At 42.9% G+C, this 71,721-nt stretch overlaps 2 protein-coding genes across 4 annotated transcripts in view; one reads left to right on the forward strand and one right to left on the reverse strand.

Moving 5' to 3' along the window:
- Positions 1-12,780, forward strand: part of LOC111148400 (Rho related BTB domain containing 3) — a 52,704-nt gene extending 39,924 nt beyond the window's left edge. Inside the window, exons 10-12 of the mRNA XM_022504917.1 lie at positions 1,262-1,428; positions 7,052-7,148; positions 12,501-12,780. Coding sequence (XP_022360625.1) covers positions 1,262-1,428; positions 7,052-7,148; positions 12,501-12,616 — 380 coding nt within the window. The 3' untranslated portion in view covers positions 12,617-12,780. The remainder of the gene's footprint in view (positions 1-1,261; positions 1,429-7,051; positions 7,149-12,500) is intronic.
- Positions 12,781-36,021: 23,241 nt separating this feature from the next.
- On the reverse strand, positions 36,022-45,328 carry LOC111148339 (glutaredoxin). 3 transcript variants are annotated; one of them, XM_022504847.1, is made up of 3 exons: positions 44,670-45,328; positions 39,012-39,131; positions 36,022-37,432 (listed from the first exon to the last, which is right to left on the reverse strand). In XM_022504847.1, exons 1-2 carry the CDS (start codon positions 44,874-44,876, stop codon positions 39,018-39,020), a joined length of 321 nt encoding a protein of 106 aa, XP_022360555.1. In that variant the 5' UTR covers positions 44,877-45,328; the 3' UTR covers positions 36,022-37,432; positions 39,012-39,017. The 3 variants fall into 3 exon arrangements, with proteins under 3 accessions (XP_022360555.1, XP_022360554.1, XP_022360556.1); XM_022504846.1 differs by having other exon boundaries at positions 36,022-37,437; XM_022504848.1 differs by having other exon boundaries at positions 36,022-37,435; positions 39,008-39,131.
- Between the last annotated feature and the right edge of the window lie 26,393 nt (positions 45,329-71,721).

A 71,721-nucleotide genomic window follows, 5' to 3' on the forward strand; every position in this document is an offset into this window, starting at 1 on the left:
GATTCTCATCAAAATGTGTGTTACTGTTTATTTTATATTTAATACTGGTGAATCTGTATGGTATGTTAAATAAAAATTTTGAGCCAGACATAAAATAATAAAGTTTAGTTGCTCAGTTGTCCTCCCACTAGTGTAACTGAAGCTTCAAATTTTAGGTTTTCTCTTGCTAATTAGAAAAAAATGCTCAGAGAAGCACTAATAACTAGGACAGAGCCCTTTAAAATTTGGTAAAAGGTGTGGGGAGAAAATGAGTCAAAGGGAATAATCAGAAAGAAGATCAGTATTAGAATGTTTGCACTCAGAAATCGCAGAAAGGTGTTCTATTCAGTGTGTTAAGGATTGATCATACACAGTGTTCATGGTTCCTGGCTACAAAAAAACAATGCAAGGAATTTTAGGAGGGCTTAGAAAAAGAATTACCTTAGAAAAAGATTACAAATCACTTCTAGGCATGTTTACACACACACACACACACACACATACACACACACACACACACAAACACACAACCTGAGCGATTACCAGGGGTTAAGAGAAGGTGGAAATGGGGAGTTATTGCTTAACAGATATAGAGTTTCAGTTTGGGAAGAAGAAAAAAGTTCTGGAGATGGAAGATGGCGATGGTTGCACCACAATGTGAGTGTGCCTTAATGTCACCGAACCGTATACTTGAAAGTGGTTAGTGACAAATTTTATGTCATGTTTGTTTTACCACAACAACAACAAAAAAACAAACCTGGGGACTAAAGAGAAGGAAGATTTGCAGGGATTTGGTTTAGCTGGCACAGAGTTATGTAACAGCCTCAGGACTGATTATTTAAGGGCAATCATAGAATTGCCTTCTCTGAAGACTTAAAAGCAACAACAACAAAAAGAGTCACTTTAGAGTGTGAAGGCCTGAATTAATTCTTTCTAAAATGGCACGACAGGGGCTCCTGGGTGGCTCAGTGGGTTAAAGCCTCTGCCTTCGGCTCAGGTCATGATCCCAGGGTCCTGGGATCGAGCCCCACATCGGGCTCTCTGCTCAGCGGGGAGCCTGCTTCCTCCTCTCTCTCTGCCTGCCTCTCGGCCTGCTTGTGATCTCTGTCAAATAAATAAATAAAATCTTTAAAAAAAAATAAAATAAAATAAAATAAAATGGCACGACAGGGGCACTACTGATAGGGGCTCCCATGGCAAAGCGCGCCACTCTGGATTTCAGGGTTGTGAGTTCGTGGCCTGGCTTCACTGTCCACCTTCTTTTCTTTCCCTTCCTCGTCAGCTGGCATTTTCCAGGCTATGTGTCTTCTGATCTGTGCTGAGATGTACCAGGTGTCCAGGCTGCAGCACATCTGTGAGCTCTTCATCATCACACAGCTGCAGAGCATGCCTAGCAGGGAGCTGGCGTCTATGAACCTGGATATCGTCGACCTGCTCAAAAAAGCCAAGGTACTCACCCCTTTGTATCTGCTTGCTGGATTAAAACAAAAAAAAAGATTCTGTTTCTTGAGAGAGACATCCGTGTTTGTCTCAGTTTAGAAGTTTGGCCAAATGAGGTTAAAAGGCCCTCACAGTAGTTTCTGGGATTGGATCATTTTGAAGCATCGGATGTTTGAGCACTGTTTTCCAGGGTGGTAGAATTTGCTGATGGGAAATTTTTCACCTGCATGGCAGCCCGTTTTAGTCTCATCTGAGTGTGGTGCTTTATTGTGCCATATCGGCATTGTAGGAAATAGAACTTAGGTTGAATTTCCCCAGAGCTTTCCCATCTTAGGGTTCATGAAAGAAAAATGACAGAACTGGTCCATGCATATTGACAGAGATAGTTAGGCTAAACTCATTTATGTGTTCATTCATTCATCTTTCACTTCATGGACGTGTTTTAGAGTTCCCTGTTGTTTGTAGGATGTATCAGTGTACTTCATTTATCCTTTCAAAATGCCTTTTTTTTTTTTTTAAAGATTTTATTTATTTGACAGACAGAGATCACAAGGAGGCAGAGAGGCAGGGAGAGAGAGAGAGAGAGGAAGGGAAGCAGGCTCCCTGCTGAGCAGAGAGCCCAATGCGGGGCTCAATCCCAGGACCCGGAGACCATGACCTGAGCCAAAGGCAGAGGCTTAACCCACTGAGCCACCCAGGCGCCCCTCAAAATGCCTTTTGTTGATGGGTCTCATGTACCTTCAGTAAAAGCAGAGTTGAGAATCACTACAGTACACCACACTTTCTGACTTATTTTAAGCTTAGGGCATTTATATTTTTAAGAATTGGATTTCTCCACATTCTAGGGAATAGAGTTTGCATAGTTAAGCAAATTGTGAGGAACTGCAGTCACAAAGAGCCTAGAATCTGTATCTGACAAAGGACTGGGCTGATCTATAAGTAAAGTAGGTTTGCAGTCTTGAAGTCTTCTGGAGCCTGCAGATGTTGTGCCAGTCAAAAATCAGTTATTTCCTCATTCCCACTAAAGGGGGGCAGGAAGTTTATTCAAACGTGTCATCCTACCCCTGGTTATTCTACTGTTCCATCGTCTGCCCTGTGACGGTTTTAGGGCTTCCAGGTGTCATGGAATATAATGGTCTATATTGAACTTGCCGTAAGCTGAAACTTCTAGGTCTTTTTTACAGGAATATATTTGATCCATCATTGGTGACTATCAGGACTTCATAAAATGTTATCTGTCATACAGCATTTGGTGATCCCTATCAACTTGGAGAGAAATTAGAAAAATAGGACAACTCTGTCTTCAAGTTGCTGAAATGGAACCACATAAAGTGGCAAAGGACAGACCGCTAAAAGCTTGCCTCCACGTTGAGATGAATTCCTAAATCAATAATGTGTATTTCTGGGCAAAGAAGGGAATTCATTTAAAGCCTCTAGGTCTTCTCTTACTGTCTTCTTAACTATTTTGGAGTTTGTTTCTTTCATAATCAAGTCTTAAAACCTTATATATTTAATTTTAAGGATTAAAAACAAATTAAAAGAATTGAGTAACCTTCTGCACAGTGATGGAGCTTGGAGCTGGGGCCACTGACTGGCCATTGAGCTCACAAGTGTAGGCAGTGTGCACACGAGGGCTAAGCCCTTTGCCAACACCACAAGGGCCTCTGACCCAGCGAGTGCAGTGTGATAGTAATTCTTGCTACAAGAACAAAACAAAACCAGAAAAAAAACAAAACAAAACTGAGTAACTTTGATCTCTCTTTGTAATTTATTTACAGTGAGCCTGGGATAAATAGCTAACTTCTAGATTTAGTTTAAAATTTCTTTTTCATTCTCTCTGGTATTTTTTACAGCCTCTGTTCATTTTTGTTGTATCATTTCCATACTATTCTACCAAGTCTGTCATACTTTAAAAAAATGATCAGAAGCTTCTCTTTCCTTATCTCATCGTGTCCTTTTAGTAGCTGTACCCAAGAACTTCCTGTCCGGTTGCATTGATGTTTCAGGTCGCACGCGTGCACATGCGTACAGGTCTCCTCACTGGTGTCATTTATGATTGCGTTGTCAGTGGTTCTTCCTGACCTGTTTTCCCTGACTCTGTGCTTTCTGATTGTGTAATTATCCTTATTTATTTCTCTTTAATTTTAAAATTTTAAGATACCAGACCTTTTTGAATTTTACTTTTTTGTTTCTGAAGACTTTTTTAATTTATAGGATTAAGCCTCCAATTACCAGTTTTTCTTTATTCCCTTCCTGGTGGTCCCCAATTTGACAATTACAAATCCAAGATAACAGGATCATTTTCGTTGCCAGTTCTCTTGGAAGTTCCTATTTTGAGGCTTTAGTTCACCAGCCAGTTCATACTGTTGGTCAGAATTTAGGTAATTTTTCCTTCATTGTTTCTCTGACTTCTGGGAGGTGAAACTGTCTTTTAGCAGAATTAGACTTGGAGTAGTTTTTTTGAATAATCAAAATCTCCAGGGGCTCTACTGTCATCTCTGCTAGTTTTTCATTGTTTATCAGGAAAGCATCCTTCATACTTTTGATACAGTGGAGCGCTTTGGTATTCTCTCACTTCTGCTTCCTCCTTTCCCTTCCCCTAATGTTTCTCAATTCCTTATCATGATTCTACCTTCAAGTTCATCTATTTCCATCAAGTTGGACTTTTATTTGGCAGAGAAGGACACAGTGAGAGAGGGAACACAAATAGGGGGAGTGGGAGAGGGAGAAGCAGGCTTCCCGCTGAGCAGGAGGCGGATAAGGGGCTGGATCCCAGGACCCTGGGATCCTGTTCTGAGCTAATCCCAGACACTTAACTACTGAGCCACCCAGCCCCAAGTTGGACTTTGAACATGCAAGAGAAGCTTCTTTCCCTTAATCAGATTCAGTCCTTTGAACTCAGGTAGACATCTCCTTATCTCTCCTCCCTTTTCTGTCCTAACTGGCCAAACTTTGGTGATTCCTCTGAAGTCCTGCTAACCATATTAAAGTTTCAAACTCAATATCTTATTTATAAAAACTCAATGTTTTATAATCTGTACGTTAATACTTGGCTGCTACAGGCTACCAGTTTTCTGATCTTTTCCTTGTGAGTTTCTGGGTATTTTTTCCACCACTATTATTCTTTATAGAACTGTTAAATGCATTGTTTTTATGGTTTTTTTTTTTAAGATTTTATTTATTTATTTGACAGAGATCACAAGTAGGCAGAGAGGCAGGCAGAGAGAGGAGGAAGCAGGCTCCCCGCTGAGCAGAGAGCCCGATGCGGGGCTCGATCCCAAGACCCTGGGATCACGACCTGAACCGAAGACAGAGGCTTTAACCCACTGAGCCACCCAGGCGCCCCGTGTTTATGGTATTTTTAAAGCCTTTCTTTTTTGTTTTGTTGTTTATTTCATTTTTTGTTTCTTTTTTTTTGTATTTCATACAAAATACATTTTGTATTACATTTTTGTATTTCATATTTTTGTTGTTTAAACCTGCTTTGTCAGGGGCGCCTGGGTGCCACAGTCAGATAAGCATCCAATTCTTGGTTTCTGCTGAGGTTGTGATCTTGGAGTTGTGAGATTGAGCCCCCAAGTAGCTTCGGGCTCATGCTCAATGGGGAGTCTGCTTAAGATTCTCTCTAGCTCTTCCTCTGCTCCCCCACTCGTGCTTGTGTGTGATAGTTATGATACCTTGAATCTTGGTCAAAACTAAAATTCTGCATTTTAACCATGTTTCTGTAGCTAGCTATTCATTTCTGTGATCGACCTTTTCCTTAAAGTCACAGCCCTTAGGTGATGTCCTGAACTTTTCTTTGTAGGTTATCTGCTTTGGGTTAATCATCTGATCGTGCTGGTGGCTTCTGTTAAAATAGCTACACATTCTTGTTCTATCTCTTTGAGATCACTCACATTTATCTGCTTAAAGTTAAGGCGAATAAAAATTGGTAAAACGTGATGTGGGATCCAATGAACCATAAAGTATCTTACAATTCAAAAATTTTGATTTTGTATAATGAAAAGTAGAGGAACCTGTGGATTTAACATGTGAAAATATTCCCACATTATAACTTTTTAAAAGAGCAATACGTGAATTTCTTCTTTAAGATTTGAGATATAAATCTTTCTTCGATTTAGCATTATTTCTTATATAATACTTTAGAGTTTCCTTAAAAGAGGTATATTTAGCTTAAAGGTGCAGACAACCTAAATGTCCATCAACAGGTGAATGGATAAATAAAATGTGGTATATACATACAGTGGAATATTACTCAGTCTTAAAAAGGAATGATGTGGGGCGCCTGGGTGGCTCAGTGGGTTAAAGCCTCTGCCTTCAGCTCGGGTCATGATCCCGGGGTCGTGGGATCGAGCCCCATATCTGGCTCTCTGCTCAGCGGGGAGCTTGCTTCCCCCTCTCTCTCTGCCTGCCTCTCTGCCTACTTGTGATCTCTGTCAAATAAATAAATAAATAAAATCTTTAAAAAAAAAAAAGGAATGATGTAATATGTGCTGCAACATGGATGGTACTTGAGGACATTATTCTAAGTACGATAAACCAGGCAGAATAAGCATACCTATTATATAAGTCAGGGTCTGTGAGGTATCTAGAATAGTCAAATTCAGAGAGAGAAAACTAGAATAGTGGCTATCAGGGACTAGGGGAAGGGATAGAAGGGGAGTTATTATTTAGTGAGTGTAGAGTTTCAGTTTGGGATGATAAAAACATTCTGGAAATAGATAGTGGTGATGGTTGCATGATAATGTGAATGTACTTAACGCCACTGGTACCCTTAAAGAAGGTTAAAATGGTAAATTTTATATTTTGTGCATTTTAACCACAATAATAAAAAAAAGAACTGTACTCATGTATCAAAGTGGCCTGCCAGCACGTTATGTAGTCTGAGTTGAGAGGTTAGATGGATCGGTGAGCATCACTGGACAACTGGCACCAAGGTGAGGATGTCATGGCCACAGTGCTTTCAATTTCCCTTCCATTAGCTATTGAAATTCAGAATGAGAAATGTGCTGGAAATCCGGCTCACCATAAGAGCATATAACTACATCCTAGTTAAAAGCATCCCCTTAACTATATCCTAGATAAAACCAACTGCTCAGACATAACCTTCTCATAGAGGTATGTTTACATTGAAACCCATGCCCTTAGGTTGATGACATTTCCTTCACAAAATATATTTCAGTTTGCCCCTTGGGTGAACTTGTTTAGATATGGCCAAGGATGTACCTTCGCTAACCATAATCATATCTCTGTTACACAGCCATAAGTGCAATTAGTGACAGCCATGACCTTAGATTAAAAGCTTAAAGGAAATCCTTAAGAACCTCAAGGAGTCTCTTAACCACTGATGCAGTGTGCCTCTGTTCAAGACATTGAGATGCTCTAGCACCAGTGGCTTGTTATCCATTTGATCCTGTCTCTTCCCTGATGTAATTTTATTATTACATGCAAATAATCTCCCTTTTCCTTTCTGCTCTCAGAGTAGGCAGAAGGCTGCGTCACATGTGGACACAGTCAGTATGGAGTCCCGCTCTACACAAATCCTTCCAGACCGTTCTCTCCACCTATTCATTGTCTGGATGTCTGCATGGTTATTAATACAATATTGTTTCACTTTCCATTTTTCTTGCAGTTTCACCACTCGGATTGCCTTTCAACCTGGCTGCTTCATTTCATTGCTACTAACTACCTCATCTTCAGCCAAAAGCCTGAATTTCAGGATCTTTCAGGTAGGTTCCCAATTACTGTTTTGAAAAGAAAACTTCGTTCTTTGCTCTTAGGTTTAAGAAGTAGTTTGTAGGAATAGTAGTTGTTAAAAAACAAAAAGTAAAAAAAAAAAAAAAAGTCAGTGTAATACCTTCCTCTTCTTAACTACACAGTGGGGTAATTGAGGACACTTTAACTTACAGTCACCTGGTTATAAAAATAGCTTGACCTGTGTTACACAAGAAGCTTTCTAATGATTGTTTTATAGCTCCCATCCATTTTTAAGTGTACCTTGTTTTCTGAAGTAAAGTGATAAGGTAGCCTCAGGTGGAATTTGATTGTGACAAACAATATTTTGGTTTTCACTACCTAAATCAGAAGCAGAATTTTAATAGTACAGATTTAAAATTTTTTCTTGTGAAGGAAATTGTAACTGCCATTTATTATTTATAATATGTAGTTCAGTTGTTTTGATATGTACATTTATTTAAGCGTATCTGTATAGGAATCTATTATATTCCTCGGGAATAACAGTTTAATTGGTCAGAAAATGTTGCAAAACTTACTGAACAGAGAGTGTACATAATGTGATCTTTAAGGCGAATTGTGAAGATTAAAACCAATCATAAAGTGTGAGCTCCTGAATGCTGCATAAGAAGAAAGAAAATGAGAACCGAATAGTCATCAGAGGAGACGGTCAGTTTAGATACGATGGTTTGCTCATGTTACTTAGAATAGGCTCAGGAAATAATTTTTTAAAAAATCTCCTAGTTAAGTAGTTTTAAACTCTAAGCAGGGATGTCCATAGAGACACCTGAAGGTTTTCTGAGGTGGGGGGCTGAGAGCAGGGAGAGGCTGAGGGAAGAGGAGGGAAGGAAGAAGAGAAGGCTGAAGTCTAGTTCTTAGACCCCCTGGCCCTTTAGCCTGTAGTTTTTATCTTCTGTTTTATCTGCTGTTCTCCATAAAATTTTACTTGTAAAAGATAATCTGCTGCTAAAATATTTGAAAGTCTCTGGTTTCTTTCATCTTCTTAGACAGATAAGGAAACCAGGAAACAGTCTATTTTGGGCAGATATATTCAGTTGGTTGACAAAGATCGTATGCCTATTGAGAGCCTTCTTAAATAGAACTTATTTATTAGTGCAGTAGAGAAACTTAGTAAAGCAGAATAAAGATATTTACTAAACCATCTGCTCTGTGCAAGAAAGAAAGAAACTAATTCCGTTCATAAAGAGAAGGCATGCTTCTTGCCATTAGTAGGGACATTCTAATACAGTCATTTTTTAAGAAATCAATTCATAATGAAACAAGTGGACATTGTGATTTTAGAACCACCTTTGTTATGCTGCCTTAGGTTCCCTTCATTTGTAAAAGAAAAATAAGATTATTTTCCATTTACTGTCTTGTATAGATGAATGCTACACATGGAGTACTAGTACAAGCTTAGGAGAATGTACTCTGTAAATCCTTTGTGTTATAAATTTTTATTTTATTTTATTTTATTACTTACACAATTGACTGTAAAGTGTGTTATGACCACCTGGCATAGTGAGAAGCCGGACTCCAGGGTGTAATTTGAGAAGGCAGGGTAAGAAGATGAGACTGTGTTCTTGATTGTCATCTGTTCCTTTGATGAGAACTAGAAGCGTCTTCTGAATGTTGCAGTTTAATTGGTACCTGTTTATGTTCAGGACCTGCTGTGATATGTCCTTGGGGGCAGAGAATAAAAGCCCCTGGTGGATAGGGAAGAGTTAGATAGTCTAACTGAGTGGTCACAAACTAGGAATCTGGAGTTTGAAAGGAACTGAATACAGTCTGCCAACGGGTTTTATTTGGGCTACACGGTATTACCTATTTTTAGTGTCACCATTTAAAAATTGTAACATGGCATATCTTAAAAATCAAATTTCTGGCTTCTTTGGAAAAGTTGGAAGATCTGGCTGCCCTGGGCCCATCTTCCCACGTGGAAGCAACCTGGACCTAAGCAGTAACTCAGCCCATTTACGGGAGCACGTGTCCTGCCGAAGGTTCTAGTCAGCTCTCCTCCCTGTTGTTTCACACTTGAACTGCCTCACATGGTTGCTTGAAGTTGGAAGGGTTCTTGTCACTGTTTACAGCTCCCTTCAATGATTTTCCACCTTTGGTTTCAAAAATTACCAAGTTATCGTTGGAATTCTATGAACAGTTTTCTCTTGCCTGAGAATTCTTCTTCTTTAAAGGTGTTTGGGAAGTGAAAAGTGAGACTAGACAAGATGTTGTGTTAATGCTGGCATTGATAGAGCAGAACTCAGTTGAAGAGCTCATTCAGTGTTAGGTATGTTTTATATGTTGGACTCTTTGAACACAAACAGCAATGCATAGGAATATAAGTTACTCTTGGCATTTGTGGATTCAATATTCTCACAGTTTAATTTAGCTTGATATTATGTTACATATTATATATGTGGAGTTTTTTGTCTTGTTTTGGTTTTTGCTGGCCACCAGAGCTCATCTGTGATAACTTTTCTCTCTCTTTTTTTAAATCTTAACCAAGAGAGTAGTCTTATGTCACGTTTGCTTACTAATGAATCCTACAGCTAACTTCCCTGAGCTGGCAGGTCATTTCTTTTTATCCAAGTCCTGCAGCCTGGATCATGACCTCATTAGTCCAAATTATCATATATGTGGTCACACAATAGATGGGGAAGTGGGAACTGACTTAGCAGAAGGAAAGCTAAGTACCCACAGAAGGGAATGCTGATGAGAAGCAAGCTGACTCACTCAGCAGAGTACCAAGACGTCTTAGAAATGTGAGGGACCAGGTATTTCAGAAAGCAGAATAAAGCTTGCGGCTGAAAGCAGTAGAACTGGTTGAAAGATGTGAAGAAGGGAGTGCCTGGGTGGCTCAGTCAGTTGAGCATCAGACTCTGGGGCTTGGCCTAGGTCTTGGTCTTGGTGTTGAACCCTGCGTCGGGCTCTGCGCTCAGCATGGGGTCTGCTTGAGATTCTCTCCCTCTCCCCTGGCTCGTGTGTGCTCTTTCTCTACAATAAATAAATAAAAACTTTAAAGATTATTAAAATCTTTTTAAAAAAGAAGAAGAAAGTTATGAACTATGAACTTGCTGCACCCCATCCCACTCGGGCAGGCAACTCCTTCTCTTTCATCGTTGTTGGAGATGGGAGATTTATTCCTGGAGAAATTAAACCAAAAGAATTCTAGAATCACAAACTCCAGGTATAGCTAAGATTAGGTTAAGGAGCTGAGCTGAAGGAGCACCTGGGGGCCTCAGTCATTATGTGTCCGGCTCAGGTCATGATCCCAGAGTCCTGGGATCAAGTCCCACATCAAGCTCCCTGCTCAGCGGGGAATCTACTGCTCCCTCTCCAGCTCCCTGTGCTTGTGTTCCCTCTCTTGCTGTCTCTCTGTCAGACAAATAAATAAAGTCTTGAAAAAAAAAAAGCTGAACTGAAAACATGGGGATCATGCAAAAGTGTACACATTGTATAGTAAGCCGCCAACCTCCTTCCTGTGTCCAGGTTCTAGAATTCTGGCACCAGGTATTGCTGCCTTGACTCCCACACTCTGAGCATGAGATTGAAGCATCTTTCTCTGGCCCTGGAGAAAAAATATGTAGGTGCAGTCATTTGGAAATTTTGTCTGTGGACCCAACAGATATCTTCTCAATTATTCCTACAGTCAGTAAGTCCTACCCATGACCACAAGATACCCAAACAGCCATCTGGTATCTCACTCTCAAACGTAAGGATATAACTGAGGATCTTCAGATATTTTAGGCAATACCTAACATGAAAGATAGATACCAAAACCAAAATAAAATTGATAAAACAGAAGAGAAAGAATTTAGAGGAACAAAGAATAGAAAAAAATCCTTTAAAAATCTTGAAGTTAATATCGTCAGTGAATAAGAGATACAATTCATAAAGCAGGAGAGAATGTTATTTAAAAAAAAAACAATATTCACAAAGACAGTAGAATGATGGTTGCCAGGGATGGGGGGATGGGGAAGTGGGGAGTTGTTAATGGGTATAGAGTTTTAGTTTTGCAAGATGGAAAGAGTTCTGGAAATTGGTTGTACCATAATGTGAATGTACATGACAATACTGAACTATATACCTAAAAATTGCTAAGATAGTAAATTTTATGTTATGTATGCTTTATCATAGTGTAGAAAACAGGACAAAAAAAAAGTTGTTCTTGGAAATTACAAACATGATAGCAAAAAAACAAAAACAACAAAACAACAAAATAACAACAAAAAAAAAACCCTAAATAAATAGAAGAGTTTAAACAAGTACATAAAAGTTGAAAGATAAGGATGAGGACATCTTCCAAAAAGTGAGACAAAAAGATTAAGAGGAGAGAAAGTTTTTTTAATAAATTTGGGGCTCAATCCAGGAGATGAAGTATCTGAGTTAAAGAAGTTAATGCAGAATAAAACAGTGAAGAGGAAAATATCAAGGAAGTAATACAAGAAATTATCCTAGTCCTAAAGGACCCGAGTCTTAAGACTGAAAGGACCTGCTAGGCACTCAGCGGTATGAGTGAACAAAGTCCATCCCTGAGACGTGCAAGAACACCAACTATAAATAGAAAAATATGAAAGTTTTAAAAGAACAGAGATGACTTGCCAAGACCTATAAATCTGAATGGTAGAGGAGTGTTTAATAACCTTGAAAACTAGAATGCAGAGGAATTCTGTCTTCAACATTCTGAGGAAAGTTTTCCATCTAGAATTCTGTACCAAACCAAATTATCAATCGTGTGTGAGGAGGATAAAGATGTTTCATCACATGCAGGGTCTCAAAAATACTTCAGACCTACCCTCCTTTTTTCAGGGAGCTAATAAAGGTAGTGCTTCACCAGAAGGGAAAAACAAACTGAGTGAAGGGCTGGAGTCTGAGAGCAGAGCGATCCAACACGGAGGCAGGAATCAGGCCTTGAAAGCCGGAGAGTGCCGGGCTGTGAGGAGAAGGGGCCAGCAGCTGCCTCAGGAGTGGTTAGCTTGCCCGGTGACTGTGGCTGGGTGGAAGATAGACTTGAGAGGGCCTTAGAGTTTGGGAGGGCAAGGTGGCTACAAAGAAAACTAAATGAAAAACAAGTCTGTTATCATCTCCAAGACAAATGAGATTTGGAAAAAGCATTTGGAAAAAGCAAAAGAATATGCATAGTACTTGATGAAGCAGTGTATTGTTGCAAATCACGTAATAATTTAAATCCTGATGACTGATTTAACCAAAAGCATTGAGGGAAAGGTAGGGGATATATAGGTGAGCACAGATCTCCTCTATCAAATAGGAAATCAGTAATAGTTAATATCTAAACTTGATCCAAAATAAAATATATGCAATTAACATTCTTTTTCTAAAAATTTTAGTGGAAGAACGCAGTTTTGTTGAAAAGCACAGATGGCCTTCGAATATGTACTTGAAGCAGCTTGCGGAATACAGGAAGTATATTCACTCCCGGAAATGTCGTTGCTTAGTAATGTAACCCGGAGCTTTTATATGCATACGCTTTTTATTATTATTATTATTATTATTATTATTATTATTATTATTACTATCATTATGAAGCAGAAGAATGGGATACCTCTGTGTTCCAGTAAAATTCTGTGACTGAAACCAATACGGGCGTTAAAAAAAATTACCATACAGCTTAATGTGTTTGTTAGTTCTCTGAAAAAAAACTACTACTGTGATCTTAAAAGGGAACAAAATAGACCATAGGCTAAAACCAAGGCTTCACTATCCTAGTATGTAAAGCTGTCCTACAGCTTCTTTTTCCCTTTAAGATGCCCTGTTGCTTTAGTGATATTAATACCCCTCCCAGTTAAGTAATGTTGAAACTTAAAAACAAAATCATGTAGTATTAATTAAAAATGTTCACTATGTCTGATAAATTGCTCTATTAAAATAAGGGGCATTTTAAAGACCAAGTATGACTATTTCAATAACAAAAAATCTAGGGTAAAGCTGATCAATCTGAAATCTTAGGAATAGAAATTTGCATGGGATTTTGAAAGTGAAACGCCACATGGTTTCAAATCAGTGACAGTGTTCGAACCATCATGAAAAAAAAAATTTTTTTTTATAATGTGGACTACCGAACTGAGCCACCTTGTCTCTTCTGTGGGATTCTGATTGGGCAGGAAACCTAAACAGGGCTAGCTTTAAGGTTGTGTAACTTGTGTCGTCACACAGGGCGCCATGCTTGGTTCGAGGCTCTGCTCTTGCCATTTTGAAATTCTTAATAATGTTTAAAGAAAGGCCCTGCATTTTCACCTTATACTGGGCTCCCCAAATTATGTGTGTCTCCTAGCAGGATATGTACTATATTTTCTTGCTAACCACCATTCTCACTGAAAGCAAAAAAGAGGCACTGACATGGAGGGAACAGAAGGAGGCTTGCTGGAAGGAAGAGATCACGAGGGGTTTCCCAACCTTGAGGACCTCTTGCAGGAGTGGAGGGTTACAAGGGGGGGGGTTCTCTGCTGCCACCTCAGCAGGCAAGGGAGACATGCCTTGTGTTTACTCAGCTTTAAAACACTCACAGTTCTGGCTCTGTCACAGTGGAAGAAATGCTTTCTTGCTCATTCTAAAACCTGGATGTTGGTAAAAGCAACTGACCAGTGTGAATTTAAAACGCATTTATAAAGATGCTCCTAGGAAGAGTTGCCTTCTAGAGAAATTGTAATCAGTGGCTTAAGAGTTTTTTGTTTCGTGTACTTACTAAGCTTAGGAGACCAGCGGCTTGAATTGTTTGAATTCTTTCTGAGGACCGCAAAGTTATTTAATGAGGAGTAGCAGGAATCTTGTCGTTCAAGATAACCCAGTAAGTTAAGAGAAAGGTTATAAATCAAAGACTCAGTACATAGAGAGAAAATGGTACTAGGATAGAATTATAGTTTCTCTTGTATCACATGTCAACAAAAATAATTACATCAGAAGCTTGTAAGCTGAGAGATGGAAAACCAGATTACTGTTTATTGTTAACATCATTTTCATCTGTAATTCAGTACTGGGATATATTTTTCTTCTAATTTCTAATGACTTTCAAGAACACCGAATTTTTCCAGCTATTCAAAGGTTTGATTAGTTTTATATCACAGTATTAAACATACTGCTATACAGTTAGTCCTTGAATGTATGTCAACACTGTTAGAGTACAACAGTAAAAACACCCTATATATATCTTCCAAGAACCCTGACTTTAATTAGATTGTATTGCTGCAGGTTACCGGAATGCATTTTATGTTTTTTGTATTTTAACCACTTGAGTTAATCAACTCTTGGCAATTCCCATTTGATAAGGATAAACATTGTAAAGAATAAATACTGTAGTAGATTTCTAGAAATTCATCACATTTGAGATCTTTTAAAACACAGTGATAGCCTTATGTTCTTCTTAAGGTAGTCTTTCCCCTATGTGAATTACAGCACTTAAAATTCTAAATCAGTAACTTTTGATCTAGGAAATTGAAAAACATTAAGTTCTAAGGCAAAATAAAGTATTTGCTTGAAAATACTATTTCACATTTACGTAGACCATAGATACTTTTGAGGTTGTTTGATCGGAGTGGAAGTTGAATTTGAAAGCTGGGGCTCCATGGAGGTTGAGCATGTAGATTTTATTATGAAAAGTCCTTTACAACCTGTGTGAGTGACTCCACCACCCTGATGTCGTGGCTTTTCAGAGCTAGTCAGAAAGTAATCAAATTAGTTTTTAAACCTAGACTCTTCGGTACCTTTGAATTAACTCAATTTAAAATAACAAGAAATTTAGAAATACTTACAAACTCTCTCGGAGAAATGAGTGCTCTTTTTGAGTTTTTTTTTTTTAATTGAAAGATTATTTCTAGATGAATGTATGCTTTGTGTTCATCTCTGCTTCAATATATTTACCAAACATTTTAATTAGAGAAGATACTGTGTGATAGAATTAAGGCCTCTTCTTTCTGGGCCAGGTTTTCACCTTATATAACCCTTTGTATACTTCTGACTGCTCTCTGTTCCTATTATAAGAGAGTAGGCTTATAAAATAGAAGTTTCAGTAATGTAAGTGAAATTCACTCTGTCCAGAGAGCCTGGCAGCTTCACACTGGGCAGTGGCAGAAAACCGAACAGTTGGATAAATGGAACTTCCAAGACAGCTAAACTTTTCAATTCCAATTTTAAAAACACTACATTGACATACTTAATTAGAAGAACAAAATTTCCTCAAGAGTACTTTATTTTATTTAAAGCATCTGTTTAATTCAATCTTTAATAATTTTGCTAAGAAGGGTATGTGTGTATTTTAATATAGCCTGACCTGAATTTATATGTTTTTAGTTTTAGTATTTAACATTTTGTAACAAATAAACCTTTTTTAAAACAAGCTTAACACAGTGTCCTGCAATTATTTTACCTCGGATGTTGAAATGTTGGAATAAATTTGGTAATATTGCCTGTGTTTCTCAAGCATAATTATGTTTCACAGATAATTTCCATTACACGTAAGGTATGTAGAGTATTGCTGATGTTGTAGATGCCTGAGATCAGATAAAGACATTTATATTACCTTTACCAGCTGGTACCAGAATTTCTCTTCACAAAATAACTGTCTTTATTTAGAAAAATACTTGGATAATTGTTTAGCATAGAAGTGAGCCCTGTGGGCTCGAATGTTGCCGGAGCCAAGACTTCTGAGAAGTAGAGAAGCTGTTCTGCATAATAACGGGTTAAGAAGTTGGAAGTTTCCAACAAAATGAAAAGGCAAGCTACTGAAGGGGAGAAAATAAAAGTCATTTAACTTATAATGAGTTAATACCAAAATTTGTAAAGAACCGATACATCTCAGCAGCAACAAAAGAAAATAAAACATGGACAGAGAATCTGAACAGAGATTTTTTTTTTTCCCAAAGAAGACATAGACATGGTCAACAGACCCACGAAAAGATGCTCAGCCAAGAAACGCAGGTCAGAACCTCGATGAAGTATCACCTCGTACCTGTTAGAATGGCTGTTATCAAAAAGATGAGATAACAGATGTTGGCAAGGGTGTGGAAAAAAGGGAACCCTCATGCAGTGCTGGTGGAAATGTAGATTGGTGCAGCCACTATGGAAAACAGTGGAGACGTTCCTCAAAAAATTAAAAATGAGACTACCATATGATCTAACAATTCCACATTTGGGTATTTATCTGAAAAAAAAAAAAGAAAAAGAAAAAACTAACTTGAAAAGCTATCCGCACCTCCATGTTTATTGCAGCAGTATTTACAATAGCCGAGACATGGAAACAACCTAAGTCTCAATTAATGGGTGAAGGGATAAGGCAAATGTGGTGTATATATACAATGAAATATTATTCGGGTATAAAAAAGTATGAAATCTGGCCTTTTGTGACATGAATGGATCTTGAGAGCATTACATTAAGTGAAATAAGTCAGACTGAGGAGGACAAATGCCATGGGATCTCACTTATATATGGAATCTTAAAACAACAGCAACAACAAGAACCACCAAGCTCATAGATACAGAGGACAGATCGGTGTTTTGCCAGAGGCAGAGTTTGGGGGTTGGGGATGGGTGAAATGGGTAAAGGGAGGTCAAAAGGTATAAACTTCTAGTTATAAGATGTCATCATTGGGTGTAATATACAGTATGGTGACTAGTTAATCCTGTATTGTCTCTTTGAAAGTTGCTAAGAGAATAGATCTCAAAATACTCCACAAGAAAAAAATCCATGACTGTGTAGTTACGGATGGTAACTAGAATGTGGTGAACATTTTGCAGTATCTACAGATATTGAATCATTGTCTATACACCTGAACTTTCCAGGGCAGAAGAGGCCAGATAGAAGAGAGAGAGAGAGACAAGGCAATCATAATATGAAAATGGGGTATGCACTATGTAACACAGTCCCTCCCCCAGGTTACCCAGTTGCTAGTAAATTCTACTAAATTCATAGAGGTCTCCACAGTTCCCCTGGAATTATGTTGCAGACACATATCTGACACACTCTTGTAGAGGACCCTGATTACCTGTAGAAGAACCTCCACAGTCCTCGCTGCCATCACAGCCTTTCCTAAGTAGCCCTGTCTGTTCTGCCTTGACATGCGGGGCATTGACGGTGTACTTGCACACTTCACACTCTTCCCGTGCCGTGGGTTGGCTTGCCATTCCCTGTCTACTTTGCAGACTCCTGCCTGTCCTGTAAAAACCCCACTTCAACATGTCTCTTTTGCTCTCTAGGACTGAAGAATTGCTTCTGCATGTAAATAAGAATTAATTGCTTCCTCACGTGTCTTTCCTTAGCTCTTTATTCACACCTTTCTTACGGCACTAGAGCATTTTAGGTATTTCTCTATCAGTGGTTTCTACTTAGCTGTAACTTGAGGGCAGGGACCATGTCTTGGTTTATCTTCATGGTCCCTCCATAACCCTTCAACAAGCACGGGACTGACATAGACTGTGTATCATAAATGGCACTAAAAAGGCTAGATGGCTTCTGTTGGAACAGTAATCTAAAACTTGTAAATGCAAGTGAGTAGTATGCTCACACTTGAGGCTTTGTTTACCCTGTGTCAGGAGTCACCACAGTCAGCTGGCATGTGGGACCTGGAGTGATCGTGGTGGTTGGCTCTCTGGGGAACTGGTGAACAGAATGGAAGAGTGAGAATTCTGGACTGTTGAGGTGGGTGCAGAGCATGTACCAATTGATCCCTGGAGACACCTGCCTGGGAGTTGCCAAAGAAAGTCAGCAGAAAGTTGAGCTGGGGGAACAGAAGAATTTCAGTGGTGAATAAAGAAGGGGGAGCAGCTCCCAGTGTTACACTCTTGGAAGAGTTTAAACAGGAAATGTGAGTCCTTCAGATTTCGCTACTGTCTCACGGTATACATTTTTTCCTGAAAATTGTCTACCTCTTTGTTGTCTTCTCTGATTTTTTCAAAGAATGTTCAGCTGCTGTAAGAATTGGAAGCAATTTTGGAGCATAATCATATATGATCTTTTTTAAACGGAAAGTCCTAGAAGGTCAAACTTTGGTTAAACCGGTTTTGTGGGTCCCAGGAATTCTTCCCATAGGTGGCAGGGAGTTACTGAGTAACAACTGTCCCCCTCACACAGGCTTGCTTCAAAGTTCTGAGTGCTTTTCCCTTCCTCCTCCTGAATGGAAGTCTTGCTTTTGCCTTTAATAAGTTTAAAGCTGAAGAAAAATAACTACAGTTTCATGTTTCAGTTTTCATAAAATTTATGTAGGCCATTTTTAATTTCCTAGAAATCTCTTGTCTAATAGTCTCCCCATGTGTCACCATGGTAACTGGGCACATCATTGTTCTTGGGTCTTATGTCTCCTTGGTTGAAAGAAGAGTAGGGTTGGTTTTCTAAATTCCTCTGAGGAATGAATTGCCTTAGAGTAAACAAGGACATTTTGGTGTAGAGTTAACTACAGACCAAACTGCCTGAGAGGCCACAGATAAAACCCCTGGTAATGGGCAGGAAGGCAGATTAGAATAACAGTGCCCAGGTGAGGTTCGAATGATTTCCTTGAATAGATGGAAAACAAAAGTTAAGATATTTCCTTGGCAAGAATCCAAATGTAAAGCAGATCATTTAGATGAAGTAAATTGGAATTTATAGTAAAGAATTGCCTGGATAGTTTCCTAAGCTGCACACCACTACCAGTAAGAAAACTTTGCCTTTTATAACACTTACTCCTTTTAATGACTATGTTAAGAAAGGCTAGTCTTGTATGGGATCTTAGTAAGGACCAGGGGTTCCAGAACTGCTATAAGGTACCATAATGGACATAACTGATTGCCTGAGGGTTTTATGTCTTTTGTGTGTGTGTGTGATTTTATGTCTTTTAGCACCATTCCATAAGCATTAACAGTTGCTTAAGAAACATGTGTTGAGTATAAGAGGACACAGTTGATGGAGAGCCCAGCAGACATACTGGGTGCAAGTCAACTGTGTTAACTCTTATGGCCCAGGTGTCCCCTTTCTGCTTAGGGACCAGAGGTCTTGGCCCTGGGGAAGGGCACAAGAGACACCCACAACAGAATCTGGGTAAGACCCCAGTTTAAGGGCAGGGCCTTCAGTGAGGGGCCAGTGTGGAAGGCCAGGAGACACCCAGGAATAACTTGGGGGAGACTCTGGGGCCCATGTCCTATAGGCAAGCATGTAACAGTGAAATTTCTGTGGCTACAGTTTGTGTGAATTGTGTAGGCTGATGAGGCCTGGGCAGATTGACGGGTCTTTTGTTATACCCCATTACCACTTAGTGCATTTTTACTAAGTTCTGCATACGTTCCTCCCTTTTGAAGAGGCACTGGCACAGAGGAGGGTGGTCTGGTGGGCTGATTGTCAGTGTGGGTGACGAAGCTCACTGCCTGGGTGGATTCAGATCCCAGCTCTGCCTCTTACCATGCGACCTCGGACGTGAGAAATGGCTTCTCTCTGGATGTTGTTCATCTATAAAATGGAGCTAATGGATGCAGCAACTTCATAGATTCATGGGAGAGTCAGTAAGGTCATACACATAAAATGCTGACTTGCACAGAGCTAGCACTCTTAAGTTTTACCTGTTATTATCTTATCATCCCAGCAATTCTATGGGCCACGAGCTGTCAGTGTGTCCATCCTAAAACGAGCACAAGGAGTAATAACCTAAGGTGGGTCACATAGTTAATAAGTGGCAGAGTGGGAAGAACAGAGACCTTACACCAAAGCCCAAATGCTCTACCAAATAGCAAACAGCTTCCCAACCCTTGTCCCAGGAAACTAGTCCAAGGTCTAAACTGATCGTGATTCTTCAAATGCTATGACTGGTTAACATAGCACCCTTGCAGTTAATATTTGGAGTAAATACCCCAAGGCTGAAGACTGGAAAACAATCTGCATGTGCTGGTAGGAAGTGATCAGAGCGAAAGGCAGCTGGTTGCAGAGCACATTCAATCCCAGCAGCCAGACTGTGAGGTTTCTGGTAATCCTCTTGCATTTTAATTAATTTTGATTAGTTCATTTTAATTCTCATAGCACCCAAGCTGAAGAGATTTGCTTAGTCATAGGCATACAGCTAGGAAATAGCCTAACCAGAATTTGAATTCGTCTATGTTTCTCCTAAACCATTAAAAAAAAAAAAGAAAGAAAGAAAAGAAATCTGTCCTTGGAGTAGCAATCTCAGGTTTTGGGCCAGTTCCTACAGGAAATTTGTAGTTTTGAGCAACATTGTTTCATTGAACTGTATGAACAAAGTGGGTGAATTACATAGGCTATAAAACATGCCTAAATAAAGTTATTTTAAAAAAAGAAAGGAAATAAGAAAGGAAAATTCAAAAAAAGTAATTAGAGAGCTAGAGAGGGGAGGAGGAAGGAAGGAAACAAGAAGGAAAATAAAACATGAGTAGTTAGAAAAAATGTTTTCTAACTGATCCAGTAACCACTGTATGCCATGAGTTAGGTGAAGACCAGAAAAACTGGATAAAAATTTTGTTTCTGGTTAAATGGGTTTAGAGCATGGTTGAACCCACCTAGTTGTGACCCTAAATGACCTCCCCCAGTATCTCAGCAAAGGGAGAGAGGTTGTAAGTTTGTATATATGTGGGCTTTGGTGAGGCTAAGAGCACACGCGTGTGCGTGTGTATGTGTGTGTTTTATAAACTTTGTTTTTTAGAGTAGTTATAGGTTCACAGTAAAATTAAGCAGAGGTACAGAGATTTCCCATATACCCCTTCTTCCATATACTTATAGCTTCCCCCATTATCAACATCCCCTCCCAGAGAGGTGCATTTGTTACAATTGATGGACACACTGATACATCATTATCACTCAAAATCCGTAGTTTATGTTAGACTTCAAGACTCTTGGTATTGTACTTGCTGTGGATTTGTGCAAATATATAACAATATGTATCCATTATTATAGTATCATACAGAATCATCTTACTGTTCTAAATATCTTCTGTGCTTTGCCTGTTCATCCCTCTTCTGCTACCCCTGGCGACTTCCAACATTTTTACTGTCTCCATAGTTTTGTCTTTTCCAGAAGGTCATATAATTGGAATCCTATAGTATGCAACCTTTTCATATTTGTTTCTTTCACTTAGTAATATAATTCTAAAATGCCTCCACGTCTTTTCATGGCTTGGATAGCTCATTTCTTTTTAGTTCTATCCTGTGTCTAGATGTACCCAGTTTATTTTCAGTACCACCACTGAAGGACATCTTGATTACTTCCCAACTGGGCAGTTATGAAGAAAGCTGCCATAAACGTCCATGTGCAGGTTTTGTGTGGACATCAGTTTTCATCTCCTTTGGGTAAATACCAAGGAGTGCCATTACTGGATTATATGTTATGAGTATGTTTAGTTTTGTCAGACTCCACCAAACTTTCTTCCAAAGTGGCTGGGCCATTTTGCATTCCCACCAGCAATGAATGAGAGTTCTTGCTCTACATCCTTACCATCTGGTGGTGTCAGTGTTTTGGATTTTGGCCATTCTAATGGTTGTGTAGTTGTACCTGATTTTAATTTGCATAACATATGATGCAAAGCATTTTTTATATGCATATTTACCATTTGTGCATTTTCTTTGGTGAGGTATTTGTTAAATTCTTTGGCACATTTTAAAATCAGATTGTTTTCTCAATATTGAATTTTAAGAGTTCTTTGCATATTTGGGGTGACAATCATATCAGATATATCTTTTGCTAATATTTTGTCCCAGTCTGTGTCTTGCTTTTGCATTCTTTTGACAGTGTCTTTCACAGAGCATTTAATTTTAATTAAGCCCAGGTTATCAGTTTTTTCCCTGTGGGTTGTGCCTTTGGTGTTGTATCTAAGAAGTCATCCCCGAACCCAGGATCACCCAGTTTTCTACCATGGTACCTTCTAGGAGTTTTATAATTTTGCATTTTACGTCTAGGCCTGTGCTTCATTTTGAATTATGTTTTGTGACGTTTGTAAGGTTTGTATCTAGATTCTTGGTTTTGCATGTGCAGAACAATGCCCAGTTGTTCCATCACCATTTGCTGAAGATTGTTTTGCTCCATTGCATCGCCTTTGCTCCTTCATCAAAGATCAGTTGACTGTATTTATGTGGCTCTATTTCTGGGCTCTCTGTTGTGTGCCATTTTTCTATTTGTCTATTCTTATAGACACTTAATACCACAACATCTTGATTACTATAGTTTTATAATTAACTCTTGAAGTCAAGTGGTGTCAGTCCTCCAGCTTTGTTCAATATTATATTCATTCTTCAATATTATATTCATTTTTCTGAATCTTTTGCCTCTCTATATAAATTTTAGAATGAATTTGTCAATACCTAAGAATAAAAATCTCTGGGATTTTGACTGGGATTGTATTAAAGCTATATATCAAGTTGGAAAGAACTGACATCTTGACAGTATTGACTCTATCTATCCATGAACATAGAATATCCCTCCATTTATTTAGTTCTTCTTGGATTTTGTTTTTAATCCGACTTTTGTAGTTTTCCTCATATAGATTTTTACATGTTTTGTTAGACTTATACATAAGTATTTCTTTTGGGGGGTGCTAATAGAAATAGTATTGTGTTTTTAATTTCAAATTCCTTTTGTTCATTGCTGGTATATAGTAAAGTGATTGGCTTTTATATATTACTCTTGTGTCTTGCAACTTTGTTATAATTGCTTATCAGGTTCAGGAGTTTTTTGGTATGTTTTTTAGATTTTCTGCATAGATGAACATGTCATCTGTAAACAAAGATGGTTGTATTTCTTTTTTCCCAATCTATATACCTTCTATTCCTTTTTTTGTCTCATTGAATTAGCTAGAATTTCCAGGAAGATGTTGAAAAGTAGTAGTGAGAGGGGGACGTTCCTGCCTTGTACTCGATCTTACTGGGGAAGTTTCAAGTTTGTCACCATTAAGTATGATGTTAGCTGTGGGCTTTTTGTGGATATTCTTAATCAAGTTGAGGAAGTTCCCCTCTATTCTTAGTTTACTGAGAGTTTTTATCATGAATTGGTGCTAGATTATGTCAAATGCTTTTTCTGAATTTATTCATAGGATCATGTGATTTCTCTTGTGTTAGCCTGTAAATGTGATTGATTACGTTAATTGATTTTTCAAATGTTGAATCAGCTGTGCATACCTGAGGCAGATAAATCCACTTGGTCAAAGTGTGTAATTCATTTTGTACATTGTTGGATTTGATTTGCTAATAATTTGTTGAGCACTTTTGCATTTGTGTTCATGAATGATACTGATCTGTAGTTTTCTTATGATGTATTTGCTGTTATTGGGTAATGCTGGCCTCATGGAATGAATTAGGAAGTATAATCCCTCTGTTTCAATGCTCTAAAAGAGATTGTGAAGACTTGTTTGGTAGAATTCACCAGTGAACCCATCTGGACCTGATGCTTTCTGTTTTGAAGGTTATTAATTATTGATTCAATTTCTGTAACAGATATAGGCCTATTCATTTTGTCTATTTCTTCTTGTGTGAATTTTGGCAGATTGTATCTTTTAAGGAATTGGCCTATATCATCTACATTATCAAAGATACAGTCATAGAGCTGTTCATAGTATTCCTTTATTATCCTTGAAATGCCCATGAGTTCTTTAATAATGTGCCCTCTTTCATTTCCAATATTAGTAGTTTGTGTCCTCTCTCTTTTTTTCTTAGGTAGGTTAGTTAGAGGCTCATTGATTTTACTGATCTTTACAAAGAATGAGCTTTTGGTTTTGTTGATTTTCTATATTGATTTTCTGTTTTCAATTACATTGGTTTCTGCTCTTGTTTATTTCTTATCTTCTGCACAAGTTGGCTTTAATTTGCTCTTTTCCTAGTTTCATAAGGTAGCTTAGATGACTGATTTTAGATGTTTTTCCTTTTTTAATATATACATTCAATGCTATAAATTTCCCTCTAAACACTGTTTTTGCTGCATCCCGCATTTTGATTATCATTTTTTCTTTTCATTTTTATGTCAAAAATATTTTAGGGGCACCTGGGTGGCTCAGTGGGTTATACCTCTGCCTTCGGCTCAGGTCGTGGTCTCAGGATCCTGGGATCAAGCCCCAAATCAGGTTCTCTGCTCAGCAGGGAGCCTGCTTCTCCCTCTCTCTCTGCCTGCCTTTCTGTCTACTTGTGATCTCTCTCTCTGTGTCAAATAAACAAATAAAATCTTTAAAAAAAAATTTAAACTACTCTTGAGATTTCTTCTTTGAACCATGTGTTATTTAGAAGTGTGTTGTTTAATCCCCGTTAGTTTGGGATTTTTTAAGTTATCTTTCTGTTATTGATTTCTAGTTTAATTACATTTGATCTGAGAGCAGTTATTGTATGATTTCTATTCTTTTAAATTTGTTACAGTGTGTTTTATGATCTCTCTTGGTTAATATTTCACATAACATTGAGAAGAATATTTTTGAATGTAGTCTACACATGTTGATGATATCCATCTACTTGAAGGTGTTGTTGAGATCACCTTTGTCCTTACTGAAATTTTGCCAGCTGGAGCTGTCCATGTCTGATGAGGGGTATTGAGTTCTCCAATTATAATAGATTTATCTATTCTTTGTTGTACTATCAGTTTGCACCTCATATATTTTGACAGATGATTGTTGGGCACATACACATTAAAGACTGTTGTGTCCTCATGGAGAATTGACCCCTTTATATTTAGGTAATGCCCCCCTCCCTTTTTTAAAGATTTTATTTATTTATTTGACAGAGATCACAAGTAGGCAGAGAGGCAGAGAGAGAGAGAGGAGGAAGCAGGCTCCCCGCTGAGCAGAGAGCCGGATGTGGGGCTCAATCCCAGGACTCTGGGATCATGACCTGAGCCGAAGGCAGAGGCTTTAATCCACTGAGCCACCCAGGTGCCCCGGTAATGCCCGTTTTTATCCCTGGTAACTTTTGTGTCTTTGAAGTCTGCTCTGCCTAAAATTAATATAGCTTTTATCTGTTTTCTTATGATTAATGTTAACATGATATAGCTTTCTCCATCCACTTACTTTTAATTCATGAGTTTTATATTTAAAGTACATGCCTTGTTTTTTGATCCACTCTGACAATCTCTGTTTAAATTGGTGCACTTTGACCACTGACATTCAGTGATTATTGATGCACTTGGATTAATATCTACCATATTTGTTAACTACTTTTTAGTTTTTGCCCTTTGTTCCTATTTTTGTCTTCCATTCTTCTGCCTTTTGTAGCTTTAATTGAGCATTTTATAAGATTCAGTTTTTTCTCCTTTCATAACATATCAGTTCTTTTTTTCTTACTCTTTTCAGTGGTCACCTTAGAGTTTGCAATATGCATTTGCAACTAATCCAGGTCCACTTTCAAATAACACAGTACTCCTTCACAGGTAACTAACAAACTCATCTTAATTTCTCCCTCCCGTCCCTTATATCATTGCTATTATTCATTTCACTTATATATAAGCTTACATATGTCCATATATATACTTAAGCATACGTAATAAATACATTGTTGCTATTATTATTTTGAATAAACTGCTATCTCTTAGCTCAATTATGAATACTGGCAACAAATTCCTTCAATTTTTCTGAGTCTAGGGAAATCTCTATTTCTCCTTCACTTTTGCAGGGTAATTTTACAGGGTAGAGAATTCTAGTTTGGTGGGCTTTTTCCTCTCAACATTTTAAATATTTTAGTCTACTCTCTTCTTGCTTGCATGGTTTATGAAGAGAAGTCAGATATAATTTTTATGTTTTTTCCTCTATAGGTAAGATGGTTTTTCCTCTGTTTTCTTTCAGGATTTACTCTTTCTCTTATATTTTGAAATATAGTTCAAATATAGTTATATTTGAAATCTAGTTTGAAAACGATATACCTAGATATAGTTGTTGGGTTTTTTTTTGTTTGTTTGTTTGTTTGTTTTTTGGCATTTTTCCTGCTTGATGTTCTCTGAGCTCCCTGGATCTATGGTTTGGTAGCTGATATTAATTTGGGGGAAATTCTTAGTCATTATTGTCTCAAACTTCTTTTGTTCCTTTCCTTTTTCTTCTCTTTCTGGTATTCCCATTGGGCATATGTACTATCCTTTGTAGTTGTTCCATAGTTTTTGGATATCCCGCTCTGTATTTTTTTTTCCCCATCTTTTTTTCTTTGCTTTTCAGTTTTGGAAGTTTCTGTTGAGATACCCTGAGGCTCAAAGATTCTTTCCTCAGTCTTAATCCATTTGGGCTTCTTCACAAATTACCGTAGACTGGGTTTTTTTTTTTTTTTTTTTTTTTTAATAAACAACAGAAATTTATATCTCACAGTTCAGGAATCTAGAAAGTCTGAGATCAAGATGCTAGCATGGTCAGATGAGGACTTTCCTCCTGGTATCTGGTGGCTTCTCACTGTATCCTTATAAGATGGAAGGGGTTAGTGAGCTCTGGGGGGTCTTTTATAAGAGCACTAATCCCATTCAGGAGGGCTCTATTCTAATGACCTAATCACTTCTGAAAAGACCAACTTTCTCACACCTTCACATTGGGCATAAGAACAACAAATAGCACGGAGGACAAGGGGAGATGGAGAAGGGAGTTGAGGGAAATTGGAAGGGGAGGTGAACCATGAGAGACTATGGACTCTGAAAAACAATCTGAGGGTTTTGAAGGGGAGGTTGGAGGTGGGAGGTTGGGGGAACCAGGTGGTGGGTATTGGAGAGGGCACGGATTGCATGGAGCACTGGGTGTGGTGCAAAAACAATGAATACTGTTACGCTGAAAAGAAATTAAAAAAAAAAAAAAACTGAAAAAAAACAACAAAAAAAAGAATTCCTACCTGTGAGGGGCACCTGGGTGGCTTAGTGGGTTAAAGCCTCTGCCTTAATCTCAGGGTCCTGGGATCGAGCCCTGCATCGGGCTCTCTGCTCAGCAGGGAGCCTGCTTCCTCCTCTCTCTCTGCCTGACTCTCTGCCTACTTGTGATCTCTGTCAAATAAATAAATAAAATATTTAAAAAGAAATAAAAATAAAAACAGTATATTAAAAAAAAAAAGAATTCCTACCTGAGAATCTGGAAGGGGGTGCATTTTAGACCATAGCACATGTCAGTCTACTAATGAACCCATCAAAGTGATTCTTTATTTTTGTTATGGTATTTTTGATCTCTGGCATTTCTTTTTAGTTCCTTCTTGGAATTTCCAACCCTCGGCATACATTGCCCCTTTGTTCATGCATGCGTCTACTCTGTCCACAAAAACCCTTGGCATATGAATCATAGTTGTTTTAAATTTCCAGTCTGATAATCCCAACATCCCTGCCCTATCTGTATCTGGTTTTGATGCTTTCTCTCTCTCTCCCTCTCTTCCAATTTTTTTTTTATGCCTTTTTTCACGATGTCCTGGGTAACTGTGATAAACGGGACTTTAGTAATGTGGTGGTGTGGCAGGAGGGAAGCCTTCTGTGGTCCCTTGAGTAGGTATCAGGTTTTAGTGAGTCTGTGTTTCTGGACTATAAGCTTCACATGTCTCTCTCTCTCTCTCTCTCTCTCTCACACACACACACACACACGCACACACACACGCACACACACACACACACACACACACAGACATGCCAAGTAGGATAGGATGGCTTAAATAGAATTGGGTATTTCCATTTTCCCTCCTGGAAGACTACATGGGTCAAAAGTGGACTTTCTCCTCCCCCAGGTCAGTTCATTTCTGATAAAAGCCCAGCAGTTTAGGCCCCAGTTAGAGTTCACTCCTGAGAATAGACCTTGTTAAGAAAAACAGAGTGTTCTGATATATTTCAAAGTTGTTTTTCCCTCCTTCCCCTGCTGGAAGCAAGAGGGGACTTTTCTCCAATATTCACTGTAAGACCTTTGTTTGAACTCCAGGAAGTAAACCTTGCCCAAGTATGGGGGCCCCTTGATGACGGGGCCCCATGTAGTCCACACTGAGCCTCCCGTGATTCAGTAGCTACGGTCCAGGTGTCCCTCCCCGGCTCTAATTCTCACAGAGCTCTCAGCTCTGGTTACTTGAGACACACTGTGTCGGCCTCAGTCTTTCCAATTTGGGGGGCAGTGGTTTACCCTGTGACTTCGTTCCTCTTCGGGATGTAAGGAACACTGTTAATGTCTCAGTTGATTCAGCATTTTACGGGCTGTTGAGACAGAATGTCAACCTCCAAGCTTCTTACATATTGAATTGGACACTGGAGGTCCTCAAGTGCATCAGTTTTTAAAGTCTTTCAGATAAAACAGACTCTCAAAAAGAGTACAAGGCCCACAGCCAGCATGTTGTGTAGCCCAGCCTCTCCCAAACTTATTTGACCATCAAACTGCTTTTGTCATGTAACATTTAGTAATGCGGCATGGAGGCAGTGTTCTTAGAACCCACCCTGGGAATCTCTGAGCCGAGACAGGCCATGCTGGAGAAGAGTCAGATTGTGTCTTATGGCTGTGGCTCGGTGCCCAGAGGCCTGCGAAGGCCCTTGAATGCTTCCTTTTGGACCAGGAAACACAGGTAGGTCTTCTTTACAATGAAAGGCTAGTGAAGGGCAGCATGGTATCATGATGTGCTCCTGGAAGCCTGCTGGGTCCAAATCCTGGCTCTGCTGAGAGACTCTGGGCAACTTACTTAGCCTCTCTGTGTCTTGTTTTTTTTCTGTCTTTAGAATGGAAAATGGCAGTGACAGTATTTGGCTCACAGGACTGCTATAAGGATCCCATGGGGGAAAACGTGCAAAACTTAGAATGAGTATGGCACCTGGTGGGAGCAGCTGGGTCTCTCTAAGCTCCTTTTGCCAAAACACGCAGACTTTGGGGGCACCTGGGTGGCTCAGTGGGTTAAGCCTCTGCCTTTAGCTCAGGTCATGATCTCAGGGTCCTGGGATCGAGCCCCGAATCAGGTTCTCTGCTCAGCAGGGAGCCTGCTTCCCCTTTTCTCTCTGCCTGCCTCTCTGTCTACTTGTGATCTCTCTATCAAATAAATAAACTCTTTAGGAAAAAAAAAACACGCAGACTTTTATATTGTATTTCAGCTGAAGGGGAGATTCCGCAGCCCTTCAAAAATGCCTGGGAAACATGGGAGAGAATTCATTATACACTTGCTTTGGGATGAGTTAACCATTATCCAATACTACCTGTACATAGCAGCTGTTTTCTAGATTCTGATCTATCTAAGCAGAACGACCAAGGACCAGTGGTGTTAGCCATTTCTTTGTTACAGGGCAACAGTTTCTAATATTTCCAAACTTGTGGACCACCTCCCTCCCCATGTTTTGATATTAAAAGATGGGGCGGACCACAGCCTCTTCACATATAGTGGTTGTGCTTTAACCACTGACCAAGAAAACAGTAATGATCAAAAGCCACTGTATATGCTGGGATGCTCTTTTTGTAAGAGTAAATTAAGTATCGGGGTGCCTGGGTGGCTCAGCCTATCGAGGTCCAACTCTTGATCTCAGCTCAGATCTCGAGCTCAGGGTTGTGAGTTCAAGCCCCGTGGAAAAAAATATATAAGTTAATTAAGTAAGTAAACTAAGTATTTTGAATAATTATATGTACGTGTAATGGTTCTTTAGATGAATTATATTTTATTCCCTACTCCTGCTGCCATACAAGAAAATGAACCAAGAAAAACTTCTTCCTGAGTAAACCAATTGTTCACTTTTATTGAAATATTAGAAAAAAACAGATGCAGTAAAAGATACATGCAAAGGCACTTCATAAAGATGAGACGATCTGTGTATGTTCTCTGACCCTCTTGATAGCCCTGAGACCAGGCCAGGTTCTGAAGCTCACAGGGCCCACTCTCCTGAAGTCAAAGAATAACCAATGGAAGGAAGATGCTGAAGATGATCTCGTTAGTGGGGAACACATATCCCTCACCCCTTAAATTCCTATAAAGGGGGATTTTTCTTCTCTTGCCAGCTCAGGGTGTGTTTGAGGGGGCACTTTGAATTCGTGGCTCCATCCTTCATTTGGACAAAGGGAATTTTTCTGGTTATACTAGGGACAGTCTATCAGCCATTGGGCCATACCTGGGTGCCGGGGGTGGAGTAAGTTGTCCTCAAAAGTGGCCCAGAGCCATGTTTTTCCTGTCTGTGGTGCTGCCTGCCTCGGGTTTCCCGGATTGGGAAAGGAAGCACAGCTCCTTTCCGGTCGGTGTGCATTTTGTCTGTCTCAGGCTGTCCCCACATTCTGCCCTTTTGGGAGACGGCTCGTAAACCATCCTTTTTTTCCCTTGCACTCTGTGGCCCTCTGCAGTTACCCAATGACTGGGTTTGTGAGCGACATATTCCAAGCAAGTGGCTAGCTCAAGGCAGTCGGAGTGAGCTCTCTCTGCACATGGGGTTTGCATCGTAGATGCGAGGGGACAGCCCTCCCGCCCTCCTCGTGGCCACAGTTTCTGGCTCAATTCTCTGATTTCCCAGGAGCTGTCGGTTCTTCTTTCCCAGAGCAGATCCTCTGGTCTCTGTTTGACACCTCTGGGTAGCAGTCAGGGAAGACTGTATTAAAGAACATTCATACCTGATCCTCAGGATGACTTGGAAGAATAATAAGGAGAGGCAGTAAAAAAACCTTAAAAACAGAGAGGCACCTTAAAAACAACTTGTAATGTTATGTATAAAGTATGCCAAGTTTCATAAGGCACTCAGAAAATCAAGAAGGCCATAGGTTTGCTCTCTCCTGAGAAAGCTTGGCTGTGGGCTCCCAGGGGCTCCAGCCCTGCTGGCAGTGGGGGGAGAACCTTGACTGAGCAGGAAGATCCAGAAAGAACCAAACCCCAGCTGTTGTGGGTACAACCCCAGGAAGGTGACACAGAGTTCTGCACTTTCATTGCCTCTCCTAATACCCTGTCCTCTCTCCTCCCCCTCCTCCCTTCAGCTTTGCACAGCTCACCAGAAAAGTCACCTGGGGACAGCAAATACAAACCTGTGTGTAAATACAGACCTGTGTCTAAATATCACCTGTGTTTAAATAGACCAGGCTAGAATTCTCTTCCATTCATTATTAAGAGCAAATATTACCCATCGAAATGTTGAATGTATTTAATAAGAAAAGATTGCTATTAATATAAGAAAGAAATTTGACTCAATACATTCAGGAGGCCGGTTCTTTTAACGAATTTCCCAGAACCTACTAACACCAGGTATGGTACAGTGAATTAGGGAGTGTGGCTTTCCCTTACAACCAAATGTTAAGATAATGGCCTAATAATGTTCACTGGGGATATAAATAGCGTGATCTGGGCCACACAGACCCATTTATCATCCTAGGTGTTATTTCCCCTTACGGGCTGTCTTTGGACAGCCTTGAAATTGGAAGGACAGCTGTTTGTTGTCCCATTCGAGGAGCCAGGCTGGAAGCAGCAGATCTACGGCCGTTATTAAAATGGGACACGTGGAGGAGATTGAATCTTTACTTTCTTTTTAACGTAAACAGAAGGAGGAGAGCTTTGGCTCTGAACTGTTTGCCTGGTTATTCCTGTTGCTTTCTCTGCCAGCGCCTTGTGCCAACCTCTCGGTGCCCTTTGGATGATATTCCTTTCTATCCCTGCTTATCATACAGAATTACTCAGCAAGGAGCTGACGGGGAACAGGAGATTAATCACAGGAGAGACTGCACACTGGCCCAGGGGGCTGCCAAATCCCTTTCCCCTGCTTGGCAGCCAGAAGCTGGAGACAAGACCCAACCCCTCAGCTGTGAAACTGGGGAAACGCAATGGCTTAAAAGGAAAACATCCAGAACTAACTGTTGGGTGAGCCTCGCCTGATCATTCATCATTCATCCATCCAAACCTAACAGATATTTATCAAATGCCTATTATGTGCAACTAGTCTTCTTGATGCTGCAGACATAGCAGTAAATAAACAGACACAAATTCCTGGCCTTGAGGAGCTTACATTTTAGGGAAGACAGTGAACAAAATAAACTGCACACTGTATTAGGTGAGTAATGCTATAAAGCAACATAAAACAAGGAAGAGGGATAGGGAATGTCAGGTGATATTTTAAACAGGGTACTATCAGAGGCCTTGTTGAGAAGGTGACATTTGCACAAGGACTGTGGGGAAGGTCACCAGTGGATGAGCCCAATCCAGGGACACAGATCTTCTAACCAATTTTTGGTACCTCATTCTTAAATAGGTGCAGACAGCCAGATCTCAAATGTTCAGGGCAGGAATAAAGCAGAAATAGAAAATAGAAAATAGGGACTCAGTGGGAAAAGAGATGAGGCAGGAATCAGAAGACAGCTTTTAGAAAAGCCCCAAGTATAGCTAGTATCTTTGAGAGATTAAGGGGGGAAAATGTGTTTGCATTTATAATACAAGAACAAGGAGAAAAAAAACAACAACTAAGAACAAGAAAGAACTCTGGGAAATAAATCACAGTTGGATACAAGCTGGTGTAGTCACTCTGGAAAACAGCATGGAGGTTCCTCAAAAAGTTGAAAATAGAGCTACCCTATGACCCAGCAATTGGGTTATTTACCCTAAAGATACCCTATGACCCAGCAAATAGGGTTATTTACCCTAAAGATACAAACGTAGTGATCCGAAGGGACACGTGCCCCCGAATGTTTATAGCAGCAATGTGCACAATAGCCAAACTATGGAAAGAACCTAGATGTCCATCAACAGATGAATGGATAAAGAAGAGGTGGTATATATATACAATGGAATACTATGCAGCTATCAAAAGAAATGAAATCTTGCCATTTGCAATGACGTGGATGGAACTAGAGGGTATTATGCTCAGCGAAATAAGTCAATCAGAGAAAGACAATTATCATATGATCTCCGTGATATGTGGAAGTGGAGATGCAACGTGGGGGGTTTGGGGGGTACAAGGTGGGATCGGAAGGGAGACAAACCATAAGAGACTCTTAATCTCACAAAACAAACTGAGGGTTGCCAGGGGTAGAGGGGTAGGGAGAGGGTGGTGGAGTTATGGACATTGGGGAGGGTATGTGCTATGGTGAGTGCTGTGAAGTGTGTAAACCTGGCGATTCACAGACCTGTACCCCTGGGGCTAATAATACATTATATGTTTATAAAAAAAAAAAAAAACTTTTTAATTATAAAAATAAATAAATAAATCACAGTTGGAAAAAAATTCAGTAAAAAAAGTTTAAAAAAATCACAATAACTTCAGAGAGATAAGATATTGCATTCATGAGACAAAAAGAATCCCATTTAAAAAAAAGGTACAAATAATACTGGAGAGCTGTTGGCAATTAAGAACCTGATATCAGAAATTAAAAACTCACTAGAAAAATAAGAAGATAAAGATGAGTAAACCCCTCAGGAAAAAAAAAATAAGAGAAAATCGAACAAGAATTAAAGGACAATTCCAGAAAAGCCAATATTTTACTACTAGGAGTTGGAGAAAGAGAACACAGAGAAAATGGAGGGGAGGAAATTATCAAATAATCCAATAAAACTAGACATGGACACTCTAAACCTCCACGTAGTCCCCAAAATGTATGAAAATAAATAGACCCTCACCCAGGCACGGCACCGTGATATTTCAGAACTTGGGGCTTAAAGAGAAGATTTTTATAGACTTCCGGAGTATAAAGCAAATACGAAAACCAAACAGGTCACCTACAAAAGACCAAGAATGAGAATGGCTTCCGACTTAGTAGCAGCACTGGTAACCATGAGCTGTGTCTCCAAACTTCTGGAGGAAAATGATTTCCAACTAGAAGCTATATTAGAACTATCAGTCAAATAGGAGGGTAAGATAAAAACATTTTTAGACAAGCCAGGTTTCAAAAATTTACCTTCTACTCTTTCTTAAAAACCTTGGAGGATATAGGGTCTTCCAGAATAAAAAAGAAGACTAAAAAAGAGAAAGACACAATCTGCCAACTTTCCTTCTTTCTTTTGGTATAGGCCTCTCGGAGTTTTCGCTGGGCAAGGGGTTTCCCAGTGGGCACACCATGACCCAGCCTCCGCTGCGGCCGACTGGGGCCATAGACTGAGTTCTGGCTAATGAGATGTGAGCGGCAGTGGTGCACACAACCTTCGGGCTGGCTCTGACCTTGTGGGACAAAGCCTCCCGTCTGCCTCTTGGCTGTCAGGATAGAGAGTATATGTCTTTGTTAAAGCAGTTTAGCTGTAACAAATATATATGGAGAGAGGGAAACAGGAGATCCAGCCCAGGAGAGAAACAAAGTATGCAGAATGGCAGTGAAGAGAGATCCCAGTTAGAGAGCCGTGCCCAGACATAGAGGGCAGCCAGCCCAGACTGGAGCCATTGATGGCTCTCAAGTTTGTATCTTTTTTTTTTCCCCTAACTTGAACAGAGAGTGCCCAAATGAACCCAAAGCAGATCCTTATCTGTACTTGGCTCGCTGTGTGCTGGTGACGTTTTCATTCTTCACAGCACACATTTCGCTAGCTGAGAGGGTACAGGCATGCCACATTCCCACACAAATGGCATGCTTTGACCAGCAGCTGATGGCCGGAGGGGCGCCGTGGAAGGAGAAAATGCCGAGCAGCCCACGTCCATGGACTCTGTTTCTGGGGGATGCCCGGTATTTGTTCCTGCACTAGCTTTCCCAACCAGGGTGTACCTGTGATTCCCAAGGACTCATGGGGCCACCCCTCTAGTAAACTCGGAGGGAAACAGAAGCCAGTTGAAGACTCAGAGACTCTGTTCAGCTTATCTTCTCCTGGGGCCATTGACCTGATTGTCATACCATTGCCCGTGCCTTACACAGCTGGGTTGGTGTTTGTTATTGCTTTTCAAAACTAAAATGTGTTGCATGGGGATATTTAGGGCATAAAACTCTAGAGAAGCATAAGAATGATTATTCCAAAAATGAGCTCATGGTTACCTCTGTGGAGGGGAGGAGGGGGCATGTTGGGAAGGGGCACATAGGCCTCTCTGGTCCTTTATCAGGACCTTAGAATGACTCTATTAGAGAGGGGTTTCATTTCTTAACCTAGGAGGCAGAGATATATGGCTGGTCATTTACAGAACTATGCATTCTACACTCTCTTATATAGGTCAAATATATCTTACATTTCTTTTTTTTTTTTTTAAGATTATTTATTCATTTGAGAGAGAGAGAGAGAGTGTGGAGCAAGTGAGAACAGGGGGAAAAGGGGGAAAGGGAGAGAGAGAAGCAGGCTTCTTGCTGAGCAGGGAGCCGGATGCAGAACTCGATCCCAGGACCCTGAGATCATGACCTGAGTGGAAGGCAGAGGCTTAACCCACTGAGCCATCCACGTGCCTTATCTTACATTTCTTAAGAGGCTTAAATGAAACTGATAAATATGTGGTCAAAACAGAGTTTGTAGATGGGTGGAAAAGGAAGAACTTTCAGTATTGTTGGGCATTTTAAATCTCATGCATGTGTTGCTTTGATAAGAAAAAGATCTGTGCTTGAAACTGGGCTTACTATGACGTTTAAGTCGAGACTAGCCTTTGAGTATTTCTGAATCTGGCAAGAGACCAGTACAGAGGATTAACTGCAGTTCAACCTTATGAGAGTTTTGAAGTCCCTGTATGCAGATACTTTTGGATACAGCAGAGAGAGCAGTGGCGTTTTTTTCGTACAAAGGCAGTGAGGGGAGAGGGTAGACACAGGGAGATAGATAATCTATAAATTAGGCCTCAAATGAGAAGTTTGAAAGTAAAGGCGAAGAAAGCGTGTCTGAGGATGAAGTATGAAAGCAAGCATGGGCAAATGGTCTGGAGGGGATTAGAGACTATGCAGGTTGCACACTGCACAACCCCCAGGGGGACATTCACAGTGTTGTGCAGTACGTAACCTGCACGATCGTCCACAGCCATCTGGTTGAAGGGTATTAGGTAAGAAATGGAAAAATAGAATGTGAAATGAAACTACTACAGGATTCTAAATATTATTCAGTGCTGTGTTGACATATCCCAATTATTTGTCATTTCAGTATGAAATTTAAAATCACACCAACCATTTGTACTCCGTAAAGGACAATAGTATGTACCTTTATTTATAATGGTAAGGGACAAAGACGAATAAAGTTTTAATATGGTGTAGTTCAAATTAATACCATTCCTCAAGATACTGAGAACACAGAAAAGAGTTAGACAAAAATCTCTGTCAATTAACCATTCATACTAGAGACTGCAGAAGAAAGTTAACTTAAAATTGCAATTCTAGAACAAACTTCACAATAAGGGACTCAAGTTTTCATAGAGTGGAGGTAAAAAGGAGAGAGAGAAAATCATTTAGGACCTTGTTTCTCAAATATGGCCACTTTCACAGAACTATTCTTGGGGGAGGGGTTTGTAAGTTTTCTGTGGTAACATTTTCTTTTTTTTTTTTTTTTAATATTTTATTTATTTATTTGACAGAGATCACAAGTAGGCAGAGAGTCAGGCAGAGAGAGAGGAGGAAGCGGGCTCCCCGCTGAGCAGACAGCCTGATGCGGGGCTTGATCCCAGGACCCTGAGATCATGACCTGAGCCGAAGACAGGGGCTTAACCCCCTGAGCCACCCAGGTGCCCCTGTGGTAGCATTTTCAATGTTGTATTTTACTTCTGTTAATAATCTAAACAAGTTAATAAACAGTTATTCTGGATTACCTGGACGCCATCTTACATAACAGAGGTGCCCATGATTGCAGCAGCTGTGATCTCTCTGGCACCTGTTTTCATGTGGTGTTTCTCAAATTAGGTTCTCAAGACCTTTAGAGGCATTGTTGAACATTCCCTAGGAGAATCTGTGACTTGCCAAGGTTAAAAACATTGATTCAGAGCAGTGATTCTCAAGATAGGATGGGGTGGGATGGGGCTCATGACTGGGGAGACCCCCGTATCTTGAAAAAAATACATTCAAAAGACATACTGTTTTTGTAATGCAAATTCTATAAGTCAGTCTCAATGAAGTACCTTTCAGGCAGTAGCCAAAAATCAATTACAGATTCATCCTAGGGGGCCTGGGATAAACTTGGTCGAGAAACACTGGCTTAGAGGTAGAGGTGTCCTAGTATATGCAGAGCAGTTGGGAAGAGACATGTGCCAGAGAGAAAGAAGACCTTTTGGGTCACTGAGTGAATCCTAATCCACTTAGCAGTCAGGGTCTTTTGGAACCCAAAGGGCCAATTAAGAAGAAACCCAAGATATCCACCAACCTTCTCAGACCTGTGGGTTGGGGCAAGTTGGCCTACTTTTAATACTGAGTCAAAAGAAGAAGAAGCTCTTTTTTGCCAACCCCCCCCCTTTTTTTTGTTAACATATTTCAGAGTTTTAAATAAAGAGTTGCTGTGGCTTTTAGCCCCGGCTCCATCCACCACATGATCCACTACACCAGGAAGTGTGCTTATCAACTGACGTGTCATCCAGCTCTCGGGGACAGCATCCTGGGATCTGCTCTGCCAGGAAAAAAAAAAAAATACAAAGAAGTGGATTTTTGTGAAAAGGTAAATCCCCTTATTTTTCCCATTACCAGAACACGGACTCATTCAGAAACAGTTGGCAGCAAAATACTGAGATCGTAGGATGTTAAAAGTGCAAATGGGGGACCGCTAACGCCTACCACGACACAGAGGTAGCTGGGGAAATGGTCTTTCCTGACTTCCCAGCAAGGTCATTTGTTTTCTTCCATTTTTAATCTAAGCCTAAATTGCTCAAAAGTGTTCTGGAATAGAAAACATCTGGCATCACAGTTAAGTGGGGTTTGAGTGCTTTGATAGGCTGCGTGAGGCCACAAACAGACTTAGTGTTCACTTGCTGCGAGGGTGCCGTGGAATTGTGATTAGGTGTTTTATGGTATTGACTACTTCATTTCAAGGTATTCAATTATACTTTTTCAGAAATTCTTTTTTAACTTCTACTACTATTTTGAGTAACCGCCACAAATTATATACAGACATTACTCAAGGGTAAGTTATTAATTAGTGGGCAATAAATATCCTTCAGGGAATATTTTGGTCTAAGAACCATGTATTAGTCAAAGTCTCCTTTAACTTAAAAAAAAAAAAAAAAAAAAAAAAAAAAAAACAACGAGTCTCTCTGCTTGTGAGTCAGGGAAACCGGCCTACTTAGCAACTAACTAGCAATAGCGAGATCTGGGGGAAAGAAGAGCTCGTCAGACCCCAAAATTGCCCTGGTTCATTTTTGAAGAATTCATCACCCTATGGCTTTCCATTCAGCCAAGGATCTCTTCTGGGTGACAACTGCAGAAAACTTTGTTTTGACATTTGGGAACCCAATGAGATTGAATCGATTTGCAATGTGAACACAGGTAATGCAAAAATTACTTCGATTTCAAAATTACACGGAGAATAATCCAAATGGTTTACCACGGCTTCTGTGCCTGGGCCCCCACCCACATTTCTTGCTACTTTCCTTTCTCACTGCACACTTCACTCAATCTCTTCTTGCTCACTTTCTTTTCCTCGAATGTTCCAGACTTGTCAGCTCCGGGCCTTTGCACTTGCTATTTCTTCTGCCCAAAAAGCTCTTTGGCTTTATCTTTACATGGCTCTCCTTCTTGTCAACCAGGTCTCTGCTCCACCAGCTGAGAAAGGCTTTCCTTCACCATATTAGCTCTAAATTGGCTCCCCACTCCCTGCCTCGTCCTATCACGTTATTCTATTAATTTGTTCCAGAAATTATTTCCTTACTTGTTTTTGGTCGGGTTCCCTCTCTGGGATGGTGATTCCACACAATCTTTTTGTTCCTCTCCCTATTCCCGGTGCCTCGTACACTGTCTGCACATAGTAAGTGCTCAATAAAGATGTGCTAAATGAAGGTCAAGTGAAAGGATTTCCTCCTATCCACACAACCTCTTTGTAAAACAGGAAACTCCTCAGTGACCTCACAGTTCTTTAAATCACCCCGCAACACTCTTTCTCTAGCTGAACTGCCCCTCTGGAGTAGAATAAAATCCAGTAGAATGCCACCATCTCCCAGTGTCCTGGCCGGCGTCCCACCCTTCACTCACCTAGAATTACTGCAGAGCTCCAATCTGATTAAGCCGCTTCAAAAGTTCCCCGCTCTGATGCATTTCCGTCAGATCACTGCATCCGCCTATACAATCTTTACCGATAAAGACTCGAGGTACCTAGAAAAGCAAACAAGCTAAGATAGGTGAGGACCTTCATTACTGGGTCGGGAAAAATGACATTTTTTCCTTCCTTTAAAAGTTTCCCATGATCCAGAGCTTTTACCGTCACTTTCTTTTTTTTTTTTTTTTAAAGATTTTATTTATTTATTTGACAGAGATCACAGAGAAGCAGGCAGAGAGAGAGGAGGAAGCAGGCTCCCTGCTGAGCAGAGGGCCCGATGCGGGGCTCGATCCCAGGACCCTGGGACCATAACCTGAGCCGAAGGGAGAGGCTTTAACCCACTGAGCCACCCAGGCGCCCCTTACCGTCACTTTCCAACGTCCTCACGTATGTTCTTTCAGGTCAGAACTTAGTTACAAGCATAAAATTATTCCTTAAAGAAGGTTGGTAAGCCAAGATGTATTTCCTATGGAGAATGTGGTGCGTGCGATTGTCTGACTTGTCAAAATAACTTAAAAATTTCATTCTCGAGATACACATTTCAGGGAAAGAATTTTGGTTGGCCCCGGCTAGACCACCCTGGTTGAATTCTGGTTTCTCTGCAGCTGGGACCACACCTGAGCCCTGAGGCTGAGCCAGGACAACCAGAGGTCAGTTGGTTTCTAAACACAGCTGGAAAAGGATTTGCGTCCTGTGTTGGTCCCCTATTGTTGATTGACAGTAGATTCATCTCTCTCTGCTGTGAGCTCTGTCCTCTGCTGGGGAAGCAGTGGTGGCATGTGACTCTCCTTTTTTCCGTCCCTCCCGTGTCATCGTTTGTCCAAGGGCTATCGCTCACGCTCACGGGAGTAAGGGTTTGGTTTGGTCCCCCAAGGCAAGCCAGGCTGACGGAGTCATTACCCCTGCTGACTGAGATCTTCTCCAGTCACACTCGGGCTCCCTCCCTGCTACTAGCTTCCCAAATGTTTTTAGAGTCCTGGGGGGAGGAGGAAGTCTTCTCCCTGTGGCCCAGACAACTTCCAGGCCAACTTGTAAGGAAAGGCTGATTGGCCCTGAAGAAACAAACAGTACGGGTCACCTGACTGTGAGAAGCAAGTAGGGCCTCTTCCTGAACCCTAATAACCACCTACCACAAGGGGCAGGAGACATGAAAGATAGGAGGCGGTAAAAATATTTTCAAAGCATTGGATTTTCCTCAGAAGGCATCACAATTCGAGTGAATCTTTTCAAGCATAAGAGAGATGAGAAAAAGGGCTGAATTCCTTCAGGAAGTTCTTACAGTGTTTTTGTTAAGAAGGTGTTTTGGTGGGAGTGAGCTTTAAAAATGAAGGCCAGATAGTAAGTGAATCTGCACCACATTTCCGTGGCTATCTCCTGTGTCTGGAGACTGGGAAAGAGCACGGAAAACTGCACGTCAGAGAGAAAGGGCACACGTGTCCTCTTCAGTCACACACGGTGCTGCCTGCCCGACTTGCCCCATGGCTACGTGGGGACCCCGTACGTGGGGATTGCCATCAAGGCAACATCATTTGTATCAGCTGCCGGGATAGCTGTGGAAAGAGGAGGTCAGACATCTAAGTTTTCCCTTGGGTCCTTCCATTATTTTGGAAACAAAGCTCCCACTCCTCCAAATTACTGGGGGGTCTTTCGGCTTTTATCACCCCAGGAACACCCGGCTGTGGTCAGGGTAGCTGTAACCAGAACAGAATCCCAGTGTAATTTCAATATAATTATGCTGCAAGGCTCCTTCTGTTAAAGGCATTGCCTAGTGAAGTAGAAAACATCTGAGCTTTATTTGTGTATTTATTTGACAGAGAGCGAACACGTGTCGGGAAAGGGGCGGGCGGGTAGAGAAAGGGGGAAAGAATCTCGAACAGGCTCCTTGCCGAGCACGGAGCCTGAGCAGGGTTGGATCCCATGACCCTGAGATCTTGACCTGAGCTGAAACCAAGAACCCAGGTGCCCCGAAATCTTCTGAGCTTTAAACAAGGAGGAGATGTATGCACTCTTGAACGTCTGTATTTTCTAAAAGAACTGAGCGATGGTCACCTTCGGCTGGGCTGTGGGCTGAGAGGGTTTGAATTAGTTGGAGAGGGTGCCCTGAAGAGCAAGGAGTCCTCTTCTTAGACCCCACCTGGCAAAGAGGCTGGTTTGCCTGAGAGCTGAGAGGTCCCCTGCCCTCCCGCCCACCCTCTAGATTAGGCAACAGCAAAACCGCTTCCAGCAGGGCAGTTCCTGGAACCTCTGAAAGGAGGTGGACCACAGGCTGCACAGGGCCGGTTGGGGAACTGTGGGGACCCAACGGCTACCTCTTGATCCTGGCTGAGGAAGGATGAAGGAGCACGTGCCCTGTGTCCTCCCCGCCTGGCCTCAGCACCCCTTCCAGGAACCTGAGAGTCTCTTATGGTCAAGGAGCAGGAAGACACTTGCCATCATAAAAATAAGCTTTCTGATCCTGGGGCCTGGACGGGCCTGGCATACCTTTACCCGGCCCTGGCCCCAGCTAGGCAGCTTCTCCTATACTCCAGGGTGCTCACTCGGAGCCAAGGACTCAGCTATTTCCCAAACTCTTCACCCCATCCCTGGCTATGCCCCTGGTACAGGCCACCATCAATTTTAATCTGAGTCACTGCTATAGCCTCCAGGTGTCTCCCAGCTTCAGACCTCAGGCTGGCCTTCCGGCACTCACTTTTCCCCACAGCCACGGCCCTTTTCAAAGTCAGTTTGGGTTACGCCTCTGCTCCAGACTCTTCAGTGGAATCCTACTACACTTCACAAGCCACTTCACACGTCCTTGTAACAGCTTGAGAAGCCTTCCCAGCCCTCACCATTACCTCTTCAACCTCATCTCCTCCTACTTTCCTACTGATTTATGATGCTCCAGTTGGCGCAAGCCTCCCTGCCAGGCACACTTCTACCACAGGACCTCTGCACTCACTCCTTCCACTGCCTGGAACACTGTACCGCTAAATTTCTGCCTTCATTGCTCTCTCACCATCATTAGAGATCTAAAATCAGTGAGGCACCGATGGCTTCGTTTGAAACAGGCCCTTGCTGCCAAGTGTCCACCTCCCTTTCCTACCTAGTTTTTTCTCTTTAGCACTTATCACCTTCCAACAAACTGTTTTACTTTTTGTGTTTACTAGAATGTAAATTCCTCAAAGGCAAGAGTTTTTGTTTGGTTCCTGGCGATTTTCCAATGTCCGGGAAAGTGCTCTGGTAGGTCATAGGTGCTTAAAAAAATTTCTGCACCCAACAAAATTATTCTTCCCAGGCGAAGGAGAAATTACTTTCACACACAAGCAAAATTTGAGGAAATTTGTTGCCAACAGAGCTGCCTCGCAGGAAATGTTCAAAGAAGTTCTTTAGAGAGAAGGAATATGATATGGGTCAGAAACTCAGAACTACATAAAGGAAGAGCAGGAGAGAGAGAATAAATGAAGGTACTGATCTGCGAGATTTGGCCATGGCAAAACCCAAACAATTTCTTCAAGTACATGGCCTGACTGAAGACATAAGTTTCTGGAATCAGTCAGGTCCTGCTGGGCTCCTACTACGTGCGCATCACCATAGGTCATTACAGGGAAGTAAGAGCAACGACTTCCAAGTCTCTTGTTTCTTCAGATGTAAACCCTTCCTTGGGAGGGAACCTGAAGTTGACCCCATAAAAGGATCTGTTCTTCCCCTTGAAGGAATGCATTCAGGCTCAAGAACCTGTGAAAGGTCTTTTTAAGAATTCAGAAACAAAAGACTAAAAGACAAATTTTTCTTTGTGGAGAGACAGGAGAAAAAATGTGCCAAAAGAATGCATGAAGAGGTTTCCCCCTCTAAAGAAGAGATATTACCAGGCTGACAAGGAATTCTCAAAATTTGTTCCATGTTGGAATTACTTGGGGATCTTTTTTTTTTCTTTTGGTAGGAAAGGAACTATTTTTTTTCCAGCCTCGTTAGGGTATAATTGACAAATTTGTATATATGTAAGATCTACAATACTATGATTTGATATACGTACACATTTTTAAATGATCACCACAATCAAGTTAATTAACAAGCCCATCACCTTACCTAGTTAACTTCTGTCTCTGTGTGGCAAGGACACGTAAGATCTCCTCCAGAGCCAACTTCAAGCATACAGTGCAGTATTATTAACTAGTCATCTTGCTGTCCACTAGATCCTTAGAATTTCCCTGTCTTATGACTCAGAGATTGTACCCTTTGATCTGGGGATCTTTAAAACTATTGATGCCTGGCTCCCAACTCTGATTTAACTGATATGGAGAATGACTTGCGCATCCAGATTTCTTAAAAAGCTCCCCATGGTGCCGATGTACAGCAGGCTTTAGGAGCCGCTGACTGAGAGGGGTCCACCCGTCCCAGCGGGGTCCTTGGCAGCGTCTGCCCTGCCCTTTGGCTCTCAGGACGTGGACAGCAGGAGTCTCTGACCACTGTGTTCTCTGCTGCAGGACCCCTCAGACACTGGAGTCCTCAGCTCACAGCTGGGGCCCTGGAAGCAATAGGGTAACAGGTTTAGCCTCCATCTGTGCCAAAATATACTGGTCTGTGACTGGAGAGGCAAGGAGAAACAGCCTCCGGTGCTTTATGCTCGGAACCCAGACAGAAGCCTTCAGTCCAACTCAGACCGAAGCAGGAGATGTGCTTCTGCAAACGCTGTGTCCAAGAACGTGCATCTGAGGCAGGCTGGGGTGAGCTGGGGGGCCGGCCCCTAGCCCACCCAGCGCCAGAGGACTCAGGCAAGCTGGCTGGCCATCGCTCCAGAAACCGGGCGTGCCGAGGCAGAGGAAGCCTTTTTAGATAGAGAAAAGCAGTTCTTAGAGGGGCTCGTGGTCTATTGAGAGTGAAGGGGACTTGGTGGTCCCTTGCTCTCTTGCTCTCGTCTGGTCTTGCATAGGGGGAGGTCCTTGAAGATCACCCAGGTGGTGTCTTACAGGATCACACTGCAAAAGCCCTTGTGAGAGCCATGCTGGAACTCTGGCCCCTGGACTCCCTACTAGCACAGGCCTGGAAGCATCTCAGAGAAGGGGCAAATCAGGAGCCTTTAGATTGTTCCAGTGGGTGGAGTTAGATAAGATAGGGAAGAATGAGCTAATTGGGTTATATGGTTAAAGCAAGCTTAGAGAAAAGATTGAAGGACAGCAAATCCTGCTTGGCCAGATGAACCCAGAAGAAAGAGTGCATAGGATTCCTGCGTTCAGTAGCAGAAACGCCCAGGTCACCCGGGGCCCCTGTAGCCCACCTTCCAACCCCAGCCCTGTAAGCTGCAAACTGTCATTTCCTGGCAGTGCTTGAAACAAAGACTCCAGATAGCTCACCCACTCCGGGATAGCTGCTGGGCCCGCGGACCCGACGCACGGCACAGGGTCTAAGAGGACCTCTGGCTGCAGCCCAGCTGCCCGGTCCCCTGAGCGGCAGTGTCTTCTCTTCGTCACCCTCCCCCACCCTGCAGGGCCCTCCGATGGCGCCTTGAGTGAGGGAGCCCTAGCGGTGTCCTAGAGAAAGGCACAGGCGGATCCCCTGCACAGCCCCCACAAGAAAAGGGAATCTGAGAACCCTTGGCCCAGCCTTTGAGAACTCACCGTTCTGGCTCCTGTGAGCATTTCCAAATAGTCTTGAATCTTGCTTGTGTCACTGGTCGCCGTGATATCGACAAATTCCAAAAGCCCTTGTTTGAAGGGCAGCTCCCTGAGGAGCTCCTGGGTCCTTCTGCAGTAGGGGCAGGTGGGCTTGATGAACACGACCACCTTCCCGGGCTGGATTTTGCTGTTCACGAACTCTTGAGCCATGCTGATAGGCGGCTGCCTCCTGGGGAGGAATCCTCAATTGCCGGTACCGCTGGGGTGTAAAGCGGTGGCCGGGCCAGCTGGCTCGCATTTAAAGGAACCTCCCCAGAGGAGGAGTTTGCCCTGGCGCGTGCTGGGGTTTTAAAGAGACAGCTCCAATGTCATTTCAGCCTGTTATGATTCACCAGCTGGAGATGCCGAGGTCGGCATCCTTGTTGTTCATCAATAGCTATGTCCGGGATGTCGGCGTTGTCCTCAGCTTTTCCAGGAGCACCCGCCCTTTGGCAGAGAGTGTAGTCAAAGCACCCTTCGGGGAAGCATCCAGGGTACAGACCAGCCCCCTGGGGAGAGGGCTGAGCCAGCAGTGACTTCTTAGGAGTCCAGTCTTTGGTTTCCCTCTCAGACCCACCGATGCTCACGTGGAAACAGAATCACTCATGAAACATGGAAATCCCCTCAGAGGAAGTGAAACTGAAATTGGGACTTTGCCTCCATCTTGACGTGGCTCCCAGGGCATTTGGCTTGGCCCGGTGGATGGGTGGTTTGTGGTTGTGATTGCTTTAATGGAATTAGTTCCCAACCCTTAAAAATCTGGAGATTTCACAGAAGGATCTGGTCTTGCAACCTCTCTCTGAAAAGCCGGGTCACACTGACTTGTGGCAGCACCCTCTCCTAGGGGCGGATGGGAGTGGCTCCCATTTGCTATAGGCCACCGGCTAGCTCCAGTCTTCCCGGACACCTGCTGCTTTAGGGCCATAAGCATTTTGAATTTGGGACCTCTGAACATCAGTTTACCATGAAAGCAGATTCCAACACACACCCCGATTTCAAACTGCAGGTTCAAGGAGGGTCTTTTTCTCTGTTTAACCCTCCATTTGTGCCCCTTTGTTTTCTATGTTTGGGAATGAAGTGGAGTAATAACTTGGCTACTGCATTCACCTCAAGCAGGGTCTGTGGCACCGGAAACTGTGATGTTCTCCCCTGCATGGCCCACAGTCCCTGGTGGGGGGAGCAGTCTTCTGTTCTAGGTTCAGTTCTGACCCCCCTGTATGCAGTCAGTTAAATCAAACAATCCAAGAAACACCACCTTTAAAAGTGAGTCCTTCTTTTCTGCAAGAAGTTTTACACTGAAACTCTTTCAGGAGGGGTAGGGCTAGGGCCAGCGAGGGACCCTTCCTTGGATTGTCATGTCAGCAGAATCCCCAGCATCGTATGATCCACAGAGGGAAGAAGATGGACTCCCAGAAGCAGCTCTAACTATTACTAAAATTAAATGGCAAAATGAGAAACCCAGATTTTGAGTCACAGAAAGGGAGCTACTGAAATCTCTGTCAGCAAAAAGAATGTGCTTAGGGGCTAGGGTCCTGAGGCACTTGTCCCACTCAGGGCTGGGAACCGCCCAGCCCATGGCTTCACGTCCCTCCTGCCCAAGCACAGAGCAGATTCTCTCACCATTTCCACCCACTTCCTTCCTTTAGCTGCTGCTCCTGTGGTCAGGCTCCTCCCCGGGGCCCCGAGTCTCTTCAGGGACCTGGGGGAGTGGGGTGCCGCCTTCTGTTCCCTGGGCCTGAGGTTCATTGGCAGGCCTTGTACTTGGCTATTTCCTCAGAGCCTTTGTCTTCCCACTGTCTGGGGTTTGCCTGCCCCTCTCTGGGGATCTTTTCTGCCAGTTGCAACTCTGTTCAAGTCCCTCATGGTTGAAAACCACCACCTTTCATCTCCTTCGAACCTGCTCTCCTGCCCATGCCCTTTCCCCACAACCAAGTGTCTGTCAAGTGTCAGGCTGTTCCGATTGCTGTTTGTAGTTTCTCCACCTCCCACTCTTTCCTCACCTCATTGCAATCTGACCTCCTTATCAGCTCTTCTGCCCAAACTCTTTTGCTAAGTCATTGTGTGGCCAGGTGTCCTGAGAGACTAATGCACAAGTGTGGGTGTGGAGTTATTGGTAAACTGGTGGAGTGAACTTCCCAAAAGATCTCGGCACGCAGGGTCCCCTGGGAGTCTGGGTACCTAGGGCAGAGCCTGGGGTAGGGGGGAGACTCTGTGGTCTGCTCTACAGCTCAGCCCCAAGGACTGGTGTCTGAGGCCTTAGGACGGATGGGCACACACCTGGAGAAGGCATTTTCCTGAGGGACTTTGTGAGGCATGGAGCACAAACAGATGACAAATAGGGGGGTGTCCTTTTCATTTCTCAGAAAATGCTGTGGCTTCAGCTCAGGGAATAGGTCAGAGCTTAGAATACTCTGCTGCCTCGGAATCATGAAGGTGCATTGCTTTGGCAGTTCAAGAGATGGAACCCGTTAATCTCGGGGGCATCTCAGGGGGGCTGTGGGGAGGCCCGGTCCCCAAGAGTGGTGGATATCAGATGCTGGTGTGTGTGGAGAAGCACACGGGCCCTCTTCTTGGGCCTGGACACTGCTCTTCCAGGCACTCAGAGAAATACTGGGAAGCAAGGACTTCTCTTCAGGGAGTGGAGGTCCTGCTCTGCAGATGGTTGGCAATGGCACCGAGCCAGTGATGTGTGTGAAATGGTGGCTGGTACTATTCATGTGACCCTGAGTGGACCCACAGGCTGATGAGGGCTGGGGAAATTTGGCCACACATGAACATGTTTCAGGCTTTTTCCTGACTTCCCCTTTTGTAGGACTTGACCACATAGGTCACCATCCCCTCTTGAAGCTTTCTTCTTCAAAAGGTCATTTGCAACTTGCTTTTTTAAAATTCTTCCTGTATCTCTGGATATTCTGTCTCAGATTTCTCAGATTTCTCGCTCAAGAATTTTGCCCACACATGTGGTATATCCTTTTGTCATTGTGCACACACCCTCCTTGAAAGAGTTCATCTGCCCACGTAGCTCCAGTTAGCACCTGTTTGCTGAGGAGTATCACGTTTATTTTTCTTATCTAGACTTCTATCCTAAGCCTCGGGAACGGACAGCTTTTCCCTACTGAGAAGATCCTCCCTGGGGTTCCTAAGAAGTGTTAGCCTCAGTGTGACCGAAACTGAAGCCAATCTTCTCTCTTCCATATGTATGCATGGCTGAAACGGCCAGGCCTGGGCTCCAGGAGAAGATCACGAAAGAGCAGAGTGGGAGGAATTGATGGCCAAATGAAGATGAAAAATTGGCTCAGCGGCAGGGATTAAAAAATCATATTAAAAAAACAAAAACAGGGGTGCCTGGGTGGTTCAGTGGGTTAAAGCCTCTGCCTTCGGCTCAGGTCATGATCCCAGGGTCCTGGGATCGAGCCCCACATCGGGCTCTCTGCTCAGCGGGGAGCTTGCTTCCTCCTCTCTCTGACCGCCTCGCTGCCTACTTGTGATCTCTGTCTGTCAAATAAATAAACAAAATCTTTAAAAAAACAAAAACGAAGAAGTTATGCTCCATGACAAGAAATTCAGGCTCCTAGGCAAGCACTTGGTGGATGATTGACTGTGTGACCAAATAAGAGCGTGGAAACAAAATAAAGTTAAAAAAAAAAATGGTTTCAAATCTTTCTTGGGAAACGCAACTGTAGTTTGGCCACAGTGACCCTATAACTAACGGAGGTCCAAAGTCTGCTTCTCCAGGCAGGCAGCACTGGAGGAACACTAACCACCAAGGTCAAGCCGTTCCAACGCATCCAAATCTCAAATTCGTGTTTTCAGATTACCGGTTGCACAGCAACTGCCTTCTGCAGAAGTATCACCTACCTCCAGGTATTGCCGGTTGTGAAAAACAGTCCTTAGCCCTGAGTGGAGAAGCTCAAAAGCCATGAATCACAGGGACAGAGTGTCTGTGATGGAAAGGACCACTGGTCTCAGCTGGAGACAGTCACTGGGCACAAGTGTGTGGAGCTGCCATTGGGAGTGACCGGTCCCGAGCGCCTGAGGTAAAGCGGAAAGAAGCTGAAACTGGAAAAAAAAGATCCGAGCAGATGGTAACGATAGAACAAAATCTCCAGGAGTGTTAGGAGGTGGACCAAGAGGAAACAGCTGCCCCAGGGGCCCTCCCCCCACCCGTTTAGCCCTGCTTCTGTCCCCACACAGCAACCCGCTGGTTCTGGGATTCCTCCACAGACCGTGAGGCTTGGCTGAAGACAGGGGACAAGTATATTTGCAGTAAGAATGTTCTTCAGTGGGCTTCCAGTTAGTACATTTTGGCACATCCAAATGATGGAACAGGATGCAGCTGTTAATACGAAGAGTGCCTGAGACCCCTCAGGCACATGACCTGAGTTCTCTAGGGTCTGAAAATCCAACTGCAGAATCATGTATACTGACAGTGTCTTTTGTACGAAGATAAAAATGTAGGCTATGAGAGTATTCTATGTGTGCGTGTGATATATATACGTACATGTGAATGAGCTGTATCTGCGTATCCTAACACGAAAGATTTCCTAGGGAAAAGCTTACCCAGTTTTAAAAGTTGCGAAATAATATTTGCATATTAAATGAGAAGTAAAAAATGATACAGATGCATAGATCCATGTACTACATATGATGTCAGTGCCTAGACAGGGGGCTAGAAGTGTGCATTGCAAATGGTGGGCAGTGCTGTCTCTAAGGGGGAAAGTGGCCATGGGAGGGATGGAGCAGGTTTTCAGCATCGTTCCATAGACTTATATATTATTTGAAACTTGTACAGTACGGATGTCTTCATATCTTACTTATGTAAGGAAAAAAAAATAAGAGAGACAATAAGGGCCAAAAATGAAAGCGGCGTGATCACTCTTGGTACCCTCCTGGGAATGTAGAGGACCAGAAGGTACAGACAAGAGGGGACACATCCCCCATTTAGTAAATCACACGTATGCTGAGAGGGACCAACAGAGGGGTCATAAAAGAGAGAGGGAATGTCCCAGGCCCAAGTCCCTCACTTCCATAGCCATGGGGCCACCAGGGAACTCCTGAGCAGCTGGCAGGCAATGGGGAGTGGGGAGAAACCAACTGCAGCCTTCTCAGGGCCGTGGAAGAGTCCTTTCTCTACAATTTTCAGGATGCGGAATTTTAAGGATTTGCTTTTGAACTCTGAATTACTAAAAACTCGAACTATTTCTGGAGCTGGCAGATGGTCACCCCAATGGCTGGTGATGCTTGAGCTGGCCCATGAGGCTGCCTCGTCGTGGCCCAGCGAGGTGGGCCAGCGTGTCAGGACGTGTGGCGGCAAAGGCCAGTCTGCATGTAAGAGCAACGGAGGGTGCTCAGAAATGCCGGGTGTTCTCTGAGCATGAGTATCTCATCCCGGAGGAGGGAACATCTGAACCTTGGCCCAAACGGAGATGCTGTGCGAGTGGCTGGTGGCCGGGGTCCGGGATGCTGAAATGTCTTACAGACCCGACCTTCGAGGCCTTTCTTGACCCCAAGTGAACATCACCTGACTTCAACTGCATCCTGAGGCTCCTCAGACCCACGGCAAGCTGAGAACACGGGCCCGGGGATGCTCCATGTTAGTCTTCTGAGTCCCCTCCGCAAACCTGGCCAGATGTGCTTTTTACGGCCCATATGTTAGAAATACTGGTGCGGAGCATTCTCATTAGGGGAGGTGAAGGGCCAGCTGTGGGACCAGGCCCATCCATTTGCAGGAGGACCCAGAGGGACACCTTGAGGGACGCTGCCATTCTCCGCCAGCCTGATTGGCTTCAGGCCCTTCTTAGGTCTTCACTGTTTCAAGAGTAAGAGGTCACCTTGTGTCAACAGCAGGAAAGCGGTGGTAGAACTCACAGCTAGCGGGAACGGGTGAAAGAAGGGGAGGGAAATGGAGTTCTGGCCTGTCTCCACGGTCACGGGCAGTGCAGCACAGAAGTGGGCATCTGGGCCTTGCCCGCTAGGGAGAGCCAAGACTGTGTCACTCAGCTGTCCAAACCTGGGATCGCTCAAGTGCAGCATTCCCAAAGCCTGCTGTGGCATGTTCTCTCTGCCCTGCCACACTCTCTCTGGCTTCCGAAGCCAGAAGGGTCTCCACTTTCCTCTCTCTTCAACCCTAATGAGGGTGCCTGGGGGCTCCACTTCTAGCACCTGCTACTGCAAGGGAGACCCAGGAGGAGGAAGGGGACATTGCCATCTACACATGTTGGTCTGGGGACTGTGCGGAGCTTGAATACTTGGAGAACACACGCAGAATGATTATTTGAGGATGTGCCACAGTGATACAGAGATTGGGGTTAGGGAACCAATTTCATAGCTTGGAGGACATTTACAGCCACAGGCCCGTGTGTGATCAGCTTTCAGTACTGTCTACATGTAAGATGCACCTGGGAGCTTTAAAAAATACCTGCCTGGGGGCACCTGGGTGGCTCAGTGGGTTAAGCCTCTGCCTTTGGCTCAGGTCATGATCTCAGGGTTCTAGGATCGAGCCCCACATCGGGCTCTTTGCTCAGCGAGGATCCTGCTTCCCCCCCACTCTCTCTGCCTACTTGTGATCTCTCTCTCTCTCTCTGTAAAATAAATAAATAAAATCTAAAAAAAAAAAAAAAAAAACCTGCCTGGTCTGGGTTAATTGAGTCAGAACCCCTTGGGGTTATGCTTCCACCAAAGACCTTCCTTCCACAGAGGAAGACCCACTCACACATATGTCCTGGCCAGGAGGTGGGAAAGTCCTTTTTGTGCCCAGGTTCATCTGCCAAAGCTTGGGAAGCTTGTTTGCATTGTGAGGTGCTGTTTTCTTATGAAAACTACTCTCCCTAAATCAATAGTAAATTAAGTGTAAGAAAAAGTGTTTCAGCTACCCTGGCTAAGAAGTGCCCTTACCTCCCTTTGAAAGCATTCCTATTTATTTATGGAAAGTATTTCCCCTTTATAAAGCACAAAGATTTATTGAGCAGAAGGTATGAGAGAGTAGTGGGTTGATAATTACCATGGGGAGGATTCTGTGGTGTGGGTAAATTCTCTTTCCCCTTTGCAGACGGGACAAACAGGCCTTGGTGTTCTGAGCTCTGCGTTGTCTTGTTCTGGATAGGGAAGGCATCAGTGTTAAGCCCTACCATGTTTTTTGATGGAAGTGTTGGTTTTGCAGCGTAAGGAAGAGCTGGAAAAGGAGGGGATGGAGGTTGGGATTTAAAGGGAAGGGAGTGGCCTGGCGTTGAGAACAGAGAGAGAGTAGCCAGTCTTGAGTATCAGGGGCCTGTGTGCCTCTCACGTCCAGCATCCTGAACTGCGATACACCCAGTGGGAATCAAGCACAGAGATTGGTGGAGACCTGGGGGTGAGCAATGGGTCTCACGTGGCCTGGAGGAGGAGGGGCCTACAGAGGAGCTGGGGAGCTGGACCATGGGCCAGGAGATGGGGACGGCGATCATGACGCATCCAGGGCCCCTGCATCATATTCCTGGATCCTAGAAACTTTAGAACTCTAGAGTTCTTTGATGATGCCAAAGGAGGGACGGGAGCAGGGTGGCTGGGGACAGCTGGATTTCATTTTCTTTGGAGAAACTAAGCAATGGTGGGAACTCTTGGGCTCTAGGGTAGTGGAATGATTTCCACCACACACAGAGATTTACTGGTTTACCGGTAGGTCATTGAAGAAGAAAGTTTCCTCTAGTGGCTTTAAAGGAGGGGGAGGAATTGAAGTTTGGTGTGTGGAGAAAGGAGAGCGCATGAATAGGGTCTGCAGAACTGACTGTGTGATTGGGAGAAACCAGCAGCAGAGCTCCTGGGAGCACGTGTTCCAAGAGGGACCATGGGACCAGAAATCTCTGCAGTTTTCCGTGGAGTGTGGATCTAAAGGTCCCCTGTGCCTTCTCCAGGACATCTTCAGGGAAGTCGAAACTTGTGCCCTAATGCTGTTGTGTGGGCAGCTTCTCCTCTCCCTTCTTCCTTATTGGAAATGTTTTAAAGTAACTCTGGGTCATTGCTACCCAAAATCACCTTGGAAGACATGCTGCCCCCTCTTCTTGATCTCTAGCCTCATGTTCCTCTCTCAAATGCAACCACGTTTCTGGAGATAGTCATTTATGTGTTTTTTCTTAAATGATCCGGCGGATTTACCTCTGCCCCTCCCACTCATCTTTGTAAATGCTATTTAGTATTCCATTTCATGAATGTGCCACCACACACATAACCAACATCCTATAGCTGGAGTTGTGGGCTGTTTCAGTTTGCACATACTGTTACAGTGTATTTCTTTGTGTTGTGAATGTGTTCTCTCCCGGAACTGAGAGGGAGGCTGTATGTTGCACGCGTGGCTGGAGGGCACTCCATAGTCAGAGGACCAAGAGAGATTAATTCCAGAAATTGTTAATACTGGGGAATTTGGGAGCTTTTTCAGCTCAGGTATTGAGATTTGAGGTGATCCTCAAGAGATCTCAAGAGCTGCTCATTCAGGTTTCTGCTTCCCCAGAATCCAGAAATATCTTAACTTACTTCTAATGGGCTTGCAGTAGGACCTTGAGGATGGAAACCTGCCTTTACATTCCTGGCAGTGCTTACTCACTCACAGGCTCCCCAAACGATTTGATTGAATTAAATAGCAAATTAAATATGCTGTATTTTTTGTGAACAAAAATATAACATCTGTTTCACTGTTTTTTTTTTTAATTTTTAAAAAGATTTTATTTATTTATTTGACAGAGAGAGATCCCAAGTAGGCAGAAAGGCAGGCAGGTGGGGGTGGGGGAGCAGGCTCCCTGCTGAGCAGAGAGCCCTATGCGGGGCTCCATCCCAGGACCCCCGGATCATGACCTGAGCCGAAGGCAGAGACTTAACCCACTGAGCCACCCAGGCACCCCACTGTTTCACTGTTTTTATTCGTGTGTGTTTTTTCTCCCCCTTTCTGAATCTTCCAGTGGAGAAATGGTCCTTGTGAAGACCTTCCAGTTATTTCTGGGAACCAACAGAGGGTTCTTCACATGCGCTTAATAATAAATCCCTTCAGTGACTGCAGTATATCCGTGAAACTTTTTACCTTCCTTCTGACTCTGGTCCTTTCTTTTTGGGGCCCTCCTGCTGTGTTGCTGGGCCAAGCAGCACTCTGCACTTCTGACGTGACCCAGAGGCTCTATGCTGGGAGCTGTGTTCACAGGATGGGCATGGGTCCTCCAAGTTCCCTGCTGTGTCACCACAGTCCCTCCCTACTAAAAGAAAGAGCAGAAGTATTCAGGCTTGGGTGTTGGCTTGTTCTTCCAGGACTGGGTCAATATTCATGGATTACAAAACCACGTACCTCACGCCCTCATAAGTTCACGAGCTTCCTTTGGGAGGACTAAGTGGGTGGCTGCTGGATAGGAGCCTGGTGTTTCCTAAGAGTTGCATTTTGAGATGAGTAGTGGGGTGACGCCACCTGATCGACTCTAGGTCCTCATTCTGACACTCAGTAGCCCACTGGGCTGTTGTTAATCATGGTTGAAAATCCTCTGCTCTTGTACAAGAAGCAATTGGTTAGGAAGGAAGTTGTATGTAAAAGAAAGGAGAAAGAGAATTACACAATTTCCATTTTTGTTTCTTCCTCACCTGGTGGAGTTTGGTGGCAACATTCGCAGAAACACTGGGACCTACTTCAGTTTTTCTCATTTGTGATGGTGGGAGACGTGCCCTTGGGAATTGTGGCAGGGACTCCTGGCTGGGTGGGCTGATGATCTGGTGGTGATCCCCGGAGGGCTGGAAGGGCCAGCAGCAGCTCTGATAGGCTGGGGCTCATGCCATCTGGGTTGTTAACTATTTTAGGTATGGCTGGGCATATTCTGAAAATCATATTCACTATCACAAAATAGTTTTATACATGGAGACTATAAAAGGCGATTCATCTTGTAATTCAAACTACAGGGAGTGAGGGATCAGGGAAATGGTTTGGCTGGTGAGATGGAGGAATGCAAAGGACAGAATGGAAGGGAAGAAACCACCGTGGACCATCCCAGATGTTGGAACAGTGGTAGTAAGAAGTTTGCACTTATCAGAAGGGCAGATAGATGACATAAGGTTGAGAAACACTCAACTACATAAGACAGAGGTGATTCTGGTTAGGCACCAGCTGGGGTAATGCATGGAGAAAACCCCTGTAAGGATAACGTCTTCTGTGTATGTTGGCTGTGGGAAAAGGGTGCTTCGTCAGACATGGAGACTGAAATCCCCGAGACCCCTGGAGATGCAAATGGCGCTCTTGAGTCTGGGGGCTCCTGAGTGGTCCTCCAGAACACCCTTGTTTGGTTTTATCGTTCTGTGCCTTCAGGCTTCCAGGCTGTGAGAGGGCTTTCTGAAGCAGAAGGCCATGGAGGACAGTGTGTAATGGTCAAGGGCAGGGCTTCAGTGTCAGGCAGACCTAGGTTTGGTCCCACGCTGTCACTGACAGGTCATGTGAATTCAGGCAAATGACTTCATCTCTCCAGCCCCCAGTGTCCTCCTTGATGGGCAATATTAGATTGAGCAAGATGGCCACCTCCCTCAGAGGAGGGGTGAGAATTACATGACAGGAAGTGGTAGCCGGGACTGGTCATTCATGGGGGCAGGAGAGAGATTCTGGGGGTGGGTTCCACTTCATGAGTGTAAGAGGAGACAGAGATGTCATGAAGGTTTAGGAGCTCCTTAAGGTTAGGAACCTGAAAAGGATGATGATCAGGAATAAGTGTGAGGAAACTGAAAGTCTTCTGAATCTTTGAACTGCTCCCAGTCTTCTGTGAGCCTCTAGGTCTAATGAGGAAGAAAATCTCGCTCCTCATTTTCAGGAGTATCAGAGGTAGCTGGAAGGATGTGTCCTAGTCCTCTTTAAACTTAGGAGAAGAAAAAACTCCCAGGAAACAGAGTAGACAGAAAAACAAAACGGCTGGTAACCCGGGGTCTGCAGAAAGGAAGAAAGGTAGCTGATGTCAGCTGAGGCTCCAAATGTAGCCCTAGGGACCTGGTCAGCCTGCAGTACTTCCTGACACAGTGGCTTCTGGAAGCCAGTTTACCCAATGACACTCCCTGCATGAGCTCAGTCCAAGTTCAAAACCTATTACAAATAAACATTTGTTGAATGAGCACATCCTTGAATGGGTGGGGTAGCTTAGCTAACCGTTGCTGTTAGTTAACTGATCTGTAGAAGACCACGGGTACCAGATGTGCCTTCTCCCATTCGCATGGAGAGCAGCGGAGCTGGGCAGATGAAGGGTTTCTGCCTGCTTTACATCCCTTCTTCCAGTGCCAGAACCTCTCTTTCCCCTTTGGAGAACTACCCCACTCCTATGCTTGGCCCTTGGTTTGGGTTCTATCCTTTAGGACTCCGTTCTCGTGGGACATGACCTCTGGTTAGTTCTCAAATTCCAGTGCCAGGAGCAGGCATGTGAGACAGGCTGGCCCATCAGAACCAAACCAGTATGGTTCAAAGAGAGGCATGTGGTACCATCCAAGTCAGTGAGATGCAATTCCCAACACCTAGAGCCATTGGGACATGGGTGTTCCCTCCTTGGGAGGCTTTATGCCTGCAACTGCTGAAATTTTGCCTTCCCTTTAGGAAAGTCTGAGTAAGGATGAGACAAGAATAAAGTGGAGACAAGGGAGGGAGAAATAGATGCCTGAAGACACTATTTGTATACCTGCGTCTGGATAAGCGTAACCCGCACCTGGACTTTTCCATCGCTTAGCCTAACCGATTCCCTTTTTTGCTTAAGTTGGTTTGAGGTGGGCTTTCTTCACCTAAATACAGCAGGAAACTGAGGGGCCACCTTCTGTTTTCTCTTCATCAGGGGAGTAGAAAAGCAAAAGGGTCCTTTTCCTCGTGACACAGATCATAGATTTCCGACCACTTTTTAAGAGTTGATCTTTACGTGCTCACTTTTGGCTTTCCCAACCCACCTCTTGACTTAAGTTCTTGAAGCTATTCTGAAATGAATTTCACATTTGTGAAATAAGGGGAAACAGAAGTTGGTGAGAAAGAGAAAACATTTTACAATGAGACAGGATTTGTTGCCAACATCAACTAGTGTAGAGCCACTGCCAAGTCTGGATCCGGGGCTTGAGCGGGCTTGGATCAGCCTCCCAGAAGGGAGGGTTGCCTTTTCTTAACTGTATTTTGACAAAGAGTAGGAAATGGCTTTAAGAGAGCAAGTGAAAAGATGGAAAAAAAAGTGTGTCTGGACAATGGGTCTGAGTATTCTGTTACTTTTCAAGTTCTGTGGGTGTGGGCTTGGGTTTAGTAACTTTGAAATATGTCTTGCTCCATGTCTTTGTCTCTGGTAAGAGGAAATGTATCTCTTAATTGAACCTGAGAGGCAAGTAAGTATAAACTGCCTTTAGGTTCACATGGCTTGACACATATTCCCTTTGAACCCACGCGCCAGATGAAATTTGATTCTTTCTTGTTCCTCATTCTCCCTTCTATACCATATCCAAAATGGTCTCCACTGTGTGTGACTTAGGGCAAGCCCCCAGCTTGCTTCAATGTTCTCATTTGTAAAATGAGCAATTTGGATGAGACCAGTGGTTCCAGCTTAAACAAACAAACAAACAAACAAAAAAAGAAACCGAGTGACGAGGTTCTTTGTTCCGACGTAGCTTGCACACAACTGGGCCTCACAGGGGGCTCCTGAAGTAAGTCCCTGAAGCTCTAGGACTCTGAGGGACTGTTTGGAATGCCCCCCGCCCCTCCCACCGCCCTTTCCTGTAGATATTTGCCAAGGCCTTTCCAGCTCCAAACATGACACTTCTCTTATTCTAAGTGCCACCTCTCATGAAACTCTGTCAGTACCCCGGTCTGTGCAGATCCCGTCTTTCTCTGTGCTCCACTAGCGTTTGGGAACACACCACACACACCCTGCCCTGTGTTTGCAAACTGACCTGGATATGAGGATTTGTCTTCCAGTGAAGTTGGTGTATCCTTGTGTTTCTTTTGGGAAGTGGCTCAAGAGTTGCTTGAGAAACCGAATGTAATGGAAAGAACGGCAGGAAATGCGGAGAGAAGTTTTGTTCATAGACTGGGGAAATATGGATTTTTGCCCTCTGTAGCAAGTCTGCTGTGCTGACTGTTCCGGAGCACCTCCCAGGGCAGAGCAGGACCAGCACGCTGGAGGGTCCTGCCTTGGTGCTCTGTCTAGAGCTTTTTTTCCCCTGTGCGCAGGCCGGCTCGGCTGTGGTAGATGGAAGGTCACGGAAGAGGTCTTTGTGAGCTGGGAGCTGGCCTCACATTTCAGCCTCACTGGGCCAGTTCCTGGAGTGGGAGATTAAGTTATTATTGGAAGCATCACCAGGAGGAAAAAGACTGGGCCAGTCACTTGTACCCCACCCGCCTTAGTCATTTCCTCAGCACCGTAAAGAGACTTCTGCTTTTCTGACTAGAGGGCCTTACCACTCTCGTCCTCACTCTGGGGATCTGGGTAAATTTTATGGGGCTTAAAAACATACTTCATATGGTGCAATTTCATTCAGGTCTGGCCTTATCCAGTGTGGGGCCTAACCTAGGACAACCTGTAGGGTCAAAGTGTCCCTGAGGCTCAGATAGAGACATTAATGTGTGTGTGCGCCATCTAGTGGTGGTGAAGAACAGTGTGCGTGAGATGAATGACTGAGAAATCTTTCCAATGGATGGAGAGTGAGATAAGTAGCATTCAGGGATCTTTGATCTCCAAAAACAATTCTGCTGAGAATATGATTTTAAGCAACATTATAATAAGCGTACTAGATTATATATGTAATATATGCAAATATATTATATATATACTAATTATACTAACTATAAACATAATTTTAGTTTTATCTTGATGATTCCAAGAACGGATGAATGTCATCATAATAAACGCTAGTTATCGTTATAGAGTGCTATAAATGTGACAGACTGTAAAAATATATAAAACACTTTTTATCTTATCTAAGTTTCTATTTTTAAAAATCTGTACATCCAGAAATAATATAGCCTGTAACCATTAAAGAAAGAGGGTTATAGAAAGTGCTAGTTAAGAGGGGTGCCTGGTGGCTGAGCTGGTTAAGTGTACAGCCCTTGGTCTCAGTTCAGGTCCTGATCTCATGGGTCCTGGGGTCGACAGCCCCCATGTCGGGCTCTGTGCTCAGTGAGGAGTCTGCTTGGATATTCTCTCCTTCTGCCCTTCCCCCACTTGCGGTCTTGCTTGCTTATGCATGCTCTCTCTCTTTCTCAAATAAATAAATAAATCTTACCAAAAAAGAACTGGCCAAGAAATATTAAAAGAAGGAAGATGTAGAACAGTATCACTGGAATGCTGTATTTCACATGGGAAACAAAAAAAATGTATGTATGGAAATACATATATACATACATGCATATATATATATACACACACACATACATATTTTATGTGTATGTGTATGATTTACAATATAGCAATACATATTTGTTTTGTTATCCTGGAAGAATACCTAATAAACTAATCATTCTGGTGGTCTCCAAGGAAGAAAACACACACAAACACACACACACACACACACACACACACACAGGCACACAGATGTTTAATTTGTTGATGCTACTTCTTTTTATACCCTTTGCATTCAGGTAAGTAATATGTTACATATCCAAATAAAGAAAAAATTTAAATATAAAGTCTTTAATAGTACTTATTAATAAATAGAAACCATTATTATGATTATTGGTAGTAGCAGTATTAGGAATAGTCATAATATTGACATTTTTCATTTCCTTCTAGCACAGCTGTGTGCAGAAAATAAATCTGGTTCTCTGAGCTCTCTGGTTATTTGGGTCCTGGAGAAGCGGGAGTTGAAGCTACTTCCCAAACTAATTAATTCAGTTGCCTGGAGCTCAGTGCTAATGAGTCTAAGGAAAGGGTTCTCAGTGACAAGATTCTTAATACCAGCCTATAAATGATCATCATCATTTACAAGAGAAATTTGGAGAAAGAATATAGCTGATTCAGTGGGAACTCACTGCTGAAAAATAATTCAAGCTGCCAGAAGCTCTTTTGAAATATTGAATCTTAGAATCTTTGTGTTGTAAAGGGCCCTAAAGGTACTGTAGTCCTTTACTTACTGTTTTCTTGGCCATGGAACTCTTTATCCTAGTGAAATCTTACTTGGCCATCTATATTTAGGTTTATAACCCATAGACTTGGCAAGAAGGGAAGCCATGCGGTTGTCTATAAGCTTGAATTCAATGTTCGTCTGAGGTATGACTCACGTTGCATCACATGGAGTTTTCTAACAAACATACTGACATGTGTACACCTAAATATTATCATTAAAATCATCTTGGGAGGCAGTTCCTTTATTCCAATGGCAGATCACTGATCTTTAAATTTTGGGGGCTTCTCTTTTGGAATTGCCTTATTAACAGTTTTCACTGGTGAGGTGAAAGTCACATTACATTATTTTGGGTGACACTCCTTTGGAGCTAAAAACTCCATTAGGCAGCTTAGCCAACTTTCTCAGTCATCAGATTAATCAGAGATTGTCGATTTCTAAAAACTAAATCTCCCCAAATGAGAAGACAATGTTAATGTTCCCTCTAAATCCAAGAGATGCTTCACTTTTGTTGGAGTTTAAGATGCAAGGAAAGGATAAAAGGGCAAACAATTGCAAATAATTTTCACTTAGAAAATGTTCCTCAGGGCTCCTGGGTGGCTCAGTGCATTAAGCATCTGCCTTCGGCTCAGGTCATGATCCTGGGGTTCTGGGATCGAGCCCCATGTCAGGCTCCTTACTCAGCAAGGACCCTGCTTCCCCCTCTCCCTCTGCCTACTACTCTGCCTACTTGTGCTCTCTATCTTTCTGTAAATAATAAATCTTTAAAAGAAAAAAAAGATAATATTCCTCATATGAGGTTTTAAACTAGTGGAGTGGGTAAGTCTGGGATGAGTGGAGGGGCTGTCTGTGAGAAAGTCTTTATAAAGGGGACCCCTGCTCCTTCAGGATGGTTTTGGTATAAGGTATAAGACTGTAGAGAGACAGACTTGGTTCCTATGGTGACAGAAGATGCAAAAATTAAAAGGCAAATATATCCTTTTCTTACCTTCATAAAATATTCAACATGTACCAAGCAGTTTGTCAAGGTTAAAGGCAGATCCAAGTTAAATCTAGCATGTGGTCATAGTATTACTCATGGCACTCTTTGAACTGATATTTGTTTGTTTAGTTTAGGTGAGATGGGGAAATAAGTTTGGTAAACATAATTTAAAAAATTTGAATTATTTTACATAAGCAACATATATCAATATTGATTTTAGATCTACGTTCAGCTGTTGAGGGATTAAGCATGTGGGTTCTGAACTCTCCTGCCCAGGTTCGAATTCTGTCTTGACCTGGGGCAAATTCCTTAACATTTCCTGTGCCTTCATCTACTGCGCTGTAAAATGGGGGGGCGGGGTAATAAAACCTGCACCGTCTTAAAGGCTGTGGTGAAGAACATGAAGGAAAAGGTTCTGCCAGCCGTGGTGCTGGCGAAGGAGAAATCACAAACCCCGATGTCTTTCTCACAGCTGGCTCTGACCAGCTGGAGCTGATAAAGGACCAGGACCTTGTATTGACCTTGAGACCCCAGACTCTTAGTGGTCCTAACTGAAGGCTTTACTAAGGAATGAGCTTGGAGTATGGTTTGTTTCAGCCAACTGTATTTAAACTCCGTGGATTCCTTCTGTCCTTTCCAGAGTACTAGCTTTTATGCCTTAGTCAGCAACAACCACAGGAACACCTCCCTACCCCCAGGACTTTAAAAACTCTGATTTTTCCCTCTCAGTGAACCCTGACTTACTCAGTGAATTTTTTTCACTAGCCTGTGCTCCTTTGTCTGGCAAATCAGTAGACTTAGCTTTTTTTTTTTTTTTTTAATCTATTCATCCATCCATCTGTCTCTTCTCCACTTCTTTATTACTTCTAATGGTCTTCTTTTTAAAATTTTTTAAAAGATTTTATTTTCAAGTAATCTCTAATCTCTACATCAAATGTGGAGCTTTAATTTACAACCCCAAGTTCAAGAGTTGCATACTCAGGACAACTGGGGGGCTCACTCGGTTGAGTCCAACCCTAGATTTCAGCTTAGGTCATGATCTCAGGGTCGTGGGATTGAGCCCTGCATCAGGTTCCATGATCAAGTCCACTTGAGACTCTCACTCCCTCTCCCTCTGCCCCTCCCTGCTCACGTGTGTGTGTGTGTGTGTGTGTGTGCATGTGCACGCACGTTCATGCACATGCATGTGCTCTCTATCTCAAATAATAAACAAATCTTAAGAAAAAAAAAGGAGTCACATGTTCACTGAGCCAGCCTCGTGCCCCTTACCTTTGATGGCCTTTGTTTTACTTGTTGACAGGCACAAATAAATAAATGTATGTAAAGCACTGATATGTGACAACTGTTATTATCTTATTCACTCATTGGTATCTTGTGTATAATAACAACATGTCACTGAGATATTTTAATTATATCTCTGTAAAAGTTTACATGAATAATAATGCATAGACTTTAGATGGTAGAATGTTTCTAACTCAAAGTATGGGGTGCTTGGGTGGCTTAATCTACTACGCATGCAACTCTTGATATCGACTCAGGACATGATCTCAGGGTCTTGGGATTGAGCCCTGCGTCAGGCTCCACACTGGGCATGGGTCCTACATAAGTTTCTCTCTTTCCCTTTCCCACCCTTCTATGGTTACCCCCCACAATCCCATGCATGCATGCACACACCGTTGCGTGCTCTCTTTCTAAAAAATAAATTGAAAGTATGATATAGTATTCAGGAGCAGGAACAGGAACCTCCTTTAGCATGGAGAGGAATGGATAATAAGATTTTGACCCTGACCAGTGGGAATAAGGCTAAAAATTTCAGGCCTAAGTTCAGGGTCAGACACTGATATTCAAAAGATTTGTCATTCTGATTCTTTCTAACTTATGAAACTTAGAAAATTTTAACTCTGAACTCTTTAAGGAAACAGGGTTAAGAGGTCATTTGTTGGTATATGAGCATCTGCAAAATACCTGTTTCAAAAGCTCAGCACTGGCGCATACTCACACGTCATAGCCTTGGCCTTTTGCTGTAGACTCTCAGCACAGCACACAAGGACGTGCCTTTGTTACCAAGGAAATGACTTTCTCAGAGCAAAGAGATATTGAGGACACTTCTCAGTAAGCAATACAGAACAAGGCCCTATTGTTTCTTAGACCTGCTATTCTGTGTAACATGAAGCTCTGTGTCCTGTCCCTGTCCACCTGGCCCATTGCTGCTACGGTGGCAGCGGCCAAGCCAGGCTTTCCTTGGTGAAGTCCACCCTGTAGCTGACAGTCCTCCTTCTCTTCCTACTTGCTTGGGCAATTGTGGCATGTGTTTGAAATGAGCAATGAAGAAACGTCTTAGGCAATTTTGAATCAGTCTCCGAGTGCTGCAGAAACTTCAAACACAGATGTGAACGGGGTCACTGAGGCCAGGACTCTAGATGTCATTGCTCTGTGGTCAGATCAGCTGCTTCTGCAGGCCAGGTATGGGACCACTGGGTGACTATATGGCAAAAATGACAGTAGGGACACTCAGAGCCAACAATCCACGCCCCCACAAGCTGGGAACCAGCTTTGCTTCACATGTGAGTTCTCCCTCTTTTAATTGTCCTTTTAATTGAAATTAATTAATTAATTAATTAATTATTTGGAATCAGAACTTCCTGACAGTTGCCCAACTGACATGGCTGAAGCTCCTTTCCCCAGATCAACCCTGAAGAAACTACAGAAGCAAGAAAGAAACATAGATTTTAAAAATTATGAACAAACTACCCACCTCCATAGTGCTTCTCCATAAAGGGGTTGCAGATGGGAATAGGGGCAATGGATCTAGTGCTTGGGTGCATGCCTCTTTTTCCTTAAACTCTATTCCTGATGTGCAGTATCAGAGGATAGCTGATTCCCCCTTTCAGTATGAGCTCAAAGGACAGAAAGTACCCCAATTTGGACAATACATACTATGCAAGCAAAAATACTAAAATGAATAGAAGGAAGATATAAAATGAGCTTGATATAAATATCCTGAAGAAAATGACAATATATTAGTAATTTGAAACAAGCATAGGAGATCATGAAAAGATCTAAATAGAAATATTAAGTATTAAAATAGCTGAAATAACACAATATATAAGGTACATAGTAGGATAAATAGAGTTGAAGAATGAATTAGATAAGGTTAAGAGAACTTTCCCAGAAGGGAACAAGAAAGGATAAAGAGACAATAGTATGAAAACAAAGCTAAGACATAAGGAGGAAAGAAGTAAAGATGTTAACATCCAGACCACAGAAGTTCCAGAGAAAGAGAAAACTAAAAACCAATATAGGAAATATTTGGGGAAATCATGGAGGTACATTTCCCAGAATTAAAGAACTTTAAAGGTCTCAGATGAACTAGACTTGTGGTGTACCACATGGAGAGATAAAGAAAAACCCACACCAGACAAATTGTAGAGCAATTAAAAGTTTTATAAACAAAAGAAAAGTTTTTCCTTAAACTCTATTAAAACAAAAGAAAAGTCTAAAAGCTGCTAGAAAAAGATGCTACCCTCTTGTAAAGGAGCAAGAGTCAGATGACAGCCGACTTCTCACAGCAGTACTGGAGGTAGTCAAGAAATGGAGCAGCCCTCTTCCAACTTAGACACTTATATTCCAGCCACATTCAAATGGGAGGGGATTCTCCAAAAGAAGAAGGAGGTTCAAATCCTGGAGGAAGAGGGTGAATGACAAACGTGCACTTTGATAGCTTTGGCAAGTTTCTTTAGCTCTCTGAGCATCATTTCTCTAGGAAAGACAATGACCCTTTAAGTCATCCATCCAACCATCCATTCATCTATCCATCCACCCAGCCATCCATTTATCCAGCCAGCCAGCCAGCCAGCAGCAAACATTCATTAAGAGCTATTCTAGTTATCTCTTATTTCATAATGAACTACCCCAAAGCTTAGGGACTGAATTAACCATTTTACTGTATCTCATGGTTTTGTGAGCTGGGAATTTACGCAGGGCTTAGTTGAGTGATTATTCTGCTCTATGTGGAGTCAGCTGGGGTCCTTTGGGACAGGCAGATAGTGGCTAATCTGACCTGGATCGTTCAAATTTTTTGGCAAGTTCAGCTGGAAGGCTGGGCTCAGTTGGGCTCATCTCCCTCTCCATGTGATCCCCACATGGACTCTCCAGTAGGGTAGCTGGATTTTGTATGTGAACACTCATGGCTTGAAGATACCAAGTTCTCCTTAAGACTAGGCTTGGAGCTGGCATAATGCCACTTCCACTCTACTCCATTGCTCAAAGCAGTCATAGGCTAACCCAGATTCAAAAGAAGGAGAAATAGATTGCATCTCTTGGTGGGAGATGTCAAAAAATTTGCAGCTACCTTTAATCCAACAATGGGCCAGGCATACATAGGCCATACAAAAACAAATAACACATGGCTCTGTCTTTGAGAAGCTCATAGTCACATAAGGGTCACATGGCAAATGAACAAAAGAAAGCAGGAAATGAGATCAATGCAAAGATTCACTTTAAAGTGCAAAATACCTCTACTATGAAGATTTGCTCTAAAACTAGAATATAACAAACTCCTCTGATGCTCTCAAATACCAGTTACCATTTTTTGACCGGTTTGCCAGGAATCAGGAACTCAGTGAAGAGCTTTCCTGGCTTAACCTTCCCCAGTCCTCAAACCAGTACTACGACTAATTTCTATATGATTCTCCTTGCTTAATTATACAACATCTTGGGGTCTTGTCTTATCTCAGCACCCATTACTCTCCTGACAGTCAATGCCATTTCCTGGGTGTTTCTAAAGATGCCCAAACAGGCCTCTGGCTACTTGGAAAGAGACTTTCAATTCACAGAGACCCATCCAGCTCATCCTTCAAGGCTCTGAGCCCTTTCTCTCACAATTTTTATTCTAATCTGCTGTCTTCTGAGCCGTGAAGCAACAAATTCTTGGGCTCCAAGGCTGACAGAGGTGACGACATATTTAAAGGTGCTTATGTTTTACAAGCAAAATTTATTAAGTTCCTACTGTGTATAAGGAACTAGACAACCAAACTCTTGGAGCAAATACATTTTCTGTCACAGAGACTGGCCACCCAGACAAGAATGTAAAACCGTACATTTATTTTTCCCAGTTGGCAAAGTGATATACATAGGTAAAAAGAGACAAAGTTAGAATGTAGAAAATTTGAAGAGTAAAAATAACAACAAAAAAAAGAAAGTAGTCATAATCTCACCATCCAAAAAACAGTACTGTTAGCATTTTAATTATTTCCTTCTGGGTTTTCATTTATTTGTTTTTTAGTTTGCTAACAAAAGTAAAATACTATTCTTTAGAACAGTTTTAAGTTCACAGAAACACTGAACCAATACTACATATTTCCCATGCATACAGTTCGTCCTGTTATTAATATCCTGCATGAGGTGTACAGCTGTTATAATTGATGAACCAATATTGAAACACTATTATTAGCTAAACTGCCTTCTTCACATTAAGGTTTATTTTTGTGTTATACAATTCTGTGGGATTTGACAAATGCACAAGTTCATGTGTCCACCATTACCGTATCGTAATGATCACCGTCATCATTTATCTTTCCTACTATCCGACGCCACCGTAAGATAGTGCCGCCTGTGCTTTTCTCTATGCTTTTCTGTTAGAGCCTGACACAAGCCTTCCTTTACGTTATGGCTCTTCTCTCTGTGTTAATAAGCTCTTGTAAACATTATAGACTACACCAGCCTCTGCTTCACCATTCCCCTCATGGTAGACATTCATGCTGCTGGCGGTTTTTCACGTATCATAAGGTATTTTAAAATACCTTATGATATTTTAAAATCAGCTCATGGAGATAGCTTTCCAAAACTTAGATAACATTTAGGAGGAAAAAAAATCAATTTAGAAAGAAATATGTTGTATGGCGTCCCCCAGCACCTCCTAGACAAAAAACTTTTGTCAGAGGGCTTGAGGCTTGCGTCGCCTAGACTTCCAGTGTCCTTTTGCCCTGCACTGATGGGCAGATTGGGCCTTCTTAGGAGGGCTGGGAGAGAGACCAGCTGGGGCTTAGTGCCCTGCTTCCACAGGGAGGCCCTGGGCTCTGGCATTCATTCCCCTCCTCACTTAGTCTCTCCAGCGCTCCCCAGAGCCTTTCTTTCTTTCTTTCTTTTTTTTTTTTTTTTTAATTTTTAAAATTTTTAAATTTTATTTTATTTATTTTTTAAAATTTATTTTACTATGTTCAGTTAGCCACTCTATAGTACATCATTAGTTTTTGATGTAGTGTTCAATGATTCAGAGCCTTTATATGTACACCTGGCACTATTTTTGTTTGCTCTTAAGACTGTTTGGCTCAATGGGGGAAGATAGCACTGCTTTTAGTAGACGTGAACTTGGGCCCCATAGGACGCTTTTGATGAACATGTCACTTGGGTTAGCCGGGCAGGTCAAACCACCTCACAGAAATCTCCAAGTGTATAATTGCCCAGAATTTTTATCAGAGGGCAAAAGACTGCACAGATAATATCCCTTTACCATTTCTCCAACAAGCACATGCCAGAATTAATAAAATATTTGTTTTGCTGTGAAACCGATAACCATACGTTCACTGTATCTGCAGAACCCTGGGGTCGACCAGCACCTTCTCACACATGGGGTCGCGTGACCTGATGCCAGTTCAGCATGGAAGTCATTAATGCTACTTGAGAGTGAGAAGCTTTGGCCTATGTGAAGTTCTGGGAGATGACGCTGCCAAAGGCTGCCCTTCCTGGCCGTCACACAGCTTCCCCGCTGGTATGTGGCAGAACAGGAAGCTGAAGGCAGGACGATGTTTTCCTCATCCACCCCAGCTGCCTAAGAATGGGGGAGGCCACCTTTCACACCCCGTCATCCCATCCCAAGACATGGGTGACAGCCCCAGCCTGTGGGCCCCCACAAGGTACAGAGAGCCTTGTTTGTTTTGGCCCTGGGAGTCCGGGTCTGTCCTCTGACCTCTGACCTAGAACTATTTGTTCCAGCCATTCTTGGTCTGTCATCCTGGCTCAAAACAAAATGAACGAAAGTTCTTTCTTCAGGCCCTGCTTGGGTAGTCCAGGGGTCAGTGAAAATGACTGGTGTGGTCATGTGGCTGATGAGTCATTTTGGCCTTGAAATAACAAGTAAAATATACTATAGTTCACTGCCTAGTATGGCACTAACAGCTGGGAAGCAGTCAACATTGGGAACATAGTCTTTGGGCCAGACACATTTGGGCTTGAGTCCTATCTTTACACCTGATTTGGGTAAACTTAGGCCACTTAAACTCTCTGGGCCTCAGTTTCCTCATGTGTAAAGCAGGCTAAGCCTAGCGCTTATCTTCTAGAGTAGTTGTGAGGATTACAGAAGAAAAGAACAGGTAAAGTACTTATCCTAGTGCCTGACATAAGGAAGCCCTTGCCGTACTATTGTATTATTCAGTCACCAGGAAAATCCAGAAGACTCAGTCTGTTGGGTCACTCCCTGGTGTTTCTAGGACTGTTGGTAGACACTGCTATCTTGCTAAACAGTGGCTTCTTCATGAAACATCTTTACTTTTGTCTTTCAGGCCTCCTGCTTCAACAAATATCCACGGCTTTAGGTCAGGAACCTCTGAGGGAAAGTCACCTCATAATTGTGACATATGTGAGTATATCTCTGACAAAGACTCACACGCACAGGTTTTCTGACACACCCGTGACAGCCTGTTAGAGGTGGCTGAGTTTTGACTTCAGATTTTTTCACACAGCTGGCTGGAGTTTACTTCCCCTTGGGGTGTGCTCTGGATCTCCTCCACAGTGATGGCCGGTGCCACCTGGCTGAGGGATTGTGAGTCTTTGCCTCCATGTGGGTGAAGTTGCTTGAGAGGGGGGAAAACTCATTCGTTTGCTGTCATCCTCACACGTGGTGAGGTTATGAGTAATTCTGCTAGAGCAGAACCAGGGTGAGAGGGTTTTATCCCCTGCACAGAGTAGTAGGAGATTCAGTGAGATCATTTATGTGAGAGTAGCTGCCCACTGTAGAGCTCCTCACAGATCCAACACGGAGGATGAGGAGGATACACCTTACCAACCTTTAAGAGATCACCTCTGGACCCACCCAAATGCACAACCACACTATACCTTGACACACAGGCGTGTGCACACACACCACGTCTATAGTCGAGAAAGGATCGCGTGTGCCCCTGAGGGTGGGTTGGGATCAAGAGTGCGTATTTCTGCTAGTGTTTTTGTTCTCCTTCCAGTCAGGTCCGGTCGTTGCCTCAAAGCAAACAGGGCACCCATAGGGACTCCGGAGAGTCCGCGGTCAGCTCGGGTGCGGCTCTTCCGGGTGGCGTCCAGCAGGTGGCGCTGCACCCCGCGCGATCCCGGCCGGCCGGCCCACGCTCCCGGGGAGGCACCCCAGTTACTGGGAAGTCGGGAAGTGGGTTTTCACGCACCCTAAGCTGCAGCCGTGGCGAATGCAAGTGATGACACACCGGCTTGACGAGGGCCTTTGTCAGAGGCACGGGGGATCTGGCGTCACCGCGAAATGGAAAACAAAGTGCTTCTGCTTGCCTGGCCAGAGTTTGCTTTGCTCACCATTGGTTCTGGGGCATTTACCGTCAGAATGAGTTCATGTGAAATTTCAGGACCTCGCCATGACTCAGGTTCACTTTCTGTAAACCAGTCAGCATTGACCCTTTCCCCTCGCTTTGGACATTTACTCAGACTTTTAGGGGACCAGTTGTATTTGTGCTCGCCGAAGTTAGAGTATTTCATAAGCACATCTATTTTTTCAAGGGCACTTTTTTTTTTTTTAAACCCAACTTGGGACAGATTTGTATTTTGAGATTTTTGTCACTCTTAGCTCCAAAAATAGGTCTGCCTTGTCTATTATTTATGTGTTCAGAAGTATGCTGTTTAGAAATTCAAGTGAAAACTGTAAAACATTATTCTGGCAGGGGGCCCAGGATGGGATTGTTCTTGGGAGACTGTGAGTTGGTCAGAGCGGGAGCTGGAAATGTGGGTGAGGGGAAATGAACTGAGGAGAACCTGCCCAGAGTTTTGGTTTTTTGGGTTTTTGTTTTGTTTCGTTTTTTTGTTTTTTTGTTTGTTTTTTTGTTTTCTGCACCTAGAAAAAAAATGTAGATGACTAGAGTTTATCTGTTCTGAGGATTATGGCAGAATTTTGGTGTTGGGGAAGAGACACAAGATGGTGTTAGAATTGGAGAGAAAACAGACCTGGAAAGTTCTGAAAGGTTTGAGCCAGTGACCAGGGAGCCTGAACGATAGCCTGGATTTACAACAGAAGCACCTGAAGAGAATTAACTTGACTGGACTTGGGAGGGAGGAGACACAGGCGGGGAAAGCTTTTCACCTGCAGGAGGGGGATGGGAGCAGCTTCTGGCCTGGACATGAAGGTACGCAGGGTAGGCAGGGTAGCGTCTGGGCCACACAAAGCTGACTTTCTCACCTGACTCTCCCCAGCGTGTTGCTCTGACTCTTCTCCCACATTTAGAGGGAAATAGATGCCAGAGAAGATACCCACGTCCTCATTCCAGTTTCAGCTAGTTGTTCTCCCGGAATTTTTCCTACCTGCGTCCAATCCCCTTTCCCACCTTGTGTAATCTCAAATCTCATTGTTCCCTCAAAGTTCTCCTACAGAAATCTCTATGCCTCGTTAATTTTTGTGTGTGTGTGCTTTTAATTGGGCTTTGTTTCTGGCTTTTGATGTTTGGTTCTTGAAGGTTTTTACTGAAAAAAATGATCTTTGGGGGCTGGAGAAGTTAGGAAATACATGGTTTCTCTTGATTGCCTTTTTCCTTCCAGGGCTCACTGGTGGGGGATGGGGCGGGGGGGGTGTCTCCAGCTGTCCCAGGGTTTCTGGCTTTAGTGGAATTGGGTGGGGGCCCACGGGAGTGAGGGGCGTGATGCAAGCACTGAGCACTTTCCAGGCACAGGAACAGGGACATTTCAGGTGAGTAAGCACACAAAAGCTTGAACACCTTGAAAACCAAGTCCAGCAGAGTTTAGCTTAGTCTAAATAAACTCACCCCTATCCCTACCCCTTAGGGCACACGGGAAGAATGATGCTTGTGTGTGTAATATATTCTCATGGATGCATGCAATATTATGAGTAATTCTTGGCTTATGTTGTAAATTCTCTCCTGTTCTTGCTCACTCAGAGAAATGTACGGAAATTGAAGAAAATGAAAGAATTCGGAGTCTTTATTAGCATGTATGTGTGTGTGCGCGCGTATGTGTGTGCACGCACGCGCACGTGTTTTATGCGAGAGAGGAAACAAATGCAAAAGGAAACTTTGCTAAGAGATTATGATTGATCCTGAGTTATGAGGGTAGTAGATATGAATAAAGCCAGAAAACAAGAGTTCTTCACTCAAAGAACCATGCGCTGGTCTGGCATTTTTAATATGTGACCTTTGTAGAATAAAATAGGTAAGGTGAATTCACATCACTTTGGAGATGGTGAAACTAAGACTCAGAGAGGGCTTATGTGAATTTTTTAAGACCACGGGATATCACAGGTACAGTGAAGTACCCAGCTTCCAGTTCATGCCTTTAAACACCTCTTCCCCTTTGTGAGGTGAGTGGGGAAGACCAGGAGCAAATCTGATATGTACTCATTCTATTTTCAGAGGGGCCGAGCTCAGGTGTCTCCCACCAGTCAAGAGGGCTTGCCGAGACCATGGCTACATCCCCTGATGCTCAGGTGAGTGTTCTCTCAATCCTATTACCCGAGGAAGCCACCATCTGTGAAACACGCAGGCTGAGAGGCTGGCGAGAATGTCGTTCGGTAGTCCCAGGTTGACAGCTTTGGTTTTGTGTAATTGGGGAGGTGTGTGGCCCATTGGCTGGGGTTTTATCACTCACCCCCTTTCCCTTCCTGAGAATTGTTTGTGTTGCGGAGATTTCCTGTCTGTATTTTTAGTGTCTGATTCTCCACGGTTGCTCAAGATCCGTGGCCATATTCTACTGACTCACCAG

This window comes from Enhydra lutris, unplaced genomic scaffold (genome assembly GCF_002288905.1).
Source record: "Enhydra lutris kenyoni isolate GAN:26980312 unplaced genomic scaffold, ASM228890v2 scaffoldscaffold19, whole genome shotgun sequence".
NCBI classification, from domain to species: domain Eukaryota; kingdom Metazoa; phylum Chordata; class Mammalia; order Carnivora; family Mustelidae; genus Enhydra; species Enhydra lutris.

Coding starts and splice junctions, on each gene's coding strand:
- LOC111148339 (XM_022504847.1), bottom strand. CDS start 44,876: ATGGCTCAAGAGTTCGTGAACAGCAAAATCCAGCCCGGGAAGGTGGTC. Junction 39,132..44,669: donor TGCTCACAGGAGCCAGAACG/GTGAGTTCTCAA, acceptor TTGCTTTTCTAG/GTACCTCGAGTCTTTATCGG.